The following is a 67,610-nucleotide window of genomic DNA, read 5'->3' on the forward strand; positions in this document are numbered from 1 at the left end:
TATGATTAAAAATTCAAATAATGTCCCCTTACATTAACATTTCTAGGCAATGACCTCATTTAATTGGAGTCTGCATACTTTTCTTCTAATGCAGGATTCACTCTTCTTCACAAACATATTATGTTGTGCAAAAAACGTTGACTTGAATGTCGGGCAGTTTGTGTAATTGGAATAACTAGCTCATTAGCATGTGAAATAAAGATTCTACTGCAGTCAAAAGATCTCATTTATTTGAAAGACTGGTGATCAAAAAATGTAACACTATGCAATGTGGTGAATTAGCAAAAATACCTGCAAACCTATAAAACCAACATCAAAATTAAGTAAATGGTTAATAACACATTATGATGTAAATATGCAGCTAGCCTAGCTTCATTATTAGGTTTTTAAAACATTGAATTTATATACTTGATGCTGAATATAGCAGGCTACTGTTGGTATATTGTTGCCTAAATTTATAAATACTATCAACATTCTTTTAAGTTCACATAATGTGCTGGCTAGAATTGATTAAGATTTTAATAAAAATACGTAAATTAACGAATACGCTACCAGTTAGCTTAGCAGCAAGCTAACAGGCAGTTGTTTGTAAGGCCCTGAGGCTATTATAGTTAGCTAAATACACTACTACTAGCTAACATTAACTATGCCGTTCAATTCAAGACACCATTGTAGTTAAACAATGAGAATGTTGCACTTTCAGTTTACCCATTGTGTCATACATTGATAATTTGTTATTCAATTTCACAGCTAGGTTGAAGGTCTACAGACTAAACTGCAATGTGAATGGAATTCAAATCCAAAATAATCCTAAGTAAAAATGTACACTCACTGGCCACTTTGATAGACATGGTTAAGATGACCTGCTAAAGTTCAAACTGAGCTTCAGAATGGAAAAGAAAGGTGATTTAAGTGGCTTTGAATGTGGCACGGTTGGTGGTGCAGGTGGGTTGATCTGCGCATTTCAGAAATCAATCTAGTGGGATTTTTACCACAAAAAAATTTCTGTGGTTCACAGAGAATTATCTGAAAAAGAGAAAATACCCACTGAGATCTGGGCTGAAATGTCTTGTTGATGTCAGAGGTCAGAGGTTCAAGCTGTGCCCTATTTAGCAGAGCATAGCAGCTCCGTCACTTTCAAATTTAAATGATGAAAAAACCTGTAGAGTGTACTAGCTGGTGGAGGAGGCCGCCTACTGGCAATATGTCTAGGAGTGAAAACAACTGATGCGGGCCATTTAATAGGCTTCTAACATTCAAAACAGGTGCAAGAGCTCAGTTTCTGTTCAAAGCACAAACCTTCCCGGCAGCATTACTCTGTCCATGCAGCACAGGCTGAATGCTGTGTCCCCTTCTAGCACCAAAGATACCTGTGATGTTGGCTGGACTGCTGCAGCTCCCGATTTAATATTTTTCTCTCTCTGCACAACATCTTCTTAGCCTTCAGTTTGAGAGAAATGTCAGCATTAGATTATATGTACAGACTACTAATAGACCTTGAGGTACAGACAGACTGTCATATACTTGCAGAGTGTGGTTTATGAATGGAATAGAAATTGTTACATTCACATCCAGTCTTGAGGAAAGGTTTTTAATAAGATTTTGGAAGTGTAATGATTCAATTCTATTAAACACAACAGCTTTGGTGGGGTTAGCAATAATGTAAGAGGTACTCTATACATGTAGCTATGGGTAAACTATGAAAAACATTAAATAATTATTTTCAAAAACCTGTAATTACACTTTTTCTGCATCTGTGATTAACTCTTTATTCTGCACGAACTCCAGACTTTTAGATAGTTGGCAGCAATGTCAATTTTTAAAGTAAACACTTTATTTTCTGCATTCTGGTGAAATTTGATGTGCAAATCTGTGTTTTTGTTTCACAGCTTGTGGCAGAAATATCCTTTTGTAAATACAAAATTCAGGCACAAGGTTAGAATTTCAAATGTAACCGCACATAATGCAGTAAGTTTTTCAGGCATACTGTTCTGCTTTCCAATATGCATTACTCTGAATTTATCGATTTAGCTGCTGAACCGACAAACACAGGACTGATGTACTGAGGCGCTCTTTTGTGTCTTTTGTTAGAGCAAGAAAACAGTTTCTATGCTGCGTATTTATTTAGAAGTCCTAATCATACTAGACAGCGGGTCTGTTTTCTAGTATGATTTTGAAGAATCACATACATATATGACTGTAGTAAATGGTAAATGGTAAATGGCCTGTATTTATATAGCGCTTTACTAGTCCCTAAGGACCCCAAAGCGCTTTACATATCCAGTCATCCACCCATTCACGCACACATTCACACACTGGTGATGGCAAGCTACATTGTAGCCACAGCCACCCTGGGGCGCACTGACAGAGGCGAGGCTGCCGGACACTGGCGCCACCGGGCCCTTTGACCACCACCAGTAGGCAACGGGTGAAGTGTCTTGCCCAAGGACACAACCTCCCAACTCTTGAGCCACGATCGCCCCACAGTGTACTGACTGATAACATATCGTACCTAAAGATGTGTCTACAAATTATTGAACAATTTCGGAATAACGGTGCACAACATAAAATAAAAAGACCTTGAATATCTCATCATTGACTGTACATAATATGTACAAAAGAGGACAAGAGAGAAGGCGAAACATTATTGTATGCCTGTGATCTTCAGGCTTATCAGTGTGCATCTCTGATAGTGCAGTGGTGCATTGGTGCCTGCGGAAGTGTCAAGACAATGCTATTATTATGATTTGAACCTATGTTTAAGTAGAATCAGTTTATATTCAGTAAAAAGTTGTTATTGGTGAAAATTTTGAGAAGCACTGACTAAGATCATATCACTCATCCTTTACTTACCAACACCATTAATACCATCCTTTAGTGAACGTGGGTTTTAATTAGTGCTTAGTTAATGTTTGCAACAGCTCTTTATCGTTCATTTATTCAAAATCTGAATATTGGAAGATATTGTGTTTCCTGATGGAAAAGACAGAGAGTTAACAAACATGTAAGTTTTCTGCTTAAGCTTATAAATAACTTAACCTTATCATTAATCAAATACAACAGAACAGAGGAGAAAGAAAGAAAAGACCTGCAGAGATAATTCACAACAACTCCCTCGGAGTAGGTACATCGCAGCGTGAAAATCAAGGTGGCTAAATTAAAGCCTGAAGTCTCACAGGTATAAATGAGTATGTCTCCCTGAGTATAGCGGTGGTTGGCTTAGTATTATCATGTGGGCAAAGATCCTTTTTGGTCCCCTCTGCCTTCTCCTTAACAGAGACATGAGAGCTGGCACAACAGAGCTTTTTAAAGCCCATCCACCAGGTTTTGTTATGTAAGCACATTGCAGCTCTGTGTATGTTAGTCGATTACAGGAATAATCAACCGCCAAATGCATTACAACTGCCACTAAAACAGCAATTGGTGATGACCAACACAAAAAAGCCAGACATTTTTTGCTTTATGTAGACTAATAAATAAGTTTAAATCTATGTGCTACATGTGCCAAACATCATGATATGTTTACCGAGAGCGAGAGAGAGTTATCCCTATAAAAACTTGCATTTAGACATGTAAATACTTTTGTGCAAATTGGTACTTAACTCTAAATCACACTGAGAGTCTCTCTGAACGGTCATCACTGCCTTTTTTATTGCATCACATTATCCTGATGATACCTGCTATAAACCTCCCTTTCACTAGATGGCGCTCTTGCCCGTAAACGTCACGCTTGCACTGACGTTTGTTTCCGCCTCACCGGAAATGCTGCTTCAAAACACTTCAATGGCTGTCTTGCAGTGACTTCGACCGCTTTGGGCAAATAGTTAGCTCTGAAAGTCGGGGATAATTTACTTACCTCCGCGCTTTGGGGACATTTTTAAGCTCAGACATGGCGGGGCCGCTGCTGGAGTTTGAGACCGAGATGTTCCTGAGTCTCTTCGGCAGTGACGGGCTGCTAGTAACGGCTGAAGGCTTGGGGATAGACCGAATCCTACTGCAGTTCTTGCGGGTTTACTCGGAACCGGGCAGCCTGGTTCTTCTGCTCAACACAACCACACCAGAACAGGTTAGGAGAGGCTGGATTAGCTAGAGGCACAGCTCATATGATTATCTCACACTTTACCCGGTGCGAGGTGATGTGCCCCAGCAAACTGACTTAACAGTGCCTTAACATAAACCATACATTAAAAAAAAAATAAAAAGAAAGAAAGTGTTAGAAGTTAGAATTTGGAAGGGGCCACTTTTTTTGTCCATAGACATGGTGGCTAAAATAGATGAAGATAAAAGAGATGTGCACCTGCTAACAATTTTGGCGCCATCTCGGTTTCATACATTATTTCAGATGAAATTGTTGATACATTTTTTGATATATAAAGAATTTATTATAGTTTATTATTTTCATCTGAAAGTTGTTATAGAATCCCCTCTGTGATGGAGCTCGTCTAAGAAAGATAATTTTAATAACAGTAACGTTAACTGCATGAGGAAGTCAGTAGTATCGTGCATGAGGACAGCGAGAAAGCAGTGAGATGTGAAAACCCCGTCTTTTTTATTGCAATGGTGATGGACAGATTGACAGATGAAGTCAGGCTGGAGTGTCTTTGGACATACGACATTACGATCTGTAGTGGGAGCAGGTGGAAGAAAGTCTGGAGAGGAGATGAAGTAAAGACAGAATATATGTGTGTGAATGAGAGGGAGACGGGTGTAGCAATGACGCTGCAAGGATTAGAGGTAGTGAATGTGGATGACTTTGAATACCTGGGGTTGACCATTTAAAGCAACTGATGGTGAAGCAGAGAGTGTCAGGGTGATTTGTGACAGAAGGATAACCGCAGGAGTGTCAGGGAGGGTATGCAAGGTGGTAGTCAGACCTGCTATGATTTGTGGTTTGGAGATGGGGCACTGACAAGAACACAGGAGGCCGAGCTAGAGGTGGCAGAGATGAAGATGCTCTGATTTTTATTGGGAGTGATGAAGATGGACAGGTTTCGAAATGAGTACTTCAGCAGTTTGGGTTAGAAATTTAGAAGGGAAAGGTTGAAAGAGTTTGGACATGTGCAGAGGAGTGGTTATACTGGACAAAAGATGTTGAATATAGAGCTGGAGGCAGGAGGAAAAGACGAAGACGTCAGAGGAGGTTCATGGGTGTAGTGAAGGAGGACATGGAGAGGGCTTGCGTGACAGAGGAGAATGTTGGGGATAGGGTGAGATGGAGGCACATGATCCTCCCGAAAAGGAACAGCTGAAACAGGAAGTATTGCATTTTAAAACACAAAATTACAAAGTGGTTCAGTTGGTATAAAACCACACATTAAAGATAGAAGTGTAAATGTCCTTACATCAGTTACTACATAAACACTTGCATACACACATTAGAAGAACAGGAGCCAAAAATAATGGGTGAAAGACTAAGGAATAATTATTCTGTAAAAAACTTATTCAGCCAACCTGACAGGCTGAGGACTACAACCTCAGAAGCGTGATCGCCTCATTATTAAAATAAGAGTTAGAAGACCCTTTTCAGATAATCAGAGAGGCTGACCGCTGAGCTTTACCTCATGTTTGTGTGGAACATAGCGTACAGCTTTAACCAAAAGCTTGCTTCTTTTCATCCTGTCTTCTCAGGAATATTTCACAGAGCAGCTGCGAGTGGAGGGTGTGACCCACCTGCCCAGGACGGTGACCACTGATGTCCAGAGCACTGAGCGTTACAATGTTTACACCGAGGGAGGGGTGCTGTTTGTCACCAGCAGAATCCTGGTGGTGGACTTCCTCACGGACCGCATCCCTGCTCATCTAATAACAGGTCAGACTTGTACATAGCTAAATTCATATGAGAACATTTTATTCAGAATCAGAATCAGAATACTTTATTGATCCCTGGGGGAAATTATTTTTTGTTACAGTGCTCCATTTTAAACCAACATTAAGACAAGACAGACAATACGCTAACTAAGAATAGTACAATATATACATATATAAACATACATACATACATAAGTCACTTATAAATAAATAGTTGGAAAAGAAACATGTGTAGCTGTAGCAGCAAACAGTGTGTTAAGTGGATGCGTTGTACAGGGAGATGGCCACAGGCAGGAATGATTTCCTGTGTCGTTCAGTGGTGCTTTTCGGTAATCTCAGTCTCTCACTGAACGTGCTCCTGTGACTGACCAGCATGTCATGGAGTGGGTGGGAGGTGTTATTCAACATTGTCTTTATCTTGGACAGCATCCGCCTCTCCGACACCACCTTGAGGGAGTCCAGCTCCATCCCCACAACATTGCTGGCCTTACGGATCAGTTTATTAAGTCTGTTGGCATCTGCGACCCTCAGCCTGCTCCCCCAGCATGCAACAGCATAGAGGATCGCACTGGCCACAACAGACTCATAGAAAATCCTCAGCATTTTCTGGCAGATGTTGAAGGACCTCAGTCGCCTCAAAAAATAGAGACGACTCTGGCCCTTCCTGTAAAGTGCTGTGGTGTTTTTAGCCCAGTCCAGTTTATTGTCAATGTGTACTCCAAGGTATTTATAGTCCTCCACAATGTCAACACCGACCCCCTGGATTGAAACAGGGGTCAAGTGTTTCCTGGTCTTCCTGAAGTCCACGATCAGTTCCTTGGTCTTTGCCACGTTGAGCTGCAGATGATTCTGCTCACACCACGTGACAAAGGAGTCGACCACAGCCCGGTACTCTGTCTCATCATCCCTGCTGATGCATCCAACCACCGCAGAGTCATCAGAAAACTTCTGAAGATGGCAGGTCTCTGTGCAGTGGCTGAAGTCTGTGGTGTAGAGGGTGAAGAGGAAGGGGGAGAGGACAGCCCCCTGTGGTGCCCCTGTGTTGCTGATCACCTTGTCAGACACACACTGTGGGAGACGTACATATTGTGGTCTTCCTGTCAGGTAATCAACAATCCAGGACACCAGAGAAGCATCCACCTGCATCGCTGCTAACTTATCACCCAGGAGGGTCGGCCTGATGGTGTTGAAAGCACTGGAAAAGTCAAAAAACATGACCCTCACAGTGCTCGCCGGCTGGTCCAGATGGGTGTAGACACGATTGAGCAGGTAGATGATGGCGTCCTCTGTTCCGAGACGAGGCTGATAAGCGAACTGAAGGGGATCCAGATGTGGTCTTACTATGGGTCGCAGCTGGTCCAGGATGAGCCTTTCCAGGGTCTTCATGATGTGGGAGGTCAGTGCCACGGGCCTGTAATCCTGGGGGCCACTGGGACGAGGCGTCTTTGGTACAGGGACGAGGCATGATGTCTTCCACATCACCGGGACCCTCTGCAGACTCAGACTCAGCATAAACAGTTTATGAAAGACTCCACACAGCTGGGGGGCACAGGTCTTGAGGACAAGGGGACTCACTCCGTCTGGTCCAGCAGACTTGCCTGAGTGAAGTCTCCTCATTTGTATCTCAACCTGGTATTGAGTGAAGGTGATGGGTGGGGGAGGGGTGTCAGGAATCTCACAGGAGGCAACATGTGAAGAGAGAGGCTGGCACAGTGGTGTGGCTCTGGATTCCAGGCTGACTACAGGTGAGGTTGTGGGGGTGGGAGCAGACACTGTGGTGTCGAATCTATTGAAAAACAGATTCAACTCGTCGGCTCTATTCTCACCTCCCTCAGCTCCCCTGCTGTTGGTTGGCCTGAATCCAGTGATGGTCTTCATGCCCCTCCACACCTCTCTCATGCTGTTCTGCTGGAGTTTCCACTCCAGCTTCCTCCTGTAATTGTCCTTAGCCTCTCTGATCTTGTCCTTTAGTAACACCTGGATCTTCCTCACCTCCTCTTTGTTGCCCCCTCTGAAAGCCCTCTTCTTGTTGTTGAGGAGGGCTTTGATCTCCTTAGTCACCCACGGCTTGTTATTTGGGTAACAATGAACAGTCTGAGCTGGAACAATGGAGTCGGTGCAGAAAGTTATGTAGCCTGTGATACACTCAGTAAGCCCATTGATGTCCTCGGCGTGAGGCTCACAGAGTGTTTCCCAGTCGGTCACCTCGAAACAGCCCTGTAGTTCCGCTATTGCCTCCTCTGACCACCTCCTAACAGTCCTGGTGGTCACAGGTTCCCTCCTCACAATTGGCACATAGCGGGGGGTGAGGTGAATCAGGTTATGATCTGACCTACCAAGTGGGGGGAGGGAGGAGGAGCTGTATGCATCCTTGACGTTAGCATACAGTAAGTCTAAAGTTTTCTCTCCCCTGGTGGGACAGTCCACATATTGTTTGAATGTTGGTAGTGTATTGTCCAGTGATACATGGTTGAAGTCACCCGAGATCACAATAAAGGCACTCGGGTGCTGAGTCTGTAGCCGAGCTATGGCAGAGTGGATAGTGTCACATGCAGCTGTGGGGTTAGCAGAGGGGGGAACATAGACAGCCACCAAGATGACGTGAGAGAATTCCCTGGGTAAATAATACGGCCTGAGTCCAACAGCACACAGTTCAGTGTCCGGGCAACAAATCCTTTCTTTGATTGTTATGTTGGCAGGGTTACACCACCAGTTGTTAACTAAAACAGCAATTCACAGCCGTATTTATCACTAGCAGTCCAAATTGGATTGCAATACTTGTTTGAGTACTTGTAGTTGCAACATATGGTTATGCATTTGAGTTATCAGTAAAATTCAGTGGCAGCATGTTGACTGAATGACATATAGTTAAACTAAACTCCTTCATGCAAAGGTTAGTCACTCCTAACAGCTAACTTTGGCCTTTCCCATGTAATGTTTTCTTGCATGCTGCTTTGTTACTTCGCAGCTGTTGCAGTCTTATGAGTTTCATGATGTCATTCAGTTCATTTGAGTTTCTTGCACTATTGTGGACTGCATTTGGCAACTGTAGTCTTGGTTCTGCTCCGCAGAGTCACTCTGAGCGGGTAGAGAATAGGCTGCAGTCTAAGGCTGGGAAGTTGGAGTCCATTCACAGGATGTGGAAGTTGGTGGACAGACAGCTGATGTCGTTATTGTGACGCAGTGTATTATTGTTATACTGTCAAGTATTTATAGTATTATTTCTTAACTGCTGAAAAAGTTTGAAAACATGCTCTGGCATACACATCCACCTCTTACTACTGCCACAGTTACAATCAATTTCTGTGGGAAAATAATAATAAGAAAAATATTTTATTTATCTCTATGTGGGTAAGTTATTGTGTTACAGTGCCGCAAATATGACAAAAACAACTTATCTCCAAAAAATAAATATGGCTCTTAAAGGGAAAAAAAATTACACTTAAAAATGAGTGCAGTTAAAGCGAACAGCTTAATCAGAAATCGAAATGTGATACAGTAAGGAGATTAAACAGGTGTTGTGGTTTAAGTAGATAAAGATTTTCTGTATCTGTCTTTATGGCAGATGTTAGAGAACGCCTTCATCTACATCCGCATTTCACTATATCTACAGTCACTAGGATGACCTCTGTGTGAGCTAAAGGAGGAATCCAAACAGTGTTTTGATCTAAACTGGATTCAGACAACAACAACGATGTTGTTTGAATGATATGGATGCACTCCAGCAATGGATGACATCACTTTTCTATCACAACTTGTGCAGTCCCTTCACGTTTCTTCTTACCTGTCAGAGTCTCTACCTAAACCAGTGGTTCCCAAACTTTTTTTGCTGGGCCCCCCTTTGTTTTACAAGAAAAATGTTCAATGAGATGAATTGCAGAATGGCAGATAGAGACAAAATACTGTTACTAATCTGACTATCTTCAGGTTTTACACGCTTACATAGACACAAGCCCGGAGGAGCGAACAAAATCTACCGCCTTGCCAGCAGCCGCCATCGAGCAACACAGGATATTGGCCAGGTCAAACACATCAAGGATGCCAACCATCAAACCCTCCGCGACCCGCCCGCCATCCTCAATCGCTGGAGCGAGTATTTCTCCGATATCTGCAACGTGGAGTTCCCTCACCAGCCAATCCACAGTGCCCCGCCCGTCCCAGGACCTGTCCCGCCAATCACCATCAAGGCAGTGGAAACAGCCGTTAAAAATATGAAGAATGGCAAAGCGACCGGACCAGACGACATACCAGCCGAAGTCTGGAAGCTGCTCGGGCGCCAAGGCGCCTTAGTCCTCGCCAGCCTGTTCAATAGCATCATCAGAGACGGGACCGTCCCAGCAGCCTGGTCAACCAGCATAACGGTGCCCATCTGGAAAGGGAAAGGCGATGTGGCTGAATGCTCTAACTACCGCCCGATCCGACTCCTAAGCCATACCATGAAGGTTTTCGAACGGATCATCGACGCCAGGATGCGAGAAATCGTCAACTTAACGCCCAACCAATGTGGCTTCATCAGGGGGCGTGGCACGACGGACGCCATCCATGCTGCCCGCCTGCTTTTGGAGAAGCACCGAGAGAAGTCCAAGACCATCCACATGGCCTTCCTCGACTTGGAAAAGGCATTTGACCGTGTCCCACACTCATCTGGCACTCCCTGCGATCACATGGAGTTCCTGAAGCCTACGTCAACTGGACAAAGCTCCTCTACCGACAAGTCACCAGCGTGGTCAGAAGCCCAGTGGGAACATCGCCGCCCTTTAACATCAATGTGGGCGTCCATCAAGGCTCGGCACTCTCCCCGCTGCTCTTCATCCTTTGCATGGACACTGCGACGGCGGATCTCCAGTCACCCCATCCCTGGACACTTCTCTACGCCGACGATGTCTTCCTGGCCGATGAATCGCGAATAGAACTGCAATACCAAACGCAGCAGTGGAAGACTCGCCTAGCTGACTTCGGCCTGAGGCTCAACACCAACAAGACCGAATACTTAGAGGCTGGCCCCCAGACCGACGGCACGATCAGCGTCGATGGAGAAGATCTGGCGAAAGTACCTCATTTCAAATACCTCGGATCGATGATCAGCAATGACGGCGATATCCTACTAGATGTACGAGCCAGGATCAACGCAGCGTGGATGAAATGGCGCCAAGTCACCGGCGTCCTGTGTGACCGAAGAATGCCCAATCGCCTCAAGTCAAAGATCTACAAGAGTGTAGTGCGCCCCGTCGCCCTCTATGGATCCGAGTGCTGGCCAGCCACCGCAAAGCACGAACAAGCCCTTCACACGATGGAAATGCGGATGCTGTGATGGTGCCTAGGCCTGACACGATGGGACCACGTCATGAACACCGACGTTAGAAAGAGGATGGGAATCGCGCCAATCACAGATAAGATGCAAGAAGCGAGGCTGCGGTGGTACGGACATGTGGTACGGAGCGATGAGAACTCAGTGGTGAGAACAGCACTGCGGCTCAGCCCCCAAGGACGTCGACCTAGAGGCAGACCAAAGCGGAGATGGATGGACCGAATCAAGGACGACGTGAAGAAGATCGAAGCCGATCTGACCGACGCCCTTGACCGACCCAAGTGGAGACGACTTTGCAGAAAAGCGGACCCTGCAACCGAGCGGGAAAAACGCTAGGAGGAAGACATAGACACAAGCAGTTGCTGTCCCTCCATTTAGAAAGGCAGAGGCGTCACGGTGTAATTATTTTATGTGTTGTTGTTTTTTTCCCTGTGTAATAATATTCAACATTGCTGTCAATACATTTTTCAAAAAATGCCTCTCTGTGCAAAATGGGTTTAAAAACATAAACAACTGTGGGGAAACAAATCGTGGCAGGATCAGCCTGATATTATTTGTATCCCGCTGTAACTTTACTGTATAAAGAGCTAACATCTCCAAAATGTCTGGAGTAGTTAGTCATTACAAGAAGTGTTTGTGAACTAAAAATCAAGAATGTGGGATACTGTTTGTCGGTGATTTGGAGAGCCCAGCGCTTGCTCCTGATGCAAGGGAAGCTAATTCTGTCGCAGAGATCTACCTCGGCACTTGTGCAGGTGAAGCCAAAGGGAAAATATGCTTCACCATGTTTTCTAGTATTTGGCTTGGAATGAAGTTGGTTTGGAAACATATTTGGCGATGCTTCATCTCCTGCTTTGCGTTTGTGTGGGAACCCCGTCAAAAACCTGTCAATGATGTTAGCATTCTTTTTTTTTTTTTTTCTTTTCATACCGCGCCCCCCCCTGCAATGGCCCAGCATATCCAGGAAGTGAGAGCGGTAACAGCTCAATGCAATCCTGCTTAAAGTGCATCTAACTACACAGTCATTCAGCTCCCTCCCCCTCTGGTGAACCACTCATTTGCTGGAACAGCTCCAGCACTGAAACACTGTTGTTTGCTCTGTAGCTGCTCCAGGATTACAGGCCTCACTCAGTAGAACAGTCAGCTCCATTAGTTGGTCTGTGAAGAAAACCAACTTGGAAAACTTGACTTTAGCCATTTCAGTTTTGCATAAACCACAATGAGCACGAAAAATCAAACTTATCAGGTGACAAAGTCACAAAAAATCAAACAACTAACAGCCAGCTGATATATTATTCAGGCTCTACCTTCACTGTCTATTTGTTCCGCTCCCTTTAGGCATTCTGGTTTATCGTGCCCATAAAATCATTGAGTCATGCCAGGAGGCCTTCATCCTGCGACTGTTCAGACAAAAGAATAAGACAGGCTTCATTAAGGCCTTCACTGACAAGGCCACGGCTTTCTCCTCGGGCTTCTGCCAAGTGGAGCGTGTAATGAGAAACCTCTTTGTCAAGAAGCTCTACTTGTGGCCCAGGTACTGTCAAACTACTTCACTGTAGATGTTTTGTCTTGTGTATTTTGTTGTTGTAGTAACATTTATAATACTTCTTTTACTACTTTCTTTTTTTTTAACCTTTGCACTCAGGTTTCAAGCATCAGTGAACACAGCGCTGGACAGGCACAAACCAGAAGTGGTGGAGCTTCACGTGTCCTTAACTCCAGCTATGAGGGCCATCCAGAGCTCCATCCTGGACATCATGACCGCCTGTTTAAAGGAGCTGAAACGCTACAACCCCACTCTAGAGGCTGAGGACCTCTCACTGGAGAACACGCTGGGGAATTCTTTTGAAAAGGTTTCACAGTGTGTTACTAACATATACGACACATTTAAGCTGCCTTGACAAATTTTACCTCAGTGCGTGAAAACATTTTTGATTAAACTATTAAAGGAGGATTTTTTTGTTTTTTAAGAAGGCTTATGGTAATTGGACCGAGAAAAAAGCAGGTTGAGATGAGCCTCTTTAATTTGCATGTGAAATGTTATTACAGCGTTTATGAGAACCCAGTTTCTAAAAGAAAATTCAGGACACTGCAAAATGATTTGTAATCCATCTAAACCCTCTTAAATTTAAATTGAAAATAGTACAAATACAGTATGATCCCACAACTAATTAGGTCAATTGGCAACAGGTCAGTGGCATGATTGGATATGGAAAGAGCATCCGAGCGAGGCCGTGAGAGGTGAAGATGTTCACTGTTCTGTGAGGAACTGCGAGTTCTTTTATAATGAATGGTGCCGCGTGTGATGCTGAATAAGCTGGAGCACATCTGTGTGACTTCTCCTGCTAGAAGAGTTAGAAAAATACACCTCTGATTGTAGGTGAGTTCAATTGTATGCTTTGCCGTACTCCCATTCAGACTATCCGTCACTATCTGGACCCCTTGTGGCATCAGCTGGGAGCAAAGACCAAAGCACTGGTTCAGGATCTGAAGGTGCTGAGAGTCCTCCTGCTCTACCTAACCCAGTACGACTGCGTCACCTTCCTCAATCTCCTTGAGTCGTTGCACTCCAGCCAAAAGATCTTTGGCTCTAATTCGGGTAAACTACATTTATTTGACTGCCCTTAAATGCCAGATTGGAGGCCATTAAGAGTTTAAAATGTCTAAATTAATTGTAATTCTTTGCATTCAACCTCGCTCTTACCATCAGGTTGGCTCTTCCTGGACTCCAGTACATCCATGTTTGTGAACGCCAGGAGCAGAGTCTACCGTATTCCCGAGAGCAAAAAGAAACTTAAAGTGGGAGCGGAGGCAGAGAAACAGAAGCCATCCTCTGCCTCAGGTAACTGTGTAGTTGGCCAATCTCTGATACGGTGATATCAGAGTAGATATCCACAGAACTTGTCTGTGTATTCATGTTGGCATGACTAACTGCTCTGTCTGTGTGTGGGTTTCAGAGGTGAAGCGGGAGCTGGTGCTGGAGAGGAGCCCAAAGTGGGAGGCTCTGACTGAGGTCCTGGAGGAGATTGAGAGGGAGAACAAGAGCTCTCAGCATGAGCCAGGTTAGATCTCAGTGATGTTCAACTGTTACAATGTCATCATGAATGAGTCTGAAAATGATTTTCTATAATACGATCTGATTTTTATAAGTCATTTGTAAAGATCTAAAGATTTGTAAATTTTAGCTCACAGTTAAACTCCTCATTTGAAATCTAGACTGCCAAAAAAAGCAACACTTTGGAAACACATCAAAGCTCAATGGGGCAAAAAAAATCATGCTCGAAATCTATACTGATACAGATTGGCTAATATGTTAAGAATGAAAGGATGCCATCGTTTGATGGAAATGTAAATTATCAGCCTACAGAGGGCTGAATTCAAACAAACCCTGAAAATCAAATGATGTTGCAGGCTAATGCAACTCAAAATAGTACTCAATAGTTTATATTGCCTCCACTTGCCAGTGGACCTGCCAATTCTGGTATTCTATGGCAAGTGCCAGGCAGTGACACGGAGCCCACTAAAGGGTGCCCTTAAGCTACATTTCGTAGCTCTGGCAGTTCTCCTCCTGTTTCTCCTTGCACAAAGGAGCAGATAATGGTCCTGCTGATGGGTTAAGGACCTTCTACGGCCCTGTCCAGCTCTCCTCCAGTAAGACTCCTGGAATCTCTTCCATGATCTTGAAACTGATTAACAACCCCCTCTGCTAATAAACTGAGCAGATCAATATCCCAGAAGTATAACTCACTCAGTGCTATATTAAAAAGTGTTCCTCTTATTTTTATTTATTTATTTATTTTTAGCAGCAAGAAAAGCATGAGCCACAGCTGGCATTTTACAAAGTCATCCTCGGGGTGGGCTGATTTGTCCTGCTTCACTGTGTTGTTGCTTTGAAGCTGCACAGTACTTGACAGTACACCTGTACACACTGAGGAAAAGTAGTCCACCAGAATTTGGGTCAATTGCAGAATATAGAGTAGGCCTCTTTATCCCCCGTGGACCCCCTGGCTTTCGAAGCAGGAAAATCTTTGGCCCCCGTGTTAGGATTCTGTGTGAGCTCACTTTAGGTGCACCAGTTCACGGCCTAAATATGCTGTCTTGGTGGCGTGGAAAGCACCTGTCAATATCCATATCTGTCATGTTATTTGTTATTTTATTATTACTTTAAATCAAAAAAGCTTCTCTTTTCATTGTCAATTTACATTAAAGTAGTTTTTAGTCTTTCAGGAGAATATTTTTTCCAAGTCCTTACATTTTTACATTACAATCTGACAATCTCTCTGTAAAGATCTATCTTTCTCTAACTGCCTTATGTTCCTCCCTCAGGTCGAGTCCTGATTTGTGCCAGTGACGACCGGACCTGTGCTCAGCTGCAGCAGTACATCAAGCACGGCTCCGACTGGCTGCTCAACCGGCTCTACCACCGCACGATTGGGAAACGGGACTCTGCTGCACTGGGCGCCTTAGAACTGGATTTGGAAAAAAAGGGAAAGGGTCCAGTCAGAAAAGGAACAAAGGGAAAGCAACCTGCGCAGAAAAAAAATGCAAAGACGACAAAAGGCAAAAGCAGACCGTCCTTGACTCTGACCCAGATGGTGGGGAAGGAGGAGACAGGCGAAGCGGCAGTCATGGGCAGCAGCGGAGATGAGGATGAACTGACGGATGAAGACGGAGGCGAGGAAGAGCAGCTCAAGCTAGACTTGCCATCAGATGCTTATTACGGCGTCCTGAAGGAACCGCTGACTGTCATTCACCCGCTGAAAGGCTGCACCGATCCCCACAGCTTGACCCGGGTTCTCCATGAGGTGGAGCCCAGCTTTGTGGTGCTTTATGATGCCGAGCTGAGTTTTGTGCGCCAGCTTGAGATCTACAAAGCTAACCAGCCTGGAAAGCAACTTAGGGTGTACTTCCTCATCTATGGTGGCTCGACCGAAGAACAGAAGTACCTGACAGCTCTGTCTAAGGAAAAGAAGGCTTTTGAACACCTCATCAGGTCAGAGCTGTTTCTCTCCCGTTAGCCACGTTAGGTGTATTTTGTTGAGGGTCATTTGCTCACCATTTCTTGTATTTGTGTTCTTGTTTAGGGAAAAAGCTACTATGGTGATCCCAGAGGAGAGAGAAGGGCGAGAAGACACCAACCTAGACCTTGCTAGGAATCTAGATCCCGCCAATGCCACCACCAACACCCGCAAAGCAGGCAAGTCTCTGTTGTTATGCATTTTTGATTTTTCTCTCCTTTGTGTGCTAAATCGTCTTCACTATGCATTGGACCAGTTTGTGTTTTTATATCCGTTTTCTGTCCAATAACCAGGTGGCCAGGAGCAGCCCACAGAGCCCTCACGAGTCATTGTGGACATGCGCGAGTTCCGGAGTGAGCTGCCATCCTTGCTCCACCGTCGCGGACTGGACATCGAGCCGGTCACCCTTGAAGTTGGCGACTACATTCTGACGCCGGACGCATGTGTCGAGCGCAAAAGCGTCAGCGACCTGATCGGCTCGCTTCAGAGCGGCCGCCTCTACACCCAGTGCCTCTCGATGACCCGCTACTACAAGAAACCTGTGCTGCTCATCGAGTTTGACCCAGCTAAGCCATTTTCCCTAACGGCCCGCTCGGATTTCCGTCACGAGATTTCATCAAATGATGTTTCTTCAAAGCTCACCTTGCTTACGTTACACTTCCCCCGGCTACGTATACTGTGGTGCCCCTCCCCGCACGCCACAGCCGAGCTCTTCCTGGAACTAAAGCGAGGCCAGCCCGAACCTGACGCCGCAGCAGCTCAGGCGGTAACGGCCGAGTCAGACACTGTGGCTGAATCGGCAGACCTCTACAATCCCGGACCTTATGACTTCCTGATGAAAATGCCTGGGGTCAACACAAAAAACTACAGGGCTCTTATAAAAAACGCAGACAGCTTGGCCGACTTAGCCAAAATCAGCCAGGACAAGTTAGGGGAAATACTCGGAAATGCTAACAATGCCAAGCTGCTGTACGAGTTCCTGCATAATGTAGTTAATGTCCCTGCGCCCATACAGAAGACCAAACAGACATGACGAGCAGACTATATGGATATAGGAAGATTTTGCCACTGTGATTAAATTATTGCAGTAAGAGTATTTGACATATTCGGATACAAAATCAACTTTTTAAAAAATGCAGATGTTACGTTTAGATACACAGTTTTTGTAAAACTGTGACTTTTATCGTTTTTCTGTTTTTATATTGTCGAAGAATAAAATCTGTCTTTTTATAATTAATAAAAAAAACTGTTATTTAACTTAAAAAAAAAATAAAATGCACTTAATTTATTTTAAGCAAACCTTTAACGTGATTTTTTTCTTCCTTTGAGAGGAATGATAGAGTGAATTGTTAGTAATAACATACTGTTACCGTGGGGGATGCTCATATTTAATACAGCAAACATTTATTTAAAATGATATCAGTATATGTACAAGTAACCCCTCTATGCTAAATGCTGTTGACTCTGTGTCATGTGAGTGATCAGAACTCGGGGACATGACTCTTTGAGCACAGATGCCCCACCCAATAGTTTATACACTTTCTGCTTGTGAGGGGCAGGAATCAGAATAAAGCTGGTTTTCCACGACAATGGGGCCATTCTAAATCATGTACAGTGATAATTATCTTGTGCCCATGACTTGTTTATTAAAAAAATATCACAATGTGCACTTCAGATCTGATTTCAGCTCTTCACAGTGCAGGTCTACACTGTGGAAAGTTATGCAACATATTCAAAACATACCAAAGGACTAAAGTCACGTTTTATGTTTGTTTCTTTTTCTTTTTGTTCGTTTTGCTCTTGTTGACATAGGTTTCCATTACGTATCCATTATATTGCAATCGTCTGTACTTTGAAGGAGAAATTCCGGTTTTTAAGGAGTGACCGTGCTGCCCAGTGAAGAGGACCACCCTTCTCCTCCCCTGCCGACCTCTCCCGAGCTTCCTGTCCGACAACGTCATTACGTCACTCTGCATCCGAACCTAGACCAGTCGCAGCCATTTTAGTCCGCGAAATAAACTTCAATCTCAGAGCTAGACGAATAAAAAAAAAACTGAATACTTAGCATAATTCCGTTGACGCAATTTGGATACCTCGTTGCAGACCACGGCTCGGATGGATTCGCTTTTCAAGTCGTCATATTTCGGTAAGAGCACAAACCCGGGGCGGCGCTGTCTTGTTTTTAGCATGTTAGCCCATGTTAGCTGGAGCGAGCTAACTGGAGAAAATGTTAGGAGGTTGTTGTTGAGGAGCATTCGTGATGTGCAGACCTAGACAGCAGAGCGTGGCTTGGTAAGGAAAGCATGGACAAGGCTCATTTGACTGTAACTTGATGTGTATTTATTCCCTTTCCTAGAAATGACAGTCATGAAAGCGCTTCATTATATTTTATGTTCGTCGCTGTCTGTAACTCACTCCCCTGTCAGATTTAAAGTAGTTATCCAGCCTTAGCTTAACCCACACCCACTCGCCTCTGCGATAACAGCCCAGCCGTCTCACTCAATAACACTCCCTCGGGAAAATCTATTATTGCTGCTTAAACAGACTAGCCTTTTGTGAGTATGGTGTTTGTGCAAGGTGTGTGTTTATTTCAGCCATTTCCTTCTAGCTAACTGCGGATACTGTCTGAATTGCAAGGCATGGCATACAGTGTGTTAGTGAGCCGACAGGCCAATTTCTCAAGTAATACTGTCGCAGTGTACTGAGTCTCCTGGCTTACTGAAACACCGGCATGTTCTCTTCCAGCCTTCCTAGTCTAATGAAGTGAAAAAACAAATAGAAGTAAAATAAAAATGTCTAGAGGTTGTGGTGCAGCAAATCCAAACAGCCTGTGTGTGAGTCATGCAGACTGGCAGGAAGCGTTTATTCAGAGGCGGCTCTGTCGAGTCAGCGTGTCACTGTAAAGTGTGAATTATTCACGTTATCTTAAACATTGTGCATATGGTTGCATGGGAACGGAAATATACGGAGGCTGTAGGTTATTTTTTCTGCCTTTTAGTGTAGGGTTAGTTTGCAACAGTACTGCGGTTTCCAGTATTGCGGTGCTTGTCATGCAAAATAGAACAGGCCAAAGAAGCAGCCCAATGCGCTGGGAAATTAGGGGCTTTTATAAATCCTCCGAGTCGCAGTTTTAATTTTGCTTAGGTGTCACCACACTGAAACTTTTAGTGTGGTTTACCTGGTCTGTTTGTACGGGTTCTTTCTTATTTCTCTTCTTCTTTTGAAGGGGATCTTTTGAGCAAAGTCCCCTAAGGCAGCCAGGAAGGAAACGACACCACATGTGTGTCTGTGGGAAACAAGAGCAGAGCAGCGACTGTGGCTGAATGAGGCAGGGTGATGACATAATTCCTGTCTTATCTTTGGTTAAAAGCAGACATTTTTGTCCTGCAAGACCTGGTCTATTGAAGGCTCAGAAATCTGCAGACTCAAACTGCTCAAAAGCGGCTCTCATGTACGCCCTACACATTGTTCTGTTGTTTGAGCTGAAGCTGAGCTGTGTTTCATACTGAAGAATAGCATGCTGTGACTTAAAAAAAAAAAGAGTACTTGATTTTCTTTTTGTTGCTGTGCCATGCCAAACAGGCATGTCCTAAACAGGACTACATGACATGGCAGTTCATCAGAGGGGATGTTCAGTCTGTGCGTTTTTCTATGAAGACAGTGTGGACACTAGGTCTCAGAATTTCAGTTATCTCAGGCTGTTTAAGAGAATGGGTGTGTGTGGCTGCCTTATCACTGGGATTCTCTACAGGGCTATTTGTAAGGTGGCCCATGACCTTCTCTTCAGACATGTTTGCAACGGCTGTGGGTACATATCTCTGTGGCTGCAGCGATGCCTGCAAAGCTATTGTGATTGTAAACCACTTTCCATTGCTTTTAATATTGTATAAATTGTTTTATTGTTTTACCTCTAGAATCCTGCTCTCTGCTTAAGAAATGTTGTCCTTTTTTTTTTCTATATAGGCCTTTTTCTCTCAAGACAATCAAGACACTTTTCCCGGTAAAATGCCATAAATTATGTCACCTGTATGGCACGAGTGTAGCCTGTTTTTTTTATTTTATTTTTTTATAAGGCAGTGAAAGAGAAAGAAGAGCCTAAGGCAGCAGGCACACCCACATTCTGTCATCAGCCTGGACACCTTTGTTGCCTTGACTGATCTTCCTTTGTCACGCTGCAGATAATCGGACACAGATAAAACCTGAAGCCAGTGTTAGTTTAGTTAATCTTAAAATCCTCTGTGGCTCGTTTGGCTTTAGCTGAGAACACCGCACTGTGCTAACATCTCCAGTCAGCATTGATAATGTAGAGAAATGCCTCCGAATCACCATCTGAAATCTGTTTGACTTTTCAGAAGTCTCACCAGGAGGACGTTTATTTTTAGCTCTAGTTTAGCAAGCGCAATGATCTAAGGATGGCATAGTCATTCATAGTAGGGCTGGGCCATATTATACCGTTCACGGTAATACCGGTATAATGTTAGGCAACGATAGGAAAATGAAATATCGCGATAGAATATGAGTAAAACGCGCATGCGCAGTGCCTTTGTTTTCATACGCACATGGCCGATTGTTGAGTGAAACAGATGAACCAGAATTGGTTTGTAAAAATGGTGCAACTTCAGTGATGTGGAACTGGTTTGGTGTTTGTCCGTCAGATACACGACAAAGCACATTTTTTTGCAGAACATGCAAGCGGCCGTCGTTATTGTCGTATTTGTCGGACTAAGATGCTCTTAAATCTGGGAGTAATCTGGGTCCTAAACTCCGTATTCTTCAGGTCAAACGAACACTGCAGCATCACTGAGAGTTAAAAACTGTCTAAATTCGTTCATCTTTAATAAAACAATCAGCATTGCTGCTTTACCAGGTGTAATTATGAAGTTTAACTTCCAGGCATCCATGAAAACAGAATTTATTACATTTAACGGAGTTAGAAGTTAGCAGGAAGCTAGCGGAAGTTAGCTCGCTAGTTTCGCTAGTTACCTAAGCATGATATAGCACGTTCTGACTGAGAGATTTCTGAAAAAATTCAAACTTACAGCTCTGCTATCACTTCCAACATAAATGAAGACAGGAAACTAAACAGCAGTGACGTTTGTAGGGTTACTGAAGTTGGGCTAGTTGGTATATAATGATGTGCTACGTGATCGCTAGCGACACAGCTATATTAGCATAACATAAACAGTGAAGCTGGAGGACGAACACTAACACTTTTCCTAGAGCTGGGCGATATGAGATTTTTTCATATCACGATATGTTTTTTTCATTTCAGGCGATAACGATATCTATCACGATATAAGCCAAATAACTATATTTGTAAGATTTAAATGTGCCGTTGCTCACAAGTAAAATGTGAAATAATCAGCAGCTTGTTTTTATTTAAATATTTATTTCCCATAATAAGTTCAACAGGGTAGATGTACTTAAGGAACATGAGACTTTTTCAGATAAATAAAGGCAAATATTGCAAACTACACAAAAGGCAGCCGCTAAAGCGTTTAAGTTTCAAAATAGAACAAACGAAACAGACTAAATTGTCAATTCCACTTAGAAACAAAATATTAATTCTAAAAATAAATCTTAGTTTGTTTTACAGAAGAACAGACAAAACTGACTAACTTTTGTCAGTATCAAATAAACTGAGAACTAAAAGGAAATTCTCAATCTCTCCTTATTGTATAGCTTAGCTTTTCAAACAGTTACTTTAGTCTGACAAAAGCCGAATGATGAATTAGCGCTTCCAGTCAGAGACTGAGGCTACGTCCACGCGTACACGGGTATTTTTGAAAACTGAGATTTTCCGTTTTCGTTTTAAAAAATAATCCCGTCCACACATAAAGGCAGAAATGAAGGAAAACACTGCTATGAACATGCCAAAGCAGCAGGTGGCGCTAGATTCCTAACCGTGCAGAAATGTTGGCCAATCAGAAGTCTAGAAGCCTCGGTGGGAAAAAGTAAACAAAGCTGGGGCATAGAAGCAGAACTGAGTCGTATGTGTGGACGGACAGTAACTGTGTGTATATGTAAGCATTTAAACACTGCAGAGAGTAGAAGTTAGGGCTGCTCGATTATGGCAAAAATGGTAATCACGATTATTTTCACTGAAATTGAGATCACGATTATTTGACGATATTTATTTAACCCTTTAAGACCTACTATAGAACCAAGTCCACCAGAGCTTATATTATTTTTTTACATGCTGTAGTGCCATTTGTGGGAGCATTTCAAGTTGCTATACATCAATACAACTGTTATAGCCCATATTTTAATAATATGTATGCATTAAGTCCATAGTAATTACATAAATTGCAAAAAAGTGCAATAAACTACAAAAAAAATTGAAAATCGCTTTTGTTTTGTTTACATATATTTCTACTTGGAGAAATTTAAGAGGTTTATCCCTCAAAACTTTAAATACAATAAAGTTGCAAAAAATTGTTTCCCACCACAGGAAATTTATTTTGAGTGTCTTCATAGTTTTATTTTGGAGATACAGCAATTTTTATATACTGCAGGAAAAACAAAAAACAATCCTATGATGCAAATTTGCAAAGAAAACAGCATGTGCATAATTTCACTGTGGGAAGTGTTACGAACAGCTGATAGGAACGGCAAAGCGTGTTTCTGGAATATTATGTTTTTGTTCCTGCAAGCGCTTTTTATGCAATTTTTGCAAAGCTATATGTGGAATGAAACCGTGACAGAGGACAAGCTGATGGCATAAGATGTAAGTACAACTCCTCCGGTTTCATATGCAAAACAAATTATTGCGCTAGCTTACGCGGTTCAGGTTCTACAGGGATTTAAAAATAGTTACGCAAAACGGAGCGTGCTGCTCTGACCGGCTTTAAAGGGTTAACAATGACTTTAAAAAATAATATAAAATAGTGTGCAACACCACTGAAGTTTTTTTTTTTTTAAACTCTCTTTTCAACCAACAGCAGTCACTCTCCTCTCCAAATAACTTCTGCTTAGCTTTCCGAGCTTCCCTCGGGTCCTCTTAATCAGCGGTCTCCAACCTTTTTTGCGCCACGGACCGGTTTATGCCCGACAATATTTTCACGGACCGGCCTTTAAGGTGTCGCGGATAAATGAGGGAGGGGCTAATAATCGGCTCAGTCATTTTTAATGATCGTTGAAAGCCCAGATCGTAATCGTGATTAAAATTCGATTAATTGAGCAGCCCTAGTAGAAGTAACAGTAACAGTATTCATTTCACCGAAACAATAACGTGGCGCACAGTGTGACGCATGCACCAGTTTATTGTATTTCCAGACTTGCTTTCGGCACAATTTACAGTGCGCGCTACTCTGTTTTTTGTCAGACTTGAAATAGCCAAAATACCTTCACACTACGGAACTTCTATGGCTCTTCCGTTCAACAATCTCACCGGCGTTGGAACCATCATCTGTTTTCTCTTCGGTCACGCTCATTTCCTCCATTATGCGCTGGCTCCATTACCCGCTGGCTGCTTCCCAAACAAACACGTGCGGCTTGGCACTTGCGCTGTACGTAACAAGTCACGCGACGTGACGCTGCGGCTGTGATTGGTTCGGCTCTGCGCTACTGAATTCGGATCGGCTGACCCTTTTTTTTTTTTTTTTTTTTTTTTTTTTTTTTTTTTTTAAGAGGACAAGAGCGGCGAGGTCTATCGCGATAGCTTAATTTCTCTATCGAGTAAAAGTTATATCGCGATACATATCGTTATCGTTCTATCGCCCAGCTCTAACTTTTCCACTTATAAAAGTTAACGTTAAGGTTCCTGATAGTTAGAGACAAATGCAATCGCATGGCAGGATGCTGTAAACGGACCAAACTTCAGTCAGGAGAACAACTGAGATAATCCATCCACAATACGAGGTCAGTCATTAATATACTGCAACAACATGGGAATAGCTCAGCTGCCAGAGAATTCAACATTAATGAATCAATGGTACAGAAGTGGCGGAAGCAAGAAGAATGAGTTTAATAAAGTTTGATTTATCTGACTGCTTTGTTTCGCTTAATGTGCCTTATAATCCCGTGCACCTTATGGTCCGAAAAATGCGTACTGCACACTGCAGTTTAATGTTGCAAAGCACCTCTTTTTAACTTCAGTGGATATTATACATGGCTATGCTCAGGATATGTCAGCCCATTTCTACTGGAAATGCCTTTTGGTTAAACTTTCAGCAAGGAATTTGCATTTGCACTGTTACATTTTTATAAAGCTTTAATGTACATAAAAACCAGCTTCTTGTTTAAGTGAAAATAAATGGAAGGTTGTATTTTGCGCTAGTAATGTTGTGGAGTTGTATTTTGTCTCGCATCAATTATATCGTCAGTTATATCGTTATCGCAAATTTTCAAATATATATCGTGATAAATATTTTTGGCCATATCGCCCTGCTCTAATTCATAGGCTGTTATTTCCATGGTACCTCGGCTGAGCTCCAAATACTTTGAAAACCCCTTTCGCTGTCTTCATCCCTACCTATGCAAATACTTAAAGTTAACTTGACTGTGTTCGTCGTCATCGCCCTGTACAGGCATTTTTTTTTTTTTTTTTAAATTTTGTCGTTGAAAGGGAAATTCCTCAAAATAAGACATTGTAACAATAATTGTATCTGAACTGGTTTGAAATGGATGTTTGCACATGTGCGCCGCAGCCCTGAACGTTCGTAAATACTGCATAATGGTGCTGCGTGTGAGAAGAGAAAAATCTGATGCAGGCAAATCAACCATTAAATGGTCTTTGTCCAAAACAAATGCAAAGTTAAAGTACACGTGAGCATGGCAGTGGTAGTTGTTCGGTGAATTCCCGCCTGCTCATGTCTTACCCGGGCAGCTCCCTCCTGTACTTGTCTTGAGGTGACCATCTCGTGTTGTGCGCTACATATGAAGACGACAGCAGTCGGTGTGCTAACCCGGTTCTTGCATCATTGTTCAGAATTCCCGTGTGAAAAGTGTTTATCTTTTCAGCCACTGCCATCTGTAAATATCAACGAGCCTAGCATTAACTCAAACTGATGTATTGTACATTCATAGTCTGTACAGTGTTTGTGCAGGATCCAAAGAAGAGCTTTGAGTGTCCTTCAAGAAGCCTGGAGAACTGTTCCTGGAAAAAGAGAGTTCGGCCTGTGCAGTAGAACAAATATTGACTTTCAAGCTCACTGGAATTTTAAAAATAGTTTTAGCCTCCTATAATCTATTTCCATGTGTGTTTGCACACATTTCAATTTGTTACTGCACCCATTTCCCATTTTCCTATCATGATATAGAGAAGTGAGGCGTTGCTCAAGATCTTATTTTGCACATTACAGTAGAGAAAACTGGATGACAAATGTGTGCTGACAGGGAAGCGAAGGGTGTCCTTGTTTATGTGTTTGTGATTGCACCGAACAGTGGTCTGTGTCTGTAACACGCCCACGGGCAGAATCATAAACAGTAAAATATACATGCAGCTTCTGCATCTGGAAGGTGAAGCCAGTCGTGCGGCACATCTATTACCTGTGTGAATGAGTAGCGACCGCTCACTCGCTAATGTTAAGCACCCTTTTGTTTCTAGAGGTGTGTTTGTGCGCATTACCCTTTGATGAGGAATGTGCGGCTTGTTGCCTCGTGCCATTAAAAGAACAGAGGGCACAGCAACATGCTGCGCCTGCCGTCTGGATCTGCTCTTTGATTCTGCGAGGGGGACCACCGATGTTTATCCCACAAAACCTCTTCAGCTGCGACAGTTGTTGGGCCCTTCCTCTCTCTTTCACTTCCCCCTTTCTCGCACTCACTTGTTCGCTCAACATGTACTCGCACATGTCACGGAGGTCTGGCTGCTGGAATGCTGCACTGCTGTTCTCTCCTGCCGTTCACTCTTGTGATACGAAATCCATCTAGCTTCATTTTTATAGTCTGACCGATGTGAGTTTTTGAAGTGAAGTTGTTGAACAGGCTAAAATATGCTAAACTGCATTTGTTACTGCTGTTAGGGAGGAACCTGCATCAACAAGATAACTGGCAATCTTACTGTAATGCACAAACGTGATGTGGCACACAGGTGCTTAAAGGTTGTTGTATTAAGATCTTGTCATACTGCTTAGCAGCCACACAGCAATAGGCTAAAATAACCAACTTTTAGCATTTATGCACGTAGAATACCTTTTTATAAAAGCTTCATTTTCACTGCACAAACACTCCATACAGAAGCACGGGTATGTACATGGGCATGCAGTATGAGAAATGTGGCACAAGGCCATTATCTTTCCAGAGTGTCAGTGAATTGATGCATGAGTCTTATCCTAATTAAGTTATCTACTTTGCACACATCTCAGAGAGGATTAAAAGCTTCTTTGTGTGGCTGATTGATTCCTTTTCTCTGCCTCATGCTGCAGTATGATGCTGCACTACAGCTGCAGTTTCTGTTGTCTTTGTATAGACGATCATAGTGTGCATGTTTTCCGTGCAACCTTTGAACGTGATTTTTCAGACCCAGATGAAGCTTTGAGTGTCGGCCGCATCCATTGCGGCATTTTGAAGTGGTGCTTACTACTTTTATTCGCCGCACCTTTTAAAGCAGCATCACAGTGGCACCATGTTTTGCAGATCGGATTTCTCATTAGGTTCAAGTAGTTGTTTCTCAGTGTGGTTTCTCTTGCCCCTCTATTATGTGAAACTCTGGTTTGGTGGTCTGAAAACACGCTAATATTCAGCCACCGCTTTTCAGAAATAAAGGAAAATAAAGCTTACTGCTTTTTTTTTTCTTCTTTAAATGTAACAGCCATTATGACTAGACAGAAACAGAAGAGACTTTTAGTGAAACAGGCTTAGCACTGAATGTGGTGTAGGATTATACACTGACTGTCCAGTGTCACTGAGTCATCTGAAAAAAAGGAAAACATGCTGCACTTGTGAGTTTCATTCTCATGATGTTTGTTTTTCTCTCTCCTTCCAGATTCGACTCAATGGCTTAGTGTGACTCTTCACAGCAACTAGCCAAGACTTCTTTCTCCGTCCCTTGTCTGCTGCTTCCTCAGGTAGGAATGGTCCCATCAACAGCTCATATACAGTTACCACCCAAGGCGATGGTTTTCTTTGCATCGGCGTCCCAGCTGTGTGCCAGCAAGCTAACAGACAAACTGCATTTGTTTTAACGTAGTGTGGGAACAAGCATCCATCCATCCATTTTTCTTGATCACTTCTCTATTTCAAGGCTGTTTTTGTTTACGTGGCAGTTTTTGCGTTTAAGTCTGGTCTTTTGGACAGACTGGAGGGATAACCGGTCCAGGAGTGTGTCATCCATCCAGAGGATGAGACTCACTGGAAATGCACTGGAGTATGTCGCCCTGTTGCTTTTTGTTCCAAAGTACTTGGTAATTTAAATTGCAAACTTAAAAAAGTAGGCTTGTGTCTCTCTTTAGACGCATGCACCCTTCTTAGAAAATGTCTGACCTCTACAGTCACTGTGTGAAACACTGTTTCTGCAGTTTTACCACAGAAAGCCATTGAGGTTACACTGCTGAACTTCAAGGCCCGAATTGTCGCTGAACCAGGTTGTTTTAATAGCACATAATCATCATATAAGAGGCAGTGAGTGGTGATGGATTAGAAACCAAAGTTTTGGCGACTGGGGTGAATTTTGTAGTGGTTGCAGCAGTTAACATGGACCAACTGAGAATAAATGTCAAGTTAACTGGCAATGACTCCCCTGTTAGTACTTAATGCCAGATTAATGGAGCTGCAGACTCTTGATGTTGGTCTGTGAAACTGGCACAGATCTTAAAGGAAAACAGTGTAGTGGAGCGCTGCGAGAGCAGAGACTTATAAATGAAAACTGATTTCAAGTCCAAGCATTTGTTGCATGTCTTATGGTGCTGCAGACTCTGTGGTCTGTGTGATGCCTTTGACACTTGAGGGGAGAAAAGAAAGATGCAATAGGAACAGGGTGCTTCTCAGCCAAAAGCAGCACATCAGGATGGTTATTAAAGAGTGCTTAGGTCCAGGAATGGATAGATTTGGGTGCTGCTGGAGAGCGATAAATGGCTCAGACCGAGCAGACTGTTGGGACGCCATGGATACTAAACTGTTTGTGTTGCTCCCCGAAATGTTTCCGTTCCCTCCGTTTGAAACCACCACAACGACGTCATGCTCCGGATTATGAAGCCTGTCGGAACAGAGAGAACATTCATGCACAAATTGGCGTTGTTTCTCTTGAGCAGCGGTTTGAAGTGATTATTCAGTATAATAGCCAACCCAGCTGGCTTAATGAATAATTTGGGCTGCGACTGAGCTGTTCCAGATGGCTGAAATGAAATGCCACCCTTAGCATTTCACCAGTTGGGTGAAGCAGTCATACCAACAGGATGATGATGCTCGTTATTCTGAATTAGCGTTATTTTCGAGGAGCCCACAAAGTATCGTTGAGTGACGCATTCCTCCTGTTGAGGAAGGATTTTAACTGATACTCCTCTTTCTCTTCTTTCCTGTTGCTCTTACACAGGTAGCAGGGAGACATTACACACAGGGACGGTGATCCGTTGGTTGCCTCAGAGCCTCCCCAACCTCCTGAGGCAGGATGGAGCCCCAGGCTTCCCAGAGGCAGTTAGGAGCAGAGGGGGATTGCGAGATGTCAAATCTACTGGTGCCCAGTCCCCAGAGCGAGGCTGTGACCCATGAGATGGAGGAGCTGTCGCTGCAGCCCACACAGAGCCTGCCTCCGCTCAGTGAACGCAAAAATGGTGAGGATACACTGCTGCCACACAACCTCCACAGTTCATCTCTGTTGGCTTCCCACACTTCCTGTCTCTGCTGCAGCACAAACTGAGTGACATTATTTAAAAAGCAGTGAAAAACGGAGAAAAGTGATATGTGTAAATCCCTCTTTCTGTGTTATTCTCTAAGGTGTTAGAGAATAACAAGCATTATTATCAGCTACATGCATACAGATAAAACACAGACAAAATAGTTTCGTAGATAAAATCAGCAGAAACCGTGTAAACTGAAGATGCCAAATACTGTATTTGAAGATTGCATGCGTTGATAGCGCACACACTGTCCAATAATGTAAATACAAAGATGTGCAGTCACTAACTGCCACTCTATTAGCCAATCACGCTTCAGTCCTCAACTCCTGATTCCTCCACCAGCTCTGCTTCTAAATCCTCACAGTGTCAGTGTTGTTTTGGCATCCACATGGGACTGAATATGACACTGATGGATGGCTATGCAAATACCAGGCTTTGGGAGCGGGTTCGGTTCACCGCCAGCTTCTAATCGTGGCTTAGACTGGCGTATGGAGACCAGTTAAGCCATTCAGTCCAGTCACTGCGGTATTGATCATGATTCCCAAGAAAATCTTAATTCGTCAGATGCAAGTCAACAAATGCTGCAGTGGGTTTTAATCAAAGCTGCTCCAGACTGGATTTAACACGTTCTGGGTGACTGTAGGATTTCGCAGGAGAAACGGCTTGACTGCGGAAAATTTCTGTGGAATGTCAACAGTAGTAGCACCCACTCATCATCTCGGCTTTTGTCATTTCCCCTCCAGTGAGAAAACATACCTCATACTTTCCACCCTCTGAGCCCTCCACAGCACTTTGCCAACCGCAGAGTCCCTCCTCTCATATTGGCTTTTATCATGCAGGTGTTAATCTGTCTGCCATCAGACGGCTCTGAGTCTTAAGCTGTGGCGAGCTCAGAGAGTCTGGAGGGAGAGGAGGAGAATTACAGCACCACTATCAGCAGGATGGAGTTTGGAGATTAAGGGTTTTGAGGTTGTTTTGACAAAGATTAGGAGTCTGAAAAGGAAGTAGCCTAAAAATTGAAGTTGGTAAGCAGAAGTTTATATGCAAACAAATAATAAGAATAAAACGAATCTCCACCAAGCTGTTGATTTTCTTTTTATGTTTGCAAATTGTGAGTTCTACCTATAATTAGCTTTGAGTAACTGACTTCTCTGAACAGGAAGTCCATCTCACTTGAGGTGTTTATTTTTGGAATTCGCGGTTTTAAGAAATGGACCAGAACGGGTGATAGATGCGTATCGCACGTGTTCTCTAGCCAAGTGTAGCGCTGGCTGATCTCTTGCAACTCACAAACTTTTCTGTCTCTGTTTGGATGTCACATGACAGGCTGACATGCCTAAGCATGAGTAATACAGAAATGCACGACTGTTTCATGGCTGGATGGTCTGTCACGTGGGCAGCTCACAAGCCTCTCAGAAACAGGGTAACGGTGTGTTAATCAGTGTCAGATTTCAGGCCCTCTGCTGTGGAACCAGTTTGGATACAGGAAACAGACACCAGCTCTACTTTTTTTTGATAAAGCTTATAATTAGGCCTGTTTCGGGTGACTCTGAACCCTCCCTTAGTTGTTCTGAAAAAGGCCTGGGCTGCTGGGGACTTCCCATAATGCACTGAGTGTTTCTTCTCAAGTTACCTTTTCACACTCTGTGTTTATCAGTAGTTATTATTGATCTCCGGCTCTCTTCTAAGATGTGAAGTTTGTCCTGCCACCCTGTACAGGGTTTTGGTAGAAGAGATGGTGTGGACGTGTCTGACTGATTTTAATCGAGTATTTTATGAAATTATTGTTTATCAGACTGAGAGCAAGTAAAGAAATAAATACAGGCCACGTTTCCACAAATACAAATGACTTCTCTCTTTTAGGATCACATGTCGAAGCTTATATATAGATCATGTAAAATAGTTTGAAGCCCACAGGGAGGGAAACTTGTAAATAACTCATGAAAGAATGAAGTTACGTTGAAACCAAGCACACCATTGTTTTTCTTGTGACATTGCCAATAAGTTTGATGTGTCACATGACCCTCTTCCTATTGGAAAAAAACAAAAGTTGTATCCAAGATGGCCGACTTCTAAACCACCCATCTTGAGGAGTTTGCCCCTCACATATACTAATGTGCCACAAACAGGACTTTAATATCACCAACCATTCCCATTTTATTACGGTGTATCCATATAAATGGCCCACCCTGTATAATCTTTATTTATGATGGGTTTCATTAGGATGTTATCATTACTCATTTAATACTGTCCAAATAAATACACCGCGGTGGTTAGGAGTGCTTTTGACAAACTGCTGAGCTCACCAGCAACACTTTCCATTTCAGCGTCATATTAAGCAGCTGTCAGGGTGTTTGCTAATGTGTGCCTCTGCCAGCGGCTGTGTAATCTCCCTACTGTTAAATTTATTAACAACTGTGAGCAATTAATTGTCTCAGGACAGCTCACACTAACTCAAAGACACTCCGAGCAGGCTGCACTGTTACACAGCCACAAAGGACCAAAGTGCTATACAGAATAATACACGAAAGACGTAAAACGAGAAGGACAATAGAACAAAAGTAAAATTAAAACATCTCACAAGGTGTCAAAGGTGGGTTTAAAAAACTATTGAGAGGAGGCCCGTCTAATGTGCAAAGGCAAATTGTTCCACATTTTAGGAGCTGCAGCCGGGAAGCAATCAGTATGCCTGATTCATACAGAATACTGGAACTTAGCAGAGACTCTGTGATAAAGACCTTATCTTTTACTCCACCCTGGTTGTCTCCACTTCCTCCGTACTCTGAAACACTTGCACTGTCCAGCATTCAAATATTTTAACAGTAACCATGCTGTTTTTTTCCTGTCTCATTTCTCCTTATCTCACAAGTTTGCTTTCAGTGTCTGATTGCTGCAGATTGTTATTAGGAAAACTTTAAAGAAGGGCTTAAAATCAAAAGGTGTCCTGAGTTGTAAACGTTTAAGTAGTTATCTTTTAATTTCTTTTAGTTTAGCAAATCTGAGCAGAGAGGCTGCACTGAAGGCGCAGGCAAAGCAAACGCTTTACAAAGGCAGTCAAACCTGCTGTGTCTCCAGTGTTTTTTCGTTAGTCTGCTTACACATAATCTCTAATATATATTGTGTGTGGTACTGGTACTGGTTTAACAACACTCATTTCTTTTACTTCCTTATTTCTGTGTGAGCGCATAAACGCCTCATTCATATCCACAGTTTCCCTTCACACTGCTGAGGTCACAGGTCATCGTGTGTTTGTCAGTCTGAGCGCCGTTTCCCGGAGGAATTCGGGGACGTTGTTTACTGGAAGTCTTAACTGAATCACCTTAAGCATACATGTCTCCACCGAAACCTGGCTCGCAGTGTTTACAGAGCGCAGCGAGAGTCCACGTTACTGATTTTTTTTTTTTTCTTTTTTTGAATCGGCAATTATTTCTGTAAATTTTTGACCGGAGCTGCGTTGCCTTTAATACCAGTTTCGTCTGTAAAATGGGCATCAGTTATGAAAGCGATTGGCGGTAAACAGATGGGAAAGACAAAATATTGGTGAGGCAGCTGTTTCCTGTTGTGTTGTAGGAGTTTGTATTTCACAGTAATTTTGACGTGTCCCTTCCTGTGAATACAGAAGTAACTGTACTTGTGCCCGGTGCTTAATCTGTGGGCATTTGCAACTCCCACTCAGTGTATACGTCCCTGTGTGACTGTCTCTTAATGAAATCCCATTAAAGCTGTGTGCTGGTGTTTCTGAGAGAAGCGGTTTCTGCTGAGCATGCAGTTGTTGCTGCCTTTTTACGTTCAGTGTCTTGCAGCGCTGAGTCAGCAACTGCTTTGAAACTCTAAGAAACAGTGCAGTCTGGTGTAGGGTTCCAACTAAACGTTATTTTTAAGACCGGCTAATCTGCAAATTTTCTTCAATTAGTCGACGATTATCTCAATAACTCTAATCTCTGCTCCCTTTGGGCAAACCTCCTGTTCCAGGCTCCACCTGCTGAAGTCTGCCCACCTGTGAAATCACCCTGTTGTCTCGTCTCACAGCAAATTCAAATAATGACCCAGGAAACATGAATTTTAAAATAATCAGCTGTGTTTTTAACATTGCTCGATAAAAATGAAATGGCTAATATTTTTATTTAATACAAATTAAAGTCCTCATAGTATTTAAACAAAAAATAATGTGCAGATAGGAAAGTAAAAATGGCTGCTGCCCATAAGCTCAAATAAAGCTTCCAATTCAATCAAAAAGATTTTATTTTCTAGTCCAAAATAACAAGTTTCCAAAGTTTACAGATGATTAATTGGACGTGCTCTGGAGTGAGGCCTGCTCTTATCTTTGAGACGATGTTCCCAGCTGCTGATAACAATGCTCTCTGTCGTGACTTCAGCCATTTGAGAGGTGCAGATTCTTTTCGAGTGCCCCTGTTTAATGCTTTACTATCATATTTCACTCATTAGCTAACAAAACTGACTCGTGTTGGCTTAGCAAACATTCTGAGAAGCTTCCTACAGGTAAGCTAACATAAACATTACTGTACAAACAGCAGCATAAACGAGGTATCAACGCTGCGCGCTCTAAAACTGCGCCGTTCAGTGATGACATCACAGCCCCAGTATGCGGCATTTAAATGCTTGTAATGAAGCAGCATCAATGCTTTGCACTCTGCATTTAACTTTGTTTTCTGTGCTTTTACATGGGGGGGGGGGAGAAACCAAACTTTTATTTTTTATTTTTAACATTTTCTTCCATCCTCCTGTTTCGCGCTCCGTTCTTCTTCATTAGTGTTGAGTGCAGTCTTAGCAGGCGATATAGGTGATACTGCTCCTGTAGTGTATTGCAGTTACAAAAACACTTTTACGTCTTATGATGTGTCGACGATACAGACGAGGCAAACAAACTCATCTCAAATTGGTTTCAGTGAAATGCCTCCCATCCCTCAGCAGCGACTGTTACAGTCACGATTTGAGTCTTACCAGGCAGATTTGAGGAGTGAAGTAACAAAACAATAACAGGGTTTTAGGTTCAATCGCCTAAAACGGCAGAATTCTAATACCTGGGAGAGACTCGCCACGCTAGCGTGCACCTCTTTGTTTAACCCCGTTTGTAAAGATGTGATCAGCTGCAGAGCATTTAGCGTGAAAGTCTGCACAGTCATCCTAAACATGAAAATATACATAACGTCAGCACGATGAGTACACTATGAGTTGCATTAGTGAGACATTTTTCTCGTCATCTTTTGGGTTTTCTGTGTTTGTCTTCCCTATTTTATTTCCTCGCTTTCGTAGTTCTCATTAAGCATCAAGCAAGGTTTCTCATCTTTTTCTCTACATAGCAGTTAAATTTGCTTTTCCATGTTTGCTTTCAGTGCTGCAGCTGAGACTCCAGCAGAGGCGAACCCGGGAGCAGCTGGTGGACCAGGGCATTATGCCACGTGAGTAACTGCAACAGCTATTGTGGCGTGGGTGGGAAATAATAACAAAGTGGTACCCTGGTTCATACTGATAACTCAGGAGACATTAAAAAAAATTATGATAATAATTTGTGAATAAAGTAGATGAAAATGTTTTGTATTGCAGCTTTGAAGAGTCCGGCAGCTTTCCACGGGCAGATTCGCAGCTTGGAGAGAGCCCGGGTAAGTTTATGGGGAAAAAACTACATAAATGTAAACTTGAGTTGTTAGTAACAGTAAAATTTAAGTAATTAACTGATCTGTGTCTGCCTTCCTCTCCAGACTGAGAATTTTCTCAAACATAAGATCCGCAGTCGTCCAGAAAGAGCAGAGCTGGTCAGGATGCACATCCTGCAAGGTTCTAATAATTGCCTATTTCACAATGCACAAACTTCTTTTTTTTAACAATGCTTTAAGTATTGTTTCCTGTGGTGCTTTAAAGTGTTGAAATAGAAAGACTGATGTCATATTTAAGCAAGAAAGGATGTATTTTTAACTTGATGTTAGAGCATTTAGCTGATTTGATTTATGACTGATTGTATAACAATTTTTATTGTCGTCCCCAGAGACCGGAGCAGAACCTTCACTACAGGCCACTCAGATGAAACTGAAGAGAGCCCGACTAGCAGACAACCTCAACGAGAAGATCGCCCAGCGACCAGGCCCAATGGAGCTGGTGGAGAAAAACATTTTGCCGGTGGATTCCAGCGTTAAACAAGCCATCATCGGTGAGAACACATGATTTTAGTTTACGTTTAAATTCATCGGTACAAAAAGATGTCTTTGTTTGATCCTTTGAATAATGATAAAAGATTTGTAATTTTTACTATCTTTCAGTGGGCCAGGTGAATTATCCAAAGGTTCTTGAGGAAGACAGCAACGACGCTTTGTCCCCGGAGCAACCGGCCAGCCAGGAGTCCCAGAGCTCTGCACCCTCACCGGTGGAGAGCAGAGCACCAGAGACGCCCTCTCCAGTAGCACTGCCCAGCACCATCCTGCAGGTCAGCTGGAGGCCCAGACTGTTGTTATTTAACGACAGTGACATTGGAGGTTTTAAGTGTGTCCCCCTCCACCCATTATTTCTTTGCAGCCCGTCCCAAAAACAGACTTCATGAAAGTAATCGCCACCAATGAGCCGCCTGCCAGCCACCCAGCTGTCACCCTCACTCATCCAGTCGCTACAGTTGTACCTCCAAAACCAGCCCCAACACTGGTGAAAGTAAGCACAACGCATCTGTTTCCATTTTCTGCTTTTCTAAGATAAGATAAGATAAGAGATAAGATAGAACTTTATTAATCCCTCGGGTGGGTTCCTCTGGGAAATTCGATTTCCAAAAAAAGCACAGCAACGACCGAAGTTACAGTTACAGAATTGTTATACATACACACACACACACACACACACACACACACACACACATATATATATATATATATATATATATATATATATATATATATATATATATATATATACACAGAAACAAATATAAATAAAATATACAAAGGGGATAAATAGAATAAATAGGAATAAAAAATAAAAATACAAGTGAATTGCACATTTCAAGTATTGAGTCTATTGCACTGTTGACTATTTACAAAAAGTATTGCACAAGGTATTGTACAGTGAGGTGAAGAGGCACTACAGCTTAGTTGTTCCCCCCTCCTTTGTCCTCCTGTTTCCCCTCCCTCTCCCCTGGAGGGGAGAGACTGTTGTTGAGTTTAACACATGTTAATACTTTTTCCCTCCACGTTTGCTTCCACCAAAGCAAAGTCAGCAGAAAGCTCCCTCAGAGAAGAGTCGCAGTAAGAAGGGCAAGGAGCCGAAGCCGAGGGTGAAAAAGCTTAAGTACCACCAGTATGTTCCCCCAGACCAGAAGCAGGAGGCCAGCGAAGCACCCATGGACTCCTCATACGCCCGGTTACTGCAGCAACAGCAGCTGTTTCTCCAGCTGCAGATCCTCAGCCAACAGCAGCAGCATTACAACTACCAAACTATATTACCAGCACCGCTCAAGTACGTGTGCAAAGCAAATTACAAATACTAGCCCCCCCCCCCCGTGTTAACATTGAAACCAGTGTTATTCTGCAGTTTTATTTCTACCTGTACTTCAGACGGGTTTCTTTCTATTTTTGTGTTTCTAAACTAGTTTGGCTTGCTTGACATTTGATTTTTAATTATGAAACAAAGCCAAATATTGTTGTTTTCAACAACACAGAGAGGCAGAGCGCCAATAACAGGCTTGTGCCTAATCATATTGATAACTAACAGGATGTTGATGAACCAGCTGCTGTTTTCGTGAAAGTCCTGGCAGCAGCGGTGTAGCAAAGCTGTCTTTGAAATCGCTGTTGGCCTGTGATTTGGTTGACTGGTGTTGTTAGTGAGGCAAGAGGAACAGGATGGATGGACTGTTTGAACCCATTTCCTCTCCTTGTTTTCTTCTTTCTGCCTTTCTTCTCTCTATAACAACACCGTCCCTCTCTCCCACCTCCACTTCCTCTTTTTTTGTTTCATATTCCTGTAATTCAGAAAGGATTTCCTTAAAAAAACAATCACCTCATCTTTGTTTGTCTTTTCCCCTCCCCCCTCTGCTGCAGACCTGTGGCAGAGGGTCAGAATAACGGTGGGAGTACACTGCCAACTTCTATTGTGGTGTCTTTGCCCACTGCACCTCCCCCTGCTGCTCTGCCTTCAGCAATGGCCCGGCCAAACAACTCGCTGTCCAACCGCAAACCCGGTGTCCTGCCTGCCAACCTGGAAGAGATGAAGGTATTTGTTCAAAATCACATTCCCAGGCACTTTGGAAATTTCTGTTTAACTGACCCAGAGAAAAATAACATAGACAAAAGTACTGGATGACTACTCCTTAATCTTTGAATTCTTTTTTTTTTCAGTCCCATTGCTGCAGGTGTCACCTAGCTATGCATTTAGCCTTTATAGATGTTTGTGAAAAAACTGGGCCTTCTAGAGAACTGACTGAATTAAAATGTTTTGCTATAATAAGATGCACCCCTGCAACAAGCCGCAAAGTGTCAGACCATGTAAAGTTACAGAGCAGATGTAAAAGTCTGGCTTGTTTGGCAGAGGAAGTCCTAGCCTCCTCTGGCATTAACATCAGCACAAAAACGGTGCACCGTGAGCTTCCTGACACAGGTTTGCTTGGCAGCTCCTGTGGGTGCGATCTTTGTTGAATCGTTAAAAACTTAACATCATGTAAAGTTGCAGAGTGCCGATGCACAAAGTGTGTAAAGTTGTGCTCTGCTGACTCAGTAACTACAGCGTTCCAAACATTAACATCAGCACAAAAACTGTACACTGCAGTTTCACAGCTCCTGTAGGTGTCCGTGCCACAGTACTTACGTCTGTAGGAAAGACTCTGTGCTGAAGTGTGGTATTTGCTTTATTACAGTGTTATTAGAGAAGATTAATGGCACTATGTTGCCTGCGCACTAAATCAGAAACTCCAACCTGAAGCAGCGTGTCTTCGCACAAAGCCTGAAAACTGCAGCACGTATGAAGTCAGGCGTTTGTGGCTGGTATTTGTTGGTTTTATGATGGCTCATCATGAGTCATACAAGATATGATGTGCTTTAGACGTGCTGTTTGGTGGATTGTTGTCCCTTTAAGCACAGCCAACATGTTTCCACATTTTTCCGCGTCTTAATGCAAAGCCAACCATCTGCTGTCTCCAGCTACAAATTTAACAAACACACATAAATTATGTTAATCTTTTTTTCTCTTCTAATTCTTGGCAATAAAATGAGCACATTTCCAAAGAGAGTGAACTGCTCCTGTAAAAATAGACTACTAAAGTCTAAAATCTGATGCTGACGTGATCCTCCTTTTGTCTTCCCAGGTGGCCGAGCTGAAACTAGAGCTGAAGCTTCGTGGCCTCCCAGTGTCGGGAACAAAGACGGATCTGATAGAAAGACTGAAGCCTTTCCAGGACAATCCCAGCACCACTGCTGCTGCCAGCATCCCCACTCCTGCCACTACTACCCTATCTGCCATCCCCATGGAGGTTACCACAACTACCACACCTGCTGTAGTCCCAGTCCAGCAGGTGGCTCCAGAGAGCATGAGCTCTACGCCGCCTGTCTCACCTGTTCCTTTTGATCTCTCCGCCCTCCAGCAGGATGTAGGGATGTCTGAAATTCAAATGCTGACCTCGTTAGGGCCACAGTCCTCACAGTCTTTCAAAGTCCCAGAGGAAAAGGACAGAAGGCTCCACGAGAAGGAGCGGCAGATAGAAGAGCTGATGAGGAAGCTGGAGCAGGAGCAGAAGCTGGTGGAGGTGCTGAAGATGCAACTGGAAGTGGAGAAGAGAGGTCAGGGTGACTCTGCCTCTATGTCCCCCAAGATCGCTCCAGGAGCTGCTGTGAACTCTGTTCCTCCTGTCCTCAACTCTAACCTGGTGAAAGTCGAAGGTGCAGTCCTGTCAAATTGTTCATCGACTGCTGCTATCCCAAGCTCAATCCTGGGTTCACAGGCACTCTCAGCACCCGTGGCAGGAGTGGTGAAGTTGGAGGATGTGACCGTTTCTTCTGGCAAGCCGCTGCAGACCCAAACCAAGCTCATCACACAAATCCAGGCCCCAGGTCAGCCTCAAGTAACCAGCAGCCCACAGCTCCTCTCGCAGTCCCAGAAAAGTCCCAAACTCCGAGCCCAGCCACAGTCCCAGCCCACACCCCCCAGCCTGCAGCAGTTCTTCATCAGCCACTCGGGTGGTGTTTCCCAGGTGTTGGGTCAGCCTCGGACTTTGTTGACAGCAACTGGCCAAGCTGGAACACAGATCCTCCTTCCAGTGTCACTGCCCAACAACGCTGCTGCAATCCAGCTGCCAAGCACCACCGTCAGCCTGCAGGTGAGTGAGCCAGTGGCGTAGCATGGCAGAGGGTGTCACAGAGTAAGTGCGTGTTGATCTACTATAAACTCATCTTGGCATTATTAATGATAATCTTAATATAAAACCTAGAAAGAACCATCTCGACTCATCCTCTGTAAAGTTGAGGTCTTAAGGTCTCGCATGTCTTTCCTCTGCACTAGCCTGTTCTCCAGGCCACAGTCTCAAACCCAGGCCTGGTCCATTCCTCAGTCCCTCAGCTGCAGACCACCAAGGTGGAGATGGCACCCAGCCAGCAGCCGCTGCTACAAGTGAGTCACGTCTCATTAGTAGTTCCAGTTAGCTCTACACAAAAGCCTCAAAGACCTGTGATGCACAGAGGTCTGATGTCAGACTCTCTCATGTCTTGGCAGACTCTGACTATGTGCAATAACACTGCTGGCTTGGAGAACCAGAGTAGACCTGAGATGAATCCCCAGTGCTTTTTGAGAAGCTCCCCAGAGAATAAGCTCTCTCCACGAGCATCACCGAACCATCAAATCTCCAACGGGCCCCTCAATAAGGTGTCTGTCAGGAATTCAGCATTTTTCTGAACTTAACTCTTCAGATCTTCACATATTTCTCTGATTTGATCTTTTCTCTGTCATCTTTGCAGCCTTCCTCTCCTCAGCCCACCTTCATCTTCCAGCCCACCTCCCTGGTTCCCCAGCCTCCTAAGACCAGAGAGCCTCCCCGCTATGAGGAGGCCATCAAACAGAGCCGCAGTCTTCACATCAACAACGTTTCACAGGTTAGATGAAAACAAGCCACAGCTGACACACACACTACTGAAACTGATGTGTGCAGAGTACAGAGAAGCATAAAAAACGTAGGCGTATACTTCCAGTTTTTCCAGCCTTGAGCAGCTTTTTCGTTTTTGGTTACAAAGCGTCGAGTCTCTTAACGTCCTTAAATGTCTTTTCAGGTTCCCACAGCAACCAGCCAGCAAATGGACGACCTGTTTGACATCCTTATAGAGAGCGGAGGTAAGTTGGTGCACACTGACGGTGCAAAGAAAAACGTTCTGTTCAGTGTGAAGAAGTTTAAAAAGCCCCAAGTGTCAGAGAAACGGTGAATAAGCTGCTGTGTGGGCAGATTCGAGCTGATTGTGGCTGATCTGATATCAGCCTTTTGGATATTATGTATAACAGAGACCACGTACCGTGTAAACTGCAGACTGCCAAAAGGGGTTACTTTTACTCAAGTAATTTGGAAATGTGAATTTGACTTTTTCTGCATTGATGAGTCATAAAATGCTCCGATCGTCCTCACACTGCCGACTAATAAAAAGCGAGAGACTCTGAATTCACCATGACAGGGACTTCTATAAAAGCTTCTAGGAGTTGTTTTTAAGGTTAATGAGACGAGATTAGAAGGGACCTTCGTGGAGGCTTTCCTCCTTTAAAAATAAACCTCCTCAATAAATTAGAGATGCACATCCCTAAAAACCCACTTCACAAAGCACCACTGCTATTCTGCTTGTGAGTGACACACAATCTTGAAAGAAGTGAAGAAGAACCTAAAGAGAGCACTAACGCAGCCACACCCACCTCCATAACTTCTCTGAAATCTTTGTTGGCGTGTCCAACTAAAAACTCTGTGCAAGTGTTCAAAGCTGACAACTCCAGAACAAAGTTGTGTGACATGTGAGAGTCACATGTTACTCTTTTAACTGTGAAGCGCTCGTTTTCAGAGGGGCAAAGGCTCGGTGCTGCTTTGCTACATGAGTGTGTGGATGCCTTGTGAGCATTAAAGGAACAAATCATTTAAAACTGTAATTTGAGGGAGAGGATCAGGGAAAGAGTCTGTATCCTGAAGCTTAGGAGAGATTGACTGATGCAATAAGACGATAACTTAAAGCACACGAGCTGATCAATGATCAAAGAAGGAAACTCATCCTTTGAAATGGCTGTTTTTTTTTTCAGCAAGTTATTGACCCATAAGTAAGCCTCATAATTGGCTTAAAGGATGTGATTTATTTCTACAGCCTGAACTCTTTTTAAAAACCGATACGATCTAAGATCACTTTATAAATGAGTTCTTTTTTTAGATCCACTGTGGACAAACTAACATGTTTAAATATGTCAGTTTTTAATCTGCATCCTTATTTGATCTTTGTTTTCCCGCCTGCAGAAATCACTCCATTTATCCATCAGAACTCACCGGTGTCTCACCCCAAGACTCTCCCTGTCACAGCCAGCATCACCACCCTTCCAGTCAACACCGTCCTGTCCAGACCGCCCCCGCAGGTCCAGGTAGCCCCTCCTTCCATGCTTGTGAACCCGTGCTTGCCCGGTCTATCGTCCCTGGCCACAGACAATCAGCTGGAAGCCTTTCTAGAGGGGACGCTGGCCGAGACGCCGTCTGCGTCAGACCCTCGCACGCAGGGCCTGATGGAGGAGCTGCAGGCCCAGCTCATGGACCAGCAGCCCTTCTCACCCATGGACACGTCAGAGCTGTCTTTCTGCGATTCCTCCTCGTCCTCACTCAACATGGGCCTGTCAGACCCGGCCCTGGACAACATGGAGTGGCTGGACCTCACCATGCCGCCGGGTCCTGGCGGGATGCTGACACCACTGGGGATCCCAACGGACTTCCTGGATACACATGACCTGCACTGGGACTGATGGAGGCTTTGATGATGAAGATGGAGAAGTGTGAAAGATGGATGGATGGATGAAGGGAAAGCTTCAGAGATTTTAAATAAAAAAAGAATAGTAATAATAATACATAAAAGGAGAAAACATGGCCTTTAAGTGCCATACCACTCTTACCAGTACATCCATACCATCTGTAATATTCCCACTACTCTAGAGGAAGAGAGGCTGATCCGAGCAGAACTACAAGCAGGAGTTTGCACAGCTTTAGGAGAGAGTCCCGTAACGGCTCGGCGGCCTGGAAAGCGTCCGCCGAAAGGTGACTGCGGTCACGCTGCGCTGCAATAAAGGGATTTTTAATCAGAATAGACTTTTTAGTGTCTGATGTCATGATTTTAGCAATCATAAACAGAGCCAAGGAGACAGAGCCAAATGCTAAATGGAAGAACAGACTGTTTGTAAATAGTTTAAACCACACTAAGAAAACTGAGCTGAGGGGATCATTTCTAGTAGAGGAAAACGGCATCTGTTTTACTCATCGTGATAGATCAACGTGTCAGACAGTTCCTGAAGGTCTGATATGAATTACACTCGTGAGTGCTGTCACATGCTAGGTTAGAAAAGCTGGTGATTACAACATGACTGGAGGCTCAGACTAAAGTAAAAGGAGACTCGAGTCTCTATAACGACGCACCCAATGCTAAGCCCGGGGTTATACACTCAGCTAGCTGCCAGACTGAGGTGTGAAGGAATGTCTGAATGAAGTCGAGCCTCTGTTCGCACTGGTCCGTGATTTGTTTGTAACAGATGTGACTGTTTTCTCCTGACCTATCGTTGACTCCCATCAGTCAAGCTGATCAACCAATGACTCTAAAGAACAACACGACGACGAGAGGAGGCGGCGGCGGCTCCTCCCGTCGACGTGAGAGCTATGCACTAAAGAGGCGCACAAATCTGACGACGCACCTCGCTGACCTCAGAACAAGGAAATGTGAACACTGCATATCCAAGGCGATCGTCACGACTGTGACATAAGATCACGTTGCCACTGGCTGCGCAGATACTGCAGTTGTCCAAGTCGCGAATTGTGAATGTACTTTTAAAAAGTGGGACTTAACTCTAAAAAAAAGTTGGCAGCTTTTTTTTTTCCTTCTTCTTCTGATTAGCGAAACAGGAAAGGGAACAAGTATCAATTTGCAGACACACATCTGTAATAGGTGTGCTGCCAGTTATCGGAAGATGTCTTTGAGCTTTAAATCTGGGTGTCCCGCAGTATGCCTGCACTTTGTGTGTGTGAGACAGGAGAGGAAATTGCTCTAGTTTTTAAAAAAGAGATGGGTTGCTTTGGTTCACAAGCCTTTTCAATACGGGATCGACTGCTCATTGGAGGAATCGGAATACTCTAAAATCATACTCCGCTGGTTTAAGGGCGATACATCAGCTGCTGTGGCTTGTAGACAAAGTCAGTTTCCGGGCAGTGTGTGAGAGAAGCATGCCCCTCTGTGTGTGTGTGTGTGTGACTGTGTTTGTTTGTCTTTGTCTTTCCGTCTCTTGCATGTACAGCCGTGTCTCCGTGTGCATGATCGTACTCGTGTTTAGTCTATGGCTGCTTCAAACTCTGCTGCCGCCCTGAAGTTGTCTAAAGGAATTTGCAAAACATCTCCCAACTCCAATCATTTGCAACCTGCTTTGAATATTCCAAATTTGTCTCTTTGTAAGGCTCCCGATGACTGTTTTACTGTTTTTTTTTTTTCTTGTATCTGTGTCGTTCATTCGGAGTAAAGTTTTTAAAAAAAGAGAAACGTAGACACCTTTACAGTGTGATGCACAGCAGGAAGTAGTCAGTGAAGGCTGCCTTTTAATTGAAGGCATCAAAGTTCACTCACCTGAATATTAATTCTTTGTATTTGTTTATGTTTTTGGGACAGATGCAGTGTAACTGTGTGGGACTTTTTTATATTTTAAGACTTTTTTTAATGTTCTTTTTATATCAGTCAGTGAAATCACGTTTACATTTTAACCACTTTATCCTGTTATTATGGTCGCAGGCAGTAGAGGGCGATGTTTCACTTCTCTTGTGGCTTCACGGCACATCTTCAACAGCAGCTGTTGATACTTCAGGGTAACAGAAACAGGGAAAAAAAACTAGCAAATTAGGCAAAAATGTTTAGATTTCTTCTTTTTTTTGCCTGTAAAAGCAGTGATGTGGAGGCCCGAGCGGACTCTCTTCCTGCTGCGGTCCCACATTGTATCACCTGATCAGGCCAGGACTCGCAGATGTGCTCGGATCCCAAACGAAAAGCGAAACGCCAAATGCTGCACACACTTCCTTCTCAGCTTCTGCTGCTTCGTCTTTCAGCTTGTTTTAACAAACTCTCGTCAATCCCACGCTCCTTCAGAGACGAGCTCGTATTCTCGTTTACCTCTGCTTCGTGGAGCGCACTGCGACGAGTAAAACGTACGGTGAAAGTCACTGGCTGATTCATGTTCAACGCGTTTTTCCTCCTTCTGATTGTCAGCGTTAAAGGCTGTCACGTTCGATACGTTGTTGCCAAAAAGGCAGTGAAACATTATATTTCTCACTCTCATTTTTTTATCTTTTGTATCTCTTTTCTCTTTGTAGAATTAAAGTAAAAGATTCAACATTTAATCTTGTTTTATGTGTATATTTTTGTTTTTCTAAGACAAAATCTTTCATATCAGATAAACATAAATCTCTTTGCTGGAGTAAATCCACACGTTTGTGATGCGACGCAACTCCCAGCTCGCTATTGTGGCTGCTGACTGGCCCAGGCAAGGACAGCTAAAAGCAATAATAGCTGCTCTCCCTCAACATATGCTGTACTGTGTGTCAGATCCTGCCTTGATTTTATTCGTGTAAGAGCCTTTACTACAGAGTAATACAGTTCAGACGCACTTCATTACCCGCGAGGGGGAGGGAGGGGTGTGTGTCAGGATTGAAATAACTCATTTTTCTCGTGGAAGAATTCCTGCAGGTTTTCTGAACATTGCTGTTTGCTTGTTAGACTTCAGCTGCCTGCTCCTGCTCTCTTTATTCACCTGCACTGTTTATCATCCTGTGAACACTGTATATTTGTTGGTGGAACAAAGCTCTGTGGAGGATATTTAATTTACAAATGAGGCACTGAGAGGCTCCATCCTCAATCGCAGATTGACGCTGAAAGGTTAAAAACTAAGGCTTCGCATTGTTAGTAGTTCCAGTCCCCTCTCTTTATCGCCGCCTCCCATGCCATGCCTCTTGTTGTTTGTAACGCCATATGTTTTGCACATTGTGTACATATTTATATAGATGTAATGCATATTTTTATACATGTGTAACATCCATGGGCTCTCTATTTTGTAAATACTCAAAAAGATGTATATAAGTACTGTATGCTTTTATGTGTCAATAAAGATTTGGTGTACTGTGAAAACCTTTTGGTCCATATTGAGATTTGTCAACATTATCTGAACTATTTGACTCTACATCACATCCCAAAGATGGTCTGTTGGACTGAGATCTGCTGACTGTGAAGGCCGTTTGAGGACAGTAACCTCTGTCATGTTTACAGAGCCTGTTTGAGCTTTGTGACATTTAAATGACGTCATTGCATTTTACCCAGAGAAATGACGCTCAATGGATATTTTCTCTGTATTGAAAAATATTTTGTCTGTGAACACTAATGATGGTTGTGTGGGGAAAATCCCAGCTCGTCAGCAGTTTGTCAGATACTCAGATCAGCCTGTCTGGCACCAACAACTACGTCACACTCATTTACCTTACTAACTCATTCTGGTGCTCAGGTTAAACTTCAGCAGTTTTTTTCCCCCCCAAATGTCTGTTTGGCTAAATCAGGGGTCGGCGACCTTTCTGATGATGAGTGCCATCTAAACTTTCCTCAGAAGTCAATGTGCCATATGATTGCATTAGCAATAACGCTCTATATTAACAGTTACACACTATATAGAACTTTATAGAATTATATTTGTTTGCAGATGTTGGCAGTTATCAGCGAATAGTTACCAGCTATTTTGAAACAAACAAAAAAAAGACACTTTTTATCCATAACAGCAAATGAACTGTACAACAGAAAATGCAAATGCTATTTATGGTCTCCTCACAACAATGATAAGAAAAATAAACTGAGCCAATATGGCATGTTTGTTAATACACTCTGATCTCTGGTTTCCCACTCAGAGACACAAGTCTCCGAGTGTCCAGCATTCAGACGGCTACCTGAGGACACTCATGTGAGAGAAAATCTGCTCACACAGATATGTAGAGCCAACTACTGTCAATAAGGCCTCTGCAGTGTTCTGAAGACAGTTAAACTTGTCAGGTAGTGATGTCCATCAGGTGAAAATACAAGCTCCATGAACACGCACAGCTATGCACCAGCTGCGTCTGTAGTTCTGCAAACTTTGACCCCCACAGACTCGAGCTTTTCAGTTCAATCAGCTGCATTTCGATGTCCTCTGTGTCCAGCCAGTTAATGCGAGACAAACCCAGCTGCTCATTAAAGCTTTCTGGTTTGATCAGAAAATAAAACATTGGTCCATACATCTGAAAGCCCCGAAAATGCATTCTGTCTCGAGTCTACAGATGTATCCGTGTATTTCCGTGGTGCTGATGCTGCGCTGAGCGGACAGCTCCTGAAACTTTTGAAGTGTCGGAATGTGGAAATTTCAACATCGCTTGAAAAAACTGACAGCTAGCAACGTCCCTCTCACCGGTAGGCGAGTTATTTTTAGCCAATTACAAGTTGAATCTGGTAGTTGGGGTTATTAGCTAAGATAGCGTCATCAAGAAGTGGCACAACTAATGTGTCTATGCGAGGTGATTTGTGATGTGCATCGCTGGCCAGGAGATGTTCAGTAAGAACATCTCCTGGTTTCATCCTCATGTTTCCCTCTCACCACATATCCAAACCAATATCATGACCAGCAGCTTTACAGCTGTAGAAGAGGCAGCTGTGCAGCAAAGACACAGAGTAACTCCAGCTTTGTGTCTTTTTCATTGTAGCTGAAGTCCGGGACAAACTGTGTTTCTTTTCACCTAAATACGAAACGCGTAATATTTTCTCTGAATACGAGAGGATTCCGTTTTTTAAGGGGTGGTTGGCAACTCTACTAACCTTATGAATAAAATAAAGTTCACTATCAGTAACATCAAAGCACCCACCCAGCTGTATATAAACTCCATCATGCTAGCTAGCACGCAGTACAAGTTATACACCTAAACTTGGTTTATATCTGACCCAGATAGACTGCAGGTCATAACTTCTTACCTGAAGTTCAGTTCACCTGATACTCCTCCTCCTGCCTCCCCTTTCCCTCATCCACCTGCTGGCCTCTGTGGAAGCTCCGCCATAGCCACCACCAAACAACTGAGTCATTTTTACACATCTGCCAGCACCTGGTCAATCCTCCACCTTTCATTGTTTATACTGTTACAGAAATTAAAAAAAAAAAAAATCATCGGGCACATATGGTCGTGCCATCAGTTAACCCTTTGCGTGCCCAGAGTTGCCGACCCCTGGGCTAAATGAATTGGGTTTCTGCAATGTGATTGGCCGATTAAATCTCCTATATCTTAACAAGCAGTTGAACAGGTGTATCAAAGTGGATGATTTCAAAGTGCATTTGTTTGCATCAAGAGTAACAATTATGAACACACACACGGATGGTCAGCTTCATCAATATACAGTATTGTATATAGTGTCGTCAATAAAAAGTATTTTTACTTCCTGATATTATTATTTTTTGTATATTTCTCACAATTCATGCTCCAGATCATAAAAACAGATTTTAATATTCAAGGAAGATAACCCAACTATATAGAAAGTTCAGTTTTTAGAAGATTATTTAATTTATTAAGGTATAAAAAGTTATCCAAACCTTCCTGGCCCTGTGTGAAAAAGTATTACCTCTAAACCTAATGACTGGTTGTGCCACCCTTGGCACCAAGAACTGCAGTAAAGCATTTGTAATCACTAGTAATGAATCTTTCACATCGCTGTGGAGGAATTTTGGCCCACTCTTCTTTGAACAGTTGTTGTTATTCAGCCATATTTGAACATTTTTGAACATTAATGTCCTCTTTATGATCTGTATAAAGTCTGTCAGTTGGATTTGAGTCCTTACTAGTAATTGGAGCCAATCAGAGGTGGACTTACTGGTTTATTTACGATTGTCCTGCTGCATAAACCAAGTCTGCTTAGGCTTCAGGGCACAAACTAATGGAGGGATATTCTCCTGGGAGCAGAATTCATGGTTCCGTCACTTACAGCAAGTCATCCAGGTCCCAAAGCAGCAAAGCAGCCCCGGACCATCACACAACACCTCCATGTTTGACTGTTGGTTTGGTGTTTTATGAAATGCCGTGATGGTTTTGCGTCAGATGTAATGGGACTCCAATCCTGTCTCATCAAGCCAGAGAATTTTTCATCAAAAGTCTTGGGGATCATCAAAACATTTGATGAAGCCTTTTGCCCCCCGTTTTGCTCAGCAGTGGATTCCATTTTTCAATCATGAACCTCCTTGGAAGGTTCACCACTTTTCCAGTGGTGATCCAGTGTAGCGATCCATCCATCCATTCGCTTTTGCTTATCCTTTTCAGGGTCGCTGGGGGTGCTGGAGCCTATCCCAGCTGTCATAGGGCAGCCACCGTGCTGCCCTCCAGTGTAGCTAGACAAACTGAAATCAGCTAAAAATGTAGTTAATTTATGATTTAAAAACTGGGGGGCAATCAGTTTTTCACATTGTGCCAGCCTGGTTGGGTTAGCCCTTTTCCCTTTTTGAATGAAATCATAAAAAAATTGCATTTTGTAATTATTCTGGTTATTTTTGACTACTATTAAAATTTACTTGTGTGACAAATATGTGTAAAAAGAAAAGAAATCAGAGAAAATACTTTTTCACAATAAAAGAGGGTTCTTCCTCCCTACTATCACCAAGTGCCTGGTGTAATAGGAGATCATTCAATCACTGAGTTGGAGTGATTATCTCATAGCAAACAGCATTTTGTGAAGCTGTTGTGGCACTGCGTGAATCATTTGCATCTGTACAGAACTGTATGTACAACAAATACACTTCATCAAGGAAACCGGTCAGATAATTGATCAAAAAATAGCAGCATGAAGATCTTGATCCTAGATTTGAGTTTGCTCAAAGTTATTTCTGGCTAAGAGGAACAAACATGTAGCCGTCAAACTGTGGAAGGGAGTAATATTTGAATACCACTATTTGCATCTGCTTACTGGAAGATAGAATAAGCAGATAACATACATCCTTTAGCTATATCTCACTGAATTATGAGCAGATTTTCAGAGGGAGAGGAACTATTTACAGCAGCTCTGCTATCCTGAGCCTTTGGACAGTACAGATGTAGCATCAATGCCAAAAAAAAGTTCTAAAGTTCTCCAGGTGTTGTGCACAGTCCCATATTATTCCAGCTCGCAGGTCAAAGTTTGACAGCAATACTGCAGGGCAGCAAAGGCTGTTTGGACCCAAGCAGCTCCAAGACGCAGGAAAAGTCTCTCAAGTGCAGGAAGTGAGGATTGTATTGTTGTTACTCCAGTAATCTTGTTGTCAGAATGGCTTGAAGGTGTGTATTGTGGACTGACAGTGTGGACACTGGTGAAGAACGTCCTTGAAGTTTTTCATGCAGAAAGGGATTATACAGCAGCCGCCAACACAGCTGTTAGAAAGAGAAGGAAAGGTCACAGATCATTCTGAGGCGACTGTTTTTGGTGCTATTAGTTAGTGCTACAGTGTGCCTTGTATCATGTGCATGCGTTCTTAATGAATGAATTTTTTGACATCATCCTGGTCAGGTAGAAGACGTACCCTAACATGGAGCACAAGCAGCACGCTAACCAAGTTGTCTCGCCCACTTTCCTTTGGGTTTGTGTGATGATGAGCTCTTTGCAGGTCGGACACTGGGTGAGCCCGGCGTCTCTGCACAGAGTTTCAACTTTGCCGGGGAAAGAGACAAAAAGAGAGAAAAACTGGAATGAGCTTAATTAAAAACCAAAAACAGCCCCCTGGTTTTATTCAAATGCAGGTGTCGGCGTGTTCATACAGTACAGCTAGTAAACAGATGCATTCAGTATACAAGGAAATATTTCATTGCAGCAATATCTGTCCAAAAAGTTACACAATATTCAAAGAAAGAGGGAACCATGTGTCGACATATATAAACACTAGTTTGTGTCGTAGAGGAAAAGTGTAACACACCTGGAGCGATGTCATCTTCTGGTGTTTCTATTGGTATTTCAGGTTCAGTTTCTACAGGTTCTTCAGGGTCTTCAGGGTCTTCGGGGTCTTCGGGTTCTATGCTCTCCTCCTGGGTCACCTCTGCAGGCGGCAGCGTGTAGATCCCTCCCCAGGGTGTTTCATTTTTATAAAAACTGGGGTCTGCTTGATGAACTTGGTGATTAAAAAAGAATAAAACAAAAGCAGTTCAAACTTTAGCTTTAAATGGGCCATGTTTAAAAGAAAATCTCATTCTGTCTATTTCACTTCAGCCATGAACGCATTACTCTATGAAGCCCCTCCCCTAAAATGCCATTATCTCCATTTCAGATTACCTTTACATCACTTTCACTGATTATTTTAATATGTTTAACATGAAAATCTGACAGTGTATCATTATATATTAAACACAGACGGACACAAAAAGGGAAAAGAATATTATTTTCTTCATAAACTGGTAACAGTATGAAAGTTTTCATACTTTCAAATCCATTCAATTTAGTTTTGTTTATATGCCTCAAGTCGCTTTACATTGTAAGGTAAAGATCCTAAAATAACACAAAGAAAATAATCATATGACCCTCTATGAGCAGGAACTTTGATGAAAGTGGGAAGAAAAAACTCCCTTTTAAGAGGAAGAAACGTCCAGCAGAACCAGGCTTGGGGAGGGGCAGTCGTTTCTAAAGGGACAGTTTAATCCAACATTTTTCATCTGTGGTTTTCAGTACTAATTATACATCCGTGTGCCTCTCGCTTCCTGTGAGTTACCCAATTTTGAAGATATAAATATGTAAGGAATTCTGAATATACTGTGCAAAAGTCTTGAGCCACCGCTAATTTCTTTATATTTTGCAAAATGGGAAATTAAAGCAATGATTTACTGAAACATGCAAATAACCATGTATATGAGGCAAAAACAGAGTATGGCGAGCTCATTTTAATGAGCTTGAAAGTCAGTCTTTGGCATGAGTGCCTTTATTCTTCAGCACAACCTTCTTCTAAGCAGCTTTCATTTCATTTTTTTAAGTAGTCTTCAGGAATAGTCCTCCAGGTTTCTTGAAGGAAATTCAAAGCTCTTCTTTGTTCTGTTTTCTGTCAAGATGATCCTAAGCTGCTTCAATAATATTTATGATGACTTCAAAGATTCATCACTCCAAAACACCCAATAGCTTTCATTTCCAGTCCAGTCCTTGTGTAATTTGCCATATCTCAGCCTTTTCTCCCTGTTTCTCTTCTTTTTCTGATCAAGTGAAGGGTCAAATCTATCTCTCAGGCTCAAATTCTTTTCTGTTTCTTCCAGTTACCGTTCATTTCCTGTGGATAGTTTTTACCCATGCCACATCTTCTTTTGTCGAAGACATCTCCAGTTGTTTCAAATCTTTTAAATGCGCACTGCACACCAAAAGAGATAGCCCAAGCTTTTTGTTATTTTCTGCAGATTCAAGTAAAGTAATAGGAATGACTTATGTACTAGTAACAAAGTCCCTAAAGATCCTGTTTTGAATTGGTTCTGTACTAAGTTGTCTGTTATAGTTAGGTGTCTTTTTATACTTGAATGTTTGATGTGTTAGTATTAAGTGACTTCTTTCTTATAGAAATGGTCAAATAAAAAGAACTGGGCTAAAAATGAATGAAAAAGCAGCCAATGTCCAAAGAAAAGCGTTGAAAGACCTTCAGAAAGCCATCAAGTCTATACCTCAAGAAAAGCTTACAGGGGCTCCAGTGGCGCAATCGGTCAGCGCGCGGTACTTATAAGACAGTAACCTGCAGAGTGATGCTGAGGTTGTGAGTTCGAGCCTCACCTGGAGCACAAACTTATGACAGGCAAAGGTTGTTGTGATTTTGTGCAAATAACATTGGATTTAAAAAAAATTGCTGAAGGCCGCCTCCCAAAAAAGTTGATTCTGTTCATCTGGAACGAATGTTTTCACTGGGAGGGACGTTTCGTCAGTCATCCAAGTGAGAAAACGTTTCCCAGCCTTATAAACAGTACATTTGCATAATGACTGAAAGTGGCAAGCAACAGGCTTTGGTGTCAGTTTCTTGATCATTAATATTCAAATTTGATTTCAGGGTGCTTTAAATAAAAAACAAAAACAAAAAAGGTGAGATGAGAAAGTGTGGAAATTAAGCGTACCTCCGTTTTCTGTGGGTGTGGCAGTCTCTTCCTCTTTCGACAGCTCCTCCTTTTTAAGCAGCAGCACATTCAGCTCTTTCTGAATGGTCTCCAGCTCGTCTTCGCTGTCATCGTCATCCTCGATGTTTGCTGATGACATCACACAAAGTACCCCAAAGGTTAAACTGACGCACAGTAAGCTGCTTGGTCCATTAACTCAGTGATTACTGCATTAGATTGCTTGTTTTATGAGCTAACACAAGTCACAGAATCGGCTGTAAGTTACAGCCACACTAGTTTTAGATTCTTAGCTTTTTGTGTATGAAGTAAAGTTGCTGTTTAAGTCAACTGCTGATGAATATATGTCAACATGCACCCTAACAATGGTTTCCTTTTATAGGAACAACCACCAACTGTCGGATTTTTTTAATCTGACTCACTTTGCTTTGGAGCGCTGTCCATCTTTTGCTCTGACTTTTTGGTAAATTCCCTCATCTTCTGCAGGAGGAAACGGCGGTTCTGAAGCTGCTGAATGCGGAACTCAATGACAGCCAGCGGTGGAGGGCCGCTTCTCGTCTGCATTGTCTCCTGACTAGATTCAGGTTGGGGATCAGGGTCAGCTTCGTCCTGCTGCTCCTCCTCTGGCTTTTGCATCTCGCCTGCGTCTGGCTCCATGTTTGGAAGCTCCTCTAAATTCTGATCAGACACCATGTCCAGGATTTGATTCTCCATCCTGGGACAGAGATCTGAATATATAGTCCTCAAACCGATGGAGGTGTAAAAACAAAAGAAAATCCACAGAGAACGCAGCTCAAACCCACGATCCTAATCCAAATTCAAGCCAGCCTGTGGCAAGGTTAGGTTCCAGACTTCCCCTTCTGGTTTTTCTCAGAGATCGGGGAGAGCTGCTTGAAGACAAACATTTCTTCTGTAAAAAGAATTAGTCCACCTTCTGAATGTTTCAAAAAAAGACTCATCAGATGGAAATATTTTCATCATCTGTCCATTCTCACCTCAGAGGGCTCATAGCAGCTTTGCACAAACGTCAGCATGGCTGATAGCTCCGCTGAAATGAAGTAAACAGTGTGCACAAACAAATGAGGATCCAAACGTCCGTAATCCATGCAAATGCCACTAGCTTGGAGCATGTGCAGGTCATATGCTGAAAGGAAAAGTGTGATCATAAGAGATGTTAGAAGATGGAAACAGAGGCTAAAAGCAATGGCTTGCTGGAACTATTCCAGCTAAGCACTGTTCCTCCACATTACTGGAAAACTAAGCGTTTAAATGCAATGCACTGAAGTTGGAAGGTATATTTACCTGCCCCAAAAGTCAGGGTTCCATTTGCTGCATCCCCAGAGTGCTTTAATATGTGTTTATTTTAAACTCTAGGCTTTCTTTGAATAAATGTAAATAAAGTTTACTTATCATAATTTTACTGAAGTAAATATGAAAATAATCTCATTAAAAGATTTGCTTTTGTTATCACATACAAAACGCATTATAACAGACCTGTGTGTGGCAATTTAAGAGTTCTTTCAATTCAATTCTGGTTTTTACAGCGCTAAAACACCCAAGGAAGTTTAAATATTGTAAGGTAAAGACTCTACAATAATACAGAGAAAACTCCAACAATCAAAAGCTCTCCTATGAGCAAGCATTTGGCGACAGTGGGAAGGAAAAACTGCCTTTTAACAGGAAGGAACCTGTACATCATCTCAACATAGCAGCAGATCAGCTATAATCTGGTGGACAGTTCAGTTATCAAGCCTGTGGCAAAGGCTCAGTTGTTTTGTAGTAAAGCAGATAAGACGAGAAACATGCACAACATTTTTCAGTTTCATTTTTCTGTAAGCCACGAAAATAGCACAATTCAGTACTGACATAAAAAACAATAAACAAGCAAACACAAAAACACTCACACTCCATATACGTGCACAGAAAGCAAACTGGTAATGGAGTTGCTTTTGCATTAAAATTTGAAATTCATATAACCTCTCCCTTAGTGTATAGAATCAGCACAGGATATCACAATATCAGATCTTTGACTGCATGTCTGTTCTTATCGGTTTCTTTTTGAGCTTTTGCTACTTTTGCTATCTTCATCCTGCTCTCTCTCCTTCTCACCCTCTCTATCCTCCTCTCTCGGGCTTCATGCTGTTACCAAAATGTAAATGTGACAGTGAAACAGAATTTACAACCCAATAAAAGGGCTGAATTACATCATTTTATGATACTATTCTAAGTAAATATAGGCTTCCACTGGCCATTGATCGTTAACATCCTTCTGACTAGCTCTGGAGTCCTGTTGTGCTGTAAACAAATGATGAAGCCCAGTTCGAGCAGGAACTCATTATGAGGTGTACTTTATTACATTAGGTATGTAATAAAGTTGGCTAGTCATTCATATGTAAATTAGGTTGTTACCTGGGAATTCTGGAGGGAGGGGAGTGGGGGTGTGTGGATGAGGGGGGTGGGGGAGCTGCTAAAAGCTGTGAACTTCCTTTTGTGTTCGTCTTGATGCATTCTCAATCATCCAGGGAAATAAATCTCCAAAAGTCACCAACTTGGAGTGTTTCAGTTTGCCATCTTAGGGAGAAATCAACACACATGGGTGTATGTCCTTTGTTGCTGAGATTTATTGATAAAAACAGTACAAAAAACCAACCATTTGCACACATATTTACAAATGGCCTGCTGAGTGGTGCACGGAGCATGTTCATTGGTTCATGGACCTCCCTGAACTAATGGCATTTATTGCAATTGTCATCTTGCGGGGGGTTAACAGGGTTCCATCTCTAAATGACTGCTGGTCAGCAAACCTGGGAAACCCACAGATAATTGGAACTATGGCACGAAACCGCTTCCAAGACATCATGCAACACCTACGCTTTGATGACAAGTCCACCCACAGTGATCGAGCAAAGACTGATAAGTTCGCTGTTCATCAACGGTGATATGTAGACCAGGGTTGTAGCACGTGATGCAGTTGGTGACAAATGATCCCCACACACTGGAAATTGCAGCGAACTCCACCCACCGAATCACTCCATGTAAGCACTCTAGTAAGGTTAAAAGGTTAAAGCCATAAAGGGTTTTCTCATAAACCTTCTCCATGATCTCATTTTCACTTCCCGCTTTGCGGTGGGATAAGGCGTCATCATTTACTTGTTTTTCTTAGTTGACACTCGGGAAGCTATTTGGGTCACCAGGCTTTGCCTGAATAAACAGCAACACACAACAATACATTATATTACTTACCAAATGATGGAGCTCATCCTCTGAATGTTGTTCTATGATTTGACCACTAGATGTCAGGATAGAACAAGGAGCTGGACAGGCTCACAGAGGATTAAGTCTTTAGTTTACAGCTTGACGTCACTGGTTCGGCACTTGCAAGCCTCTATATATCCATCCCTCCACCTCCTCTTTCATTTCACAGGACCTTTATGCACAGTGTTTCCTTTTTCTTCTTTCATTTGGTCAGACTTACCTTTTATCCACTTTACACACACGCACTTACCTACCTTCTCAATTGACTTTTTGCTCTGTGTGTGCATGTGTGTGTAAGGGAGATACACACAGATCAAGTAACAGTAAAGCGTGTGTGAGCACCACCTGTCAGGGTATTAGTCATCCAGAGAAGGATACACAGACTCATTGATGGTTAATGAGCTTCATTATACAACAACCAAAACTCCTCGTGTGTCACTTGACAGTCGTGTTGCAGTCAAAGCGCAAATGTTAAATAATTGGACCCTAAATGCTTCAAAGTAGGTCTTTCAGGTATTATCTGGAGATGAAAGCATCTCCTGCCAGGTCTTAAACATGAGCAGCTAGCTATTGGTCACAGCGGACCATTTAGGTGCTAAAAAGCGAAATAATTTTCTCAAAACTGGAGACCAAAAATAGACCTAAAAATGAGTGACTTTCATGCCAAACTAATTTCCAGATTCTCATCTTTGCTACTCCAACTTTCTGTTTCAACAAATGTTCATGGCTTGCCTGGTATCAGTCAGAATGGCCTGCTTTTTGCACTCTCTTTCCATTTTAACTCTCACACTGTCTCCACTCTAATGCATTACTATGGAGCAGAGGCTAGTCACGATTTGTCAATAGCTAATCAGTAGAAACCCAGGGGCAACCTTTGGAGCTTAACGATGAAGCCAACACGAGTTCCTCTAGGAACTGCAGTTCCTCAAGGTCCCACAGGAAGCTGGCTCCAAAAGGAAATCAGTCTGCCATGTTAAATCAGGTTACAGCAATACAAAGGATATTTTTTGTTTAAAAAAAAAACAAGAAAAAAACCCATTTTGTCCACTACAGGCACTTTCCCTTCTTCTATATATATTGTAAGAAATCATCCTTGAGATTAGAGCCACCACCATATTGACTGACAGGTTTTCCAATGCAGGCAGCTGATCAGTGCTAGTAATGCATTAGCTTTGTGCACTGATCAGCTTGTTATCCTGCCCCCAAGTGTCCAAATAAAAATGGATTACTGCAAATCTAAAAAACAAACAAACAAACAAAGATTCAGTTTGACAAAAGGACAATCACGACAGCTACGGAGTAAGCGGCAGGTATTTATTTCCAAAGTAGCATGGCTTAAATGTTTCAAAGCAGCAAGAGTATAGTAAAGAACACTATAATTAGTAAAAGGCTCAACACAGACATTAGCAAGAAAAACCAGAGTAACTCTTTCCATAGTGCTAGAACAGTCCTCTGTAATTACCGGCCCTGGCAGAGGACTGTTGCATAACAGACAGACAGAGGTGGCACATAAATCAACTTAAACTATCACTGTAATAACACTGTGGTAGTTCAAAGCAGTTAAACAGGACAGTATATATATATATATATATGTGTGTGTGTGTGTGTGTGTGTGTCAGCTGTGCCATCATTGTATTGTAATGGAGATTATTGTAGCAAACACTTTATCCTTTAGTATTCAGTGTGATGGACTGGCCTGCTCCCTCCCAGAGGACGTCACTGAGGATGACGTAGAGTTGCTTAGAGGGTTGCGTCATGCCTGGATTAGTGTGTGTGTGTGTGTATTTCTGTACTTATGAAGACCAAAACAAAGCTTCCTAGAAAAAAAAAGACCCAGAAACTATTTGCCATCATTTCCTATTATAGCAGGAGTGAGTCAATGTGCGGATGTTCCTCTTCTCTTTGTCTGAATGAAAAACCATGCTAAGAACTGTTTCCTGTGCAGCAGCTCGCAGCTGGACTCTCACACTGACTAATGGGAAGAGAATTTGAATACACACGCTCTCACGGTCACAGCAGTTGGTTCTCATCACGGTCTTGAGCATGCTGACTGAAGGCGAGTGGCAGCAATGATGTCACAAAAATGGGCCATCAGTCACCCACCAGCCCCCACCTTTTCTTTTTGGGAGGTTGGTGGCAGACAGGCGAGATCTCTGCAACACTCAGATGAAGGAGGTGCGGTGTGTTTGTGTAAAGTAAGTGAGGGAGGAGAGAAATATAAAGGGATGTGAGAGGAGGGTGAAAATGAGGGAGGAAAGACAGAGAGAGAGAGACAGAGAGAAAGGAGGGCATGAGAGAGGGTGTCAGGCACGCTGCCAGCCATGCAGGTCTGATGTGAAAAACGATGTCTGCGGCTGCAGCGACAGGCGAGCGAGGATGGATCCTGTTCTGCATCGAAGACACTATATCACAGACACGCAACTTATGCTCACACTCATAGCGCCGCTGTAAATCGTCTGGTGGAACAAGAGGGTTGCGTAACAAGGCATCTCTCCAAATCTATGTGCGGCATCCCTCAGCAGTGACGTTCAGAGATTAAAACCATGCAGCACCTCATTGTTATAGCTCGAACATATAACAGCGGCGATAAATCTCTGTAACAAATCACAAGCTTTGGTTACCACGCTGTCCCGCCCTCAGACGTCACCCCCCACCCCGAGGTGGATTGACTTGTCTACACATCTGCAGTCAGTTGTGTGCAAATGGCCCGCAGACGCTGTTAAACAAGACAAATATCTCATTTTAACATGAAAGCATGGCTGACATGTTGGATTTGAGATGTGCAATGAACATGGACATTCAACAGTTCTAAGTAGATGCTTCCACTTGGTTGCAGTAGGAAAGATAAAAAAGAGTAAGAAGTATTTTGTGGGATCTGTTCATCTGGTGTATCTGAAAGGATAAGGCTGGATTATATGATATGAGGAGTGACAGTGTCGGTCTATTGGTTGGTTAGCCTTAGTGTCCGGCGGCCTCGCCTCTGTCAGTGCGCCCCAGTGTGGCTGTGGCTACAATGTAGCTTGCCATCACCAGTGTGTGAATGTGTGTGTGAATGGGTGGATGATAGGTTGTGTAAAGCGCTTTGGGGTCCTTAGGGACTAGTAAAGCGCTATACAAATACAGGCCATACAGCCCATTTAGCTTTTCTCTAGATCCATGATGAGTTCCACATTTACCATGAACTTAAACTTCAAATTTAATGTGTTCTCCTGAAGATAAACCTTGAATAATTTGGTGATCTTGCTATTTAGCACAGTCACCAAATCAACAGTTTAATTGATCTAGTGCAGCGGTCTCCAACCTTTTTTGCGCCACGGACCGGTTTATGCCCGACAGTATTTTCACGGACCGGCCTTTAAGGTGTCGCGGATAAATACAACAAAATAAAACTAGTACCGGTACCGAAAAAAATAAGATTTATTCATAACACACGTGAAAAGACCCAGGAAAACCGAGTTAACGATAAAAACGATAACAAATTAACGCTGAAAACCGATAAAAACCCTGAAAACCATACATTTCACACCTGAGCCTCAACTCTCGCAGCCCGGTACCAACCGACTCACGGACCGGTACCGGTCTGAGGCCCGGGGGTTGGGGACCGCTGATCTAGTGTTTTGGTAACAGGGGCAGGGCTAAAGGGGGGAGCTAGGGAGGCACTGGCCCACTCTGACATTTGATTATGGGCCATAATTTACCACGACTTTGGCATCACATCTTATACTTCATTGTACCCTCTATGCCTGCTGTGGCCTTTTAAAAACATTCTGGAAACAATAGCTGGACCCTCTCTTAAAAATTGCACATTAGCAATTTTCAGGGTACTATTTGCTAGCCAAGGCCCTGGTCACACAGGCTGGGAACCACCAGTCGTTAGGGGAAAAGCTGGTTGGCAAGTGGTTACAAGAAGTTGCTAGCTTGGTGAAATTGGTCACAAAGCTGTACCAAAAACCTCCTTGTGACTACTTTGGTTGCTAGCTTGTTGCCATGTTCACCCATAGCTGGAATCTAAGACTGCAACCTCTCGCTACCACTCGTAATTGAAATTGCAATGCAGACTTGAAACAGAAAGCATTTGCTTAAAAATTAAAGTGAAGTAAAAGTTGCACATTTTGAAACATGCTGCTTTTATCTAGACTAGGCTAGCATCGTTATGGTGGCTACAAAATACGCAATGTCAATGAAACTCACAACAATGACAAATAAAATAACAGTTAAGCTAAACCAAATTAAGCTAGCATTAACTTTGAAGCAAATAATTAAGGCAACTACCTGAAAAAGAGGCGGGGCCACAGGTAACGCATTTTAAATGTGGACAGCCCTTAAGCCGCACGCAGCTATTATTAGCTGATTAGCAAAGGTTTTGAGATAAACTAGCCAATCAGCTCAGGTTTTCTCAGCTCTTTAGCGGAAATAATAATGATGCATCGTGAGTGAATAACTCTGATGTAAATATGTTTCATCATTTCTGAACTTCTGACAGCTTTAAATGAGGCAGAGGAGCACTGCCGTAAGACCAGCTTGGGTCTGGTCTTACGGCAAGTTTTCAAAAATGTTTTAGGAATTAACTTTGTAGAAATTTAAAAAAAGGACTCTTAATAATTCATTTTACTGCTGTTATGTGACAAGTCTTGCTACATATATATAAACATGTAATTGCTGGTGATATTACTCCAGTCTGTATGTATATATACCTGATTTGCTGTCTGTCTGTTTGCACCCTCTTTAACTTTGATGTATGCTGTCTGTGTTGGCTTGTTGCAATGGCCTGATTCACCAGAGAAATCATTAAAGTTTCATCTGATCTAATCGAACCCCTGCTGTCACCACAGAGCTCCCTCACAGTCAAGATAAAATAAAAGCACTGCAGAGTCATTGAGCAAGGACTGTAACAGAAAATCGTATTGGAAAAGCTCAAATTCAGTTGTATGTTTCACACAACCGCGAAACAGATGTGTGGCACTGCAGGTTACAAGTGACATTCACTCTTTTACGTGTGAAAACCTTCTGGCTGCGATATCCTGCAGCGTAACAACTGGCTAATTCAACTTTTAAATGAGGTTTATGACTTGTTTCCATCCTCTTGTGTCTTCAAAATGTCTCCCTCCACATTTATTGGTCTCTGCCCGTCTGTGAAGGAGTCAAAGAAGAATGAGTGTCCACCACATGCAAGGAATGACAGTGGAGGTGATTTCTAGGGAAGTGAAAAAGAAAGAAAGAAACTGAAAGGAACACTTTAATACACAGCCCTGTTGTAAAGCTGGCACGTTGAGGTGTGGCGTCCGCTTGCATGGACAGATTGTACATCATGTTACTTCATGTTTTTTCTCCAACTACAACCGCACAACACCGGAACTGAAACAGCACATGTCCATGTCTGTCTCTTCCCCTGGCGGTCAGGGCTCTGGTGTTATTCCCACACATGCTCACGTGTGAGCACAAAGAACTTCCCCTGCTTCCATTCTAAGTGTAATGTATTGTTTTAGTGCTCATGTGTGTACGCGTGTGTGTGTGTGTGTGTGTGTGTGTGTGTGTGTGTGTGTGTGTGTGTGTGTGTGTGGCTGCTAATTCTGGTGCTTATGCATCCAGCCAGGCAGCACTGATACAACACTGAGAGCAGGGATAAAGCCGGCTTTGTGTCCAACTCAGGATCTCGGGCACAGAGTGGCTGAAATGGCACGGAGCCATTGTCACAGGTTCATTGCGGTCATATACACAGAGACAGAGAGAGAGCTGGCGACACTAGTGCTGGTTGAAACCATAGATATTAAAGGTGCAATTGCAACACTGTTTGAGACAATTACTATAAATAAATACAACCATCATTTGACTTAATGGCTTTTTTAAAAAACATGTTACTGCAACTGTTTGCAGAGGAAATATGAAAGATTGTGTGATAAAGCACAAAGAGTGCTGTTCTTCAAGTGAGACTGTTGCCTACTGACGCACAAGGACAAAACAGATCCGATTTTATACTGTACGCCAAATATGGAATATGGAGTTGATATTTAATTGTTGCTAAAGTAGCTCCTCAGTGTTCTCCAGCTAGCTGCTAACTTTGCCATTTGGTGATGGGGTGTGTGTTTATTGGAGGTTTTTGGCAGAAAACGGCTGCGTGCTGCATCTGGAAACAGGGCCGATGAGAGATTTTTGGCAGCAGGAAAACGGTAACACTGCAGGCTACATAACCAGAACTATGAGCTGACACAAAGTTACTAAAACTGTTAATGCTTATTGCAGCTTTTTACTTTGGTATCGAGTGCACTTTGGTAGGAGGACCCATGATAGTGTATAAAAAAACCCTCTTTCAATAAGTTTTCCATCTTAAAGAAAGATTTCTACAAACAATTGCAAGCAAGAGTGCACTAAAATGCAAAAGTGTCCTCAAGGCAGACTTGAAAAGGAGACAGTGAGAACAACAACACATAAGAGACCTTTGAGAAGTCTTTGTGCATGTCTCTGGTAATTAAATGTAGAGGTGGGTAGATAGTAGGGGTGCAACGATACACAAAATTCACGGTTCGGTTCGGTTCGATACTTTGGTGTCACGGTTCGATATTTTTTCGATACAAAAAAATGTTCATGCATTTTTAATTTGTCATTTATTAAAATTATAAATATATATTTTAACTCAAAAGTACAGTTTTTAAATTTAACCCTAACCCTTGTGCGTGTTTTTTATTTTGACAGCGAATGCGCACCTGCGGACCACTTATGTGCAGCCCTGGTTATTTAGCTCGTCATATTGCAGCCACAGAAATTATTTTGTCCATGAAACCATAAAGCTGCACTTTCTTTTTGCCTTATAGTCTGATTTGTCATAACTTCTCCGTTTTGTGGTAAGCTTTTCTTTGGCTGTCACTTCTTCACCCTGACCTGTCTTATTTGGCTCAGCAGAACTGAAATGCTTTTACAGGCGCACTCACATAAGCTCAGCGATTCTCTGCGCGATCAACCTCTCACATGTTTAAGCTTGCTGCGGGAGATTTCACTTGTCATGTTTGCATAGTAAGCTAACGATTAATAAGACGATGTCAGAGGAATTGGTGCACAAATTATCATCACTCACAGATCAGTGCTGTCGCTCTCTATACACAGTTCGCAAGATTGCAAAGTGAAAGCAAAAAAACAAGCGCAAATTCAAACGCGACTTCAATATGTCACATATTGACAGTGGCTCACCGATGCCAATGACATAATTACCCAGCTACATTTCTGAAAGAATGCAAAAGCATTGACATATATTTTTCCTACAATAGCCCGACGGGCAGGGAAGAGATAGATTTTGGTAGCCCGACTGAAAAAATCGCTAGCCCCAGGATGTTGGGCTAGCGATATTGCGAGCCCTGTATCTGATTGAGGAATCACTCATCTTTGGAAAAGAGAGTTTATTACAGAGAAATGCCTCTTTCCAAAATAAAAGCTATACTATCCGCTTCTTCTGGGTTATATTCTCAGCAGCATAAGGAGAATCATGTGCTAACAGCTGTCTAAATGACTCGGCTAAAGTTAGTAGCATGCTTGTTGTTTTTGTCTTTGCACTAGGATGATGTCGGCGTAAATGTGCAGTCATATTCGTTGTGTTCCCACTAGTGCTTTCAGGTTAATCTCGTTGAAATGACCTTAACGCCACAACACGGCAAATCTCCGTTAACGAGCTACCGCCGATCGCCCCGTGCATGGGGCTAGACGGCCAACACGTTAACGAGCTAACTGCGCTAACACACTAGTTCACACCAATGTAATTGAGCATTGCATGGCACATCCAACATACTGTTTTACTTTAGTCCATGACTCGCTTACCTTCAGGGTCATACGTCACATGAAAACCAAAATAATTCCAAACGCCAGATCTGAATGAGAGTGGGGGAGGTCCATGTTAAAAGGAGAGCTTAACTTCTGTCTCGCTAGCTTGCCCTGCGCTCTTCCTTCTGATGCTGTCTGTGTTGAGCGCTCAGTGGATCTGCGCTGGACAGTGCAGCCTAGGCGGAGTAGTCGAACACAGATTCACTGAGCGCTCAACACAGACAGCATCGTCAGAAGGAAAATTGATAAAATAAATTACAAATGTTGTATTGTTCGATACATATGCGTACCGAACCGAAAGCACTGTATCGAACGGTTCAATATCGATACGAATATCGTTGCACCCCTAGTAGATAGATCCAAGTATCAACTGTATCAATACCAAGACTGGTATAAAGCATTCAAGAGCTACATTTAAAGAAGTATGGAATACAATTTCAAATTAAATTAATTCATTTTCAAAATATAAGATTACATTTCAATTTAGTGACTATCATTTTCAAACCAATCCGTTCTTTAAGTCTGACGTCATTAGCCATGTCTGGGCCCAAACTCTGCTGCAGGTCCCAAAGTCAAACGATCACTGCAGCATTACTGAGAGTTGAAAAACTGTCTAAAATTCTTTCATCTGTAATAAAATGATCAGTGTGGCTGCTCTACAAGGTGTAACAATTAAGTAAAACATCCATGCATCCATGAAAACAGAAATTATGGAATTTATGGGGTTAGAAGTTAGCAGGGAGCTAGCTCGCTAGTTTCCATCATAACTTTTAAAAAAGTTAACGTGACGTAACGTTAACGGGTTCCCGATGGTTAAGGACAAATGCAATCGCATGGCAGGATTCTTTAAACGGACCAAACTTCAGTGAGGAGAACAACTGCAAAATAAGGTTAGTCATTAATATACTGCTGCACGGGCTGGGCTGTAGTTACATCGTAAGGTTTTAAAAACTGAGCTTTAAGATGAATAGCGGTAATAGAAACCGAGACAAGCCGACAGTGATCACTGACTGTTTTTAGGGGCGTGTGGAGATTAAGTAGAACAAGATACAAAGTATTAAAACATGTTAAAAACACAGCAGCCTTATTAAATGCAGAGTCATTCTTCACGTCATGACTTAAAGACTGGATACATTGGATTTCAAATTACGCTAATTCAAATTCAGTTTTAGAAGCTTTTATTCAAGTTGATATTTATGGATTGTCACTATTGATTTTATAAGCATAAGCAAACTAGTTTAAATATCTAAATTTGTTCATGGAGGAAGGCCTTTGAGGCCACGAGGACAGCCCAGATGAAGCCCATATCTGCAGTTTTCTCCACACCAGTAGCCAGCCACTGACTTTGGCTACTTTAACTCAACCATACAGCCACCTAGATGTTGCCAGATGTCACGTTGTGACATTTGTGCCATTTCTGGCCAGCAGCCCAGTCCTTGGGGTCACTCATGTCCAGCCCAGCCTGTGACTTGTAGACCACATGTGCAGCTTCACAGAACACTGGCCAGAGCCATAACTGCTGAAAGCGGGCCAGACACCGTGTGGGCAGGGTAGCCACAGTTACCATATTTGCTATAGCTGTGTAACTTTGTAGCAGTATCTCAATGTGTTAGTAAGTTTTAGTAGGAGGCTTCAAGGTGACTTCTAAATACTGTAATACCGGAGCGAATGCTATTTTTCTTAGAGAACAAAGACGACAGGCTGAGTGATCACTGTGGCAACATCAAGACACAGATGCTCATTTTTTCCAAGTCATTTCTATCGGTGCTGAACTGTGACTGCTGCCAACCAGACAGCATGATGCATTGCTCCTGCAGTGGCTCTATGAGCCTTCTTGTTTGTTTTTATCTCTCAAGCTATCACCCTATACCCCTTCGATTTACTTTTTTCAGTATTCCTTTGTTTTTAGTTCCCTTTTTGGAGAGAACACCACCAGTAGGTATGAAATATTTTTCTCATTCTGAACTTTCTTCACCCAGTTTTTGTTAGACACTGTGTATTCACTCTGTATGTATCCTGTGTGTGTGTCACCTTTCCCCCACTTCCTGCTGCAGTTCGTCCAGTGTTGAGCTGGAGCCTCCACCTGTAGGGAGAACAGGGGATGGTGAGGTGCCAGGTTACAAATGCACCCAATGTCACTCTGTTCATTCTTCTCCCCTGCCCTCCTCCACAGACTGCACAGTGTCCTCTGCCTTCCCCATGTCTGCATACCTCACAGGCATCCTGCCCATTTCTATATCTCTAATCTTTTAACAGTATACCTAATACATGATATATGACACAATATGAGCTTAAAATACATGATTACTTTGTAAAAGTCGTGATTCACCGCTCACATTATGCTTCTAAGGAGCCAGACTTTCTCATCATTTTTTAAAGTGGTCTTAAAGCAATAGCTCTCCAGGCTTTTTACAGAGTGGCTCCTTTTTCAGGTGAGTCCTTGAACATGACCTTTTTAAGCCACCTACTTGCAACACGTCACTAAAACACAACACCAAAGATAACACAGTTTGACGGGCATAAAAGAATAGTTTTGCAACAACAAGGTGACTTTGATTCAGACCATTATGAATGCGTACAGCAGAGGTCAGGATGGAGGTACAACAGTGAGTGTCTCCAGCTATCTCTAAAACAAGGTGGAGGCTCTGTCATGGTGTAGACAGCATTTCAGCCAGTTGTGTTCAGGATCTTATCAAAACAGATGGAATAATAAATAGAGGAAAGTACCATTAGACTTTGATCCACCACGCAATACCATCTGGAAAACATCTGACTGGCAGCCACTTCGTTTTGTCAGCATGACAATGATCACACATTGCCAAACAGTAAAAGCATATGTGGATAGAAAAACACAATGGAACATGGTCAGTCATGGATTGGCCTCCCCAGAGCCAGTATTTCAACATCATAGAAGCAGTGTGGGATCAGAACCAAAAGTCATCCAAGAAGAGCTTTGAATGTCCTTCAAGAAGTCTGAAGAACTATTTCTGAGGACTACTTAAAAATGGTTAGAAAGCTGCCTAAGAGAGATCAGGCTGTGCTGAAGAATAAAGGGAGTCAGCGTTCAACAATAATCATTATTTAACTTTTACTTTATTATCGATTATCTTAATCAAGCAGCCTTTAACATTCTAATTAGCTGAATCTGCCATTGGCACCCTTCATATCAATTACAACGTAACTACTTCTGACTCAGCAGTGATAAATGGTATTTGTCCACATGACTCAAATTAGCCGGCAAAGACTTAAACAATTCCAAAAGCCGCTTCTCTGTTCCTTTTCGCAATGGCAAACACAAGGGCGCTGTCAGAGAACGCCGGATCGCTAAACGGTACGAGGTCATCTTCAAAAACCTCGGTATTTGAATTATTAAGAAGTTTGTAACTAACTTGCAACTGCCGAGAACCCCACCTAGAGACGGAGGAAGAGGAAAATAGAATAGAGAATACTTCAAAGGTTGGTTTGAACAGTGGAAAACCACTACCTAAGACACCCAGGGAGCTGAGGTCTGACCTGGAAGAGTCTGGTGTGCTGATTGCAACACTTACAATATGAAGCATGCTGAACCAAGAAGGGTTTTATAAGAAACAAAAGACACAAAATAAGGAACAATCAATCTTCGATTACTCAGACAAACCACAGTTCTTCTGGGCAAATGTTCCGTGGATGCCACAAACCAAAAGAAAGCTTAAAGCAATTTATCTACTGTGAAATGAAGCTTAGAAGGAGAGGAACACCTTAGACTGTTAACACATTTTAGCATGTCTAAACAAGGCTGATTTGCTGTCTCTTGAGCTCCACCACTGAGGTCTTGAAATTGGAGGATTAGCAGGAGGTTTTAGACCAAGATTTATTACCCAGTGTACACATCTGACACACAAAAACACCTGTGGAAACAGAAACAAAACCCGTTTCTGTTTAGGCTCACTGCTTCTCACATACAAAATTCCTTATAAAACATTCACAAAGCTGATCTTAAACACCTTGTTGCATTTACTGCAATGACCAGGAGAAGCTACTCAAGTCTAGCCTCAATTAATTTACAGAAAATAGACAAACCAATAAATTTACCAACAGCAAAATCTTAATTTCCTTCCAGCAGCGTGGTAATATGGTGATGTTTGCACATGAGACAAGACAGGTGCTGGTGGTGTGTTACTGTGTTTAGTCCACAACATTCAGTGACCCAGAAAACAGCAGCCTGCTGTGTGTATGAAAGACAGATAAAACGAACTGTGCTGTATTACTCTGTTATGCTAACAAGAGGTAATGTGCATATACTCAAGGGCATAGGTTTCCTTTGAGCAAGTTGAGGGGGGATTTGTGGCTCC

At 42.8% G+C, this 67,610-nt stretch overlaps 3 protein-coding genes and 1 non-coding gene across 4 annotated transcripts; 3 read left to right on the forward strand and 1 right to left on the reverse strand.

Moving 5' to 3' along the window:
• Nucleotides 1-3,757: 3,757 nt before the first annotated feature.
• On the forward strand, nucleotides 3,758-17,777 carry ercc4 (excision repair cross-complementation group 4). Its single transcript, XM_085465706.1, has 10 exons — nucleotides 3,758-4,066; nucleotides 5,629-5,809; nucleotides 12,455-12,650; nucleotides 12,762-12,969; nucleotides 13,535-13,715; nucleotides 13,827-13,958; nucleotides 14,074-14,178; nucleotides 15,443-16,109; nucleotides 16,201-16,313; nucleotides 16,428-17,777. The coding sequence occupies exons 1-10, from the start codon at nucleotides 3,890-3,892 to the stop codon at nucleotides 17,165-17,167; spliced, it is 2,700 nt and encodes an 899-aa protein (XP_085321832.1). The 5' UTR covers nucleotides 3,758-3,889; the 3' UTR covers nucleotides 17,168-17,777.
• A 332-nt stretch (nucleotides 17,778-18,109) lies between these two features.
• On the forward strand, nucleotides 18,110-45,262 carry mrtfba (myocardin related transcription factor Ba). The gene is made up of 17 exons (XM_085465707.1): nucleotides 18,110-18,280; nucleotides 27,062-27,143; nucleotides 28,607-28,844; nucleotides 34,265-34,330; nucleotides 34,476-34,531; nucleotides 34,631-34,706; nucleotides 34,915-35,076; nucleotides 35,186-35,349; nucleotides 35,439-35,567; nucleotides 36,118-36,365; nucleotides 36,947-37,118; nucleotides 38,206-39,213; nucleotides 39,396-39,503; nucleotides 39,606-39,755; nucleotides 39,848-39,982; nucleotides 40,157-40,217; nucleotides 41,365-45,262. The coding sequence occupies exons 3-17, from the start codon at nucleotides 28,682-28,684 to the stop codon at nucleotides 41,856-41,858; spliced, it is 3,192 nt and encodes a 1,063-aa protein (XP_085321833.1). The 5' UTR covers nucleotides 18,110-18,280; nucleotides 27,062-27,143; nucleotides 28,607-28,681; the 3' UTR covers nucleotides 41,859-45,262.
• Nucleotides 45,263-47,344: 2,082 nt separating this feature from the next.
• LOC146702732 (uncharacterized) lies at nucleotides 47,345-53,655 on the reverse strand. The gene is made up of 5 exons (XM_085465708.1): nucleotides 52,641-53,655; nucleotides 52,222-52,350; nucleotides 50,067-50,258; nucleotides 49,677-49,803; nucleotides 47,345-49,527 (listed from the first exon to the last, which is right to left on the reverse strand). The coding sequence occupies exons 1-5, from the start codon at nucleotides 52,930-52,932 to the stop codon at nucleotides 49,419-49,421; spliced, it is 849 nt and encodes a 282-aa protein (XP_085321834.1). The 5' UTR covers nucleotides 52,933-53,655; the 3' UTR covers nucleotides 47,345-49,418.
• Nucleotides 51,801-51,894, forward strand: trnai-uau (transfer RNA isoleucine (anticodon UAU)). Its single transcript has 2 exons — nucleotides 51,801-51,838; nucleotides 51,859-51,894. It is a non-coding gene; the product is annotated as a tRNA-Ile (tRNA).
• Nucleotides 53,656-67,610: the final 13,955 nt, after the last annotated feature.

The sequence above is a fragment of the Copadichromis virginalis genome, linkage group LG8 (assembly GCF_057382275.1).
Source record: "Copadichromis virginalis isolate Kocher_CV1m ecotype Utaka linkage group LG8, C_Virginalis_male_GT1.1, whole genome shotgun sequence".
Taxonomy (NCBI): domain Eukaryota; kingdom Metazoa; phylum Chordata; class Actinopteri; order Cichliformes; family Cichlidae; genus Copadichromis; species Copadichromis virginalis.

What these genes read in the sequence shown, in the direction of transcription:
- ercc4 (XM_085465706.1), top strand. Translation starts at nt 3,890, where the DNA reads ATGGCGGGGCCGCTGCTGGAGTTTGAGACCGAGATGTTCCTGAGTCTC. An exon ending in ACACAACCACACCAGAACAG is followed by an intron (nt 4,067 to 5,628) that starts GTTAGGAGAGGC and finishes CTGTCTTCTCAG; the next exon opens with GAATATTTCACAGAGCAGCT. An exon ending in GAAGCCATCCTCTGCCTCAG is followed by an intron (nt 13,959 to 14,073) that starts GTAACTGTGTAG and finishes TGTGGGTTTCAG; the next exon opens with AGGTGAAGCGGGAGCTGGTG.
- mrtfba (XM_085465707.1), top strand. Translation starts at nt 28,682, where the DNA reads ATGGAGCCCCAGGCTTCCCAGAGGCAGTTAGGAGCAGAGGGGGATTGC. An exon ending in CGTTAAACAAGCCATCATCG is followed by an intron (nt 35,077 to 35,185) that starts GTGAGAACACAT and finishes ACTATCTTTCAG; the next exon opens with TGGGCCAGGTGAATTATCCA. An exon ending in GCACCACCGTCAGCCTGCAG is followed by an intron (nt 39,214 to 39,395) that starts GTGAGTGAGCCA and finishes CCTCTGCACTAG; the next exon opens with CCTGTTCTCCAGGCCACAGT.
- LOC146702732 (XM_085465708.1), bottom strand. Translation starts at nt 52,932, where the DNA reads ATGGAGAATCAAATCCTGGACATGGTGTCTGATCAGAATTTAGAGGAG. An exon ending in GGACAGCGCTCCAAAGCAAA is followed by an intron (nt 52,351 to 52,640) that starts GTGAGTCAGATT and finishes TGATGTCATCAG; the next exon opens with CAAACATCGAGGATGACGAT. An exon ending in CACACCCACAGAAAACGGAG is followed by an intron (nt 50,259 to 52,221) that starts GTACGCTTAATT and finishes TTAATCACCAAG; the next exon opens with TTCATCAAGCAGACCCCAGT.